Source organism: Cottoperca gobio, chromosome 6 (assembly GCF_900634415.1).
Source record: "Cottoperca gobio chromosome 6, fCotGob3.1, whole genome shotgun sequence".
In the NCBI taxonomy this organism is placed as follows: Eukaryota; Metazoa; Chordata; class Actinopteri; order Perciformes; family Bovichtidae; genus Cottoperca; species Cottoperca gobio.
In genome coordinates, this window is record NC_041360.1 from 1,298,304 (window position 1) to 1,365,686 (window position 67,383).

The window sequence follows — 67,383 nt, forward strand, 5'->3', positions numbered from 1 at the left end:
TTCTATTCTGGAACACTTGACCAATCACGGAGGAGGAATGTTGAACGTAGAAGTTAACGTTAGCTAGTTTTGTTTTTCCATACATAGTTCATAGTAAAGAAGGTGGCTATCAAAGTCTGCAAGTCGTTAGAGACATGGTAAGTATAAATACAGTGCTGTATGTGACATTACTTTAAGTATAGAAGTAATTTAACCTGTTGTGTCATGCTATTTACGTTGCAAACACACTCGTGTCGTTAGCCGACGTTTGGTGACAGTTAATGCTATTTATTAATGTAACGTTAGGTTATGAATACAGCATTTAATTTATAAATGTTTCTGCCCAATCCTTTAAATTCAGATATATAAACAAATATATTGGGGTTGTCATATGTTTAATTGGCAGCAAAACTGCTGAACTAACGTGATTTACTAAGTCATAGCATTACTTAATATTAAGGCATACATTAAAACAATTGCCTAAGAAGGTAAATGACGCTGTACAACTAGTTTTCTAATTCATGATATTTTACACCACACACTATTTACGTTTTTGTAAAAAAGATCTCCTATGTAAAGGTGAAGTAAAGTTCAAATCCATGTTAGATACAACAAGGGACATATGATCAATAAGAAAATGCTATTTGTATCAGAGAAATTCATTAGGAAACCATCATAACATATGCAAATGTGACTGTGTCAGGGCCTGACATTTTAAAGATGAAATGCATAATAAAATGTATTTTATTAAAGCATAAAAACATGTTGAGATGGCATGATATGTGTTTCTCATAGTTTACCTTCCTCCATATGAGTCAATGTTGCATCCAATCACTTACATCACTTTTATCCTTAATGCAATTTAAATGTTTAATGTCATCCTATTTTACTTCCAGCTGTTCTTGTTTTGATTGATTAATTTGTCTTTAAATTTGTTGTGTTGTATTTTTTGTTTGTTTCTTAACTCGGCTGTATTGTAAATGAAGTCTTTACCTCAATATATTTTCCGAGTCAAAATAGAGGTTGAATGAATGTAATAACCAAGCAAAATGGATGTTGTTATACATTTAATGTTTTTAGGAAGGCTGAGTAATGCGGGGACAATTGATGTTGTTTTAGAGGGTTGTTAAAGCAGCTGTAGAAGAACCACACAGAGGGGTGGCTGCATCGTGGAGTGCGGTACATCACAGAGTGTGTGGGCTTCTTCTCTCGCTAACTGTTGCCCATGGCATTCCTTCAGCGTCCAAAGCGGCAGAGTGGCTCCTCTCCGTTTACAGGCTGGACATTTTACCAAGGCTGGAGAAGATCAAGGCCAGAACTATATCAACGTATGGCACCGTTCTAAAAATGGATTCGATCAAAAAGGTTAATCTTTTTATAGGGATGCACCAAAGCTATGGAACACTTTACCTGCAGACATTAGGGAGGCAAGCTCGCTCAATATCTTCAAAAGTAAGCTAAAAACATATCTTTTTACTTTAGCCTTTTAATGGTGATATTTTATATCTCTTTACTTTAGCTTTTTAATAGTGATATTTTATATCTCTTTACTTTAGCCTTTTAATGGTGATATTTCATATATTTTTATCTTAGCCTTTTATTGGTGAATTATTACTGGTTTAATATTGAATGTGTAAAGGTAACTAGGATACATTTTCAGAGTGTGTATTTTTGAAAAACCTGAGATCAAATAGACTGTGTTACCACGGGAAAAAGAGGAAGTTTCTCTGATAAATGTGTTTACATATTCTTTACACAATTAGTGGAAAAGTGAAAGATTAAAGAATATATTGGAGAAAAACTGGCTTTAACCATCAAACTTAACAAACAGGGGTTTGTTTATGAAGCGGGCTTTAACCAAGATTTTGAGAAAAGAATCTGGACTCACAGAGACGTCTGTGTTTTATACGTTAAAAGGTCAACAAAGAGGTTGACGCTGTAAACGTAAATACAAAGACTACCAGGAATGGGTAGCAAATGGAGTAAACCAGTTGAAGGGCCACAGGGGCCCATTGTTGATCTCATACTTTCAAAATATGACCCTGTTTAAAACATTTACAAGAATGGTGTGCCAATGTTATTTTATACTATTTTAATTCTGGCTATTTCATTTCTGCTATTTTAATTCAGCTATTTTTATACTATTTTAATTCTGCTATATTATATTATTTTAATTTTGCTATTTTATCTGTTATTTTATCTGCTATTTTATACTATTTTAATTTGGCTATTTTTATAATGGTACTTCAGACTCATTTACATCTACACTGTGATTATTGTACTGTAAATGCTCTTATTCTGTCTTATTCTGTCTAATTCTGTCTAAACTAATTGTTATGTTTTTGCTGTGAAGCACTTTGGGCTGCAATTCTTGTATGAAAGGTGCTATACAAATAAAGCTTATTATTTTTAATTATTATTATTATTATTATTATTATTATTATTATTATTATAGGGTACTGATATTATTAATCTCTGCCTGTACTTTTGAATCGTGTTCACAGAGGCCCGATGTGTGCTTCAGATCACTCGAGAAGCTTGCCGGAACAGCAAGGGGACAGCACTCTGGCTCACTTCTGGGAGAAATGAGAAGGGGTCAGATTCTCTTCAGTGTGCGGACCTCTCAGAAGGGAGCTGGTGAAGAGATACCAGCAAGCCAGTGTGGATCCCCCTGTTGCCTTATATGTGGACAGGGCACTGCTGTACTGATGCACGGGAGACCAAGCTGAAAGCCAGATTCAGTGCATGGCCAGACCTTACTATGAGGCTGGATATCTGGCACTTCATGGGCCGCCTCGGATGCACAACAGATGCTCATCAGCTGTACTCCATCTTTATGTCACGACTATCAGTGTGTAGCAGCGCCTTAGACCACTCGGCCATCCTGACTATAGACATGACGGGGACAGGGGGACGCCTTATGGAAATTGCCTGAAGTGCAGCAGGAGGACAGGTTACTTTGTCATAGCATTTTCACAACAAATATAAGAAGACAGTAACTCCACAGTAGTAACAAAACCTTGATTTAGATCAGTAGTGCCCACATCCATATAGTTAAATAAAAATTTACGGTGCATGGTTTAGTGGATGGAAATCAGTTTTCCTTCAGCAAGAAGACAGAAAGCCTGCAACTGCAACCAAAACATGTTGGTTGATAGCGTACTATAGTCTTTTGACCTGTGGGTAATAAGCGGGCAACAATTTGTCCTGTGTTATGGATGATCTTTCTGTTGCTTTATGTTACTTACACCTGTGCCCTGCAAAACAAAGACAGGGAGGAACTAAAATGACTCTTAGTGTAGGAGCCATTTCCGGGTGAGGTACGTGCCAATGATTTCCCGACAGTTCATTGGAAATTGGAAAATTGCCATCACACTTAGGCTATGGAAACATGAAATAGCAACTTGAATGCTACATGGAACTACACTGCTCCGATAAAACTATGGCCACTCTTCATACAAGAAGAGTTTATCACTCTCTCTTTCGTCAGCAGACTGTGAAAACTAAAAGAAAAGAAAACACTTATATGGTTTCAAATACATCTCTCAGTCATTTTTAAGTAGCCAGAAGTTTGTCCGTACCAGATTTTAAGACTTTAGATTACAATCAGTCTGTCTTTGGGCACAAATGGGTTAAAATGAAAGTGAATACGAAAGTAAGACGAAACAGAAATAGGGTTTCTTTCACCAAGCATACTTTATTGACTCAATTCATAAGAAGGTCTCAGAGGAATTAAGAAATCCTCTGGCTTCAAATTAAATACATGAAATGTTTTCATTACATCATCTGTTTTCACTAATCTTTGACCAATTAATTTTAAAAAATGCAATATATTAACACAGAGAAAATAATGTCACACTGGTGAAATGACACAGCAGCCCGTGTGACTGCCACACTCCATATCAGTCGTTTTACACTCATCACAATTTCAATTTAGACAAAAAAGATTAATTCAACACAAGCTCCCAGTACTGCAGTGAAATTAACATTTCAGTTGCGCTCCTCTTGAAATAAAAATAAATATCATCTAAATATCAGTGTTGTCCACCCCTAACATGATGCAGTTTGATTGCAGACTGAACAGCATTGTTAAGCACGACACTGGCTGTGTGTGGGGAGCCCTCAGAGGAAATGTCACAACCTCACATCTTATAAAGGAGTTACACGATTCCCTCAAACTGCCTCACACAGTTCCACGTTAGAATTACATTCCAGTACTTCAATATTTGAGAAAATATTAAGACCGCAAGTTTATTTTGTTAAATAAATAGAAAACATTATTTTGTGTGAAAATTAAAAATTAGACCTTGTCACAATTGTAAAACTCTAAAACTGCACAGATCACAATTCCTTGAGTAAGCAAATAGAGGTGATGTTAGATTTGTAGTCTGCATTTCTCCACTGCTAAGGAAGGAAGTAAACAGGCGAGTTCTGCTGCATTCACGAGTAGAACTTACTGTTGTTTATCTTTTTTTCTTTTGTCCTGGGGCACAAAGAAAATACCGTGGAAATAATTAGGGACATAACACAATTTATTTTATTTAACTGCCTAGTTTTCCCCCACAAGAGTTTGAGGCTAACCTTTGGTTCTCGTTGGTGCTGCCCTCTCTCGACAGGTTGTTGTGTTGGAGCGGTAGGGCGGCGCGCTGAATGTTGGAGTGTGTGTCGTACAGGAAAGGTTCACTGCTGACCTCCGCCTGCTTTTTTCTCAGCTGGCTGGAGGATGAGTACAGCTCCTCCTCCGCTGGCTGGAGGAAAAGTCATGTCATCACATTCACAGAGATATCTCGATACTGACTGCAGTTGTATATCAACATTGATGTTTGCTCACCACTGCTTGTTGCATATCGATGTAGACCAGCAGAGAGGCTAACTCTAAGTTTTCACTGTAGCCGTTCTTTAGAGGTACAGAGCGGTAACCTGGCAAAACAAAACACTCAATCAGCTACAAATCTCATCTTGTTTATATTACTGCTGTAGAGCCAGATAAACATGCAATTTTGCAGACAGTCAATAATAATAATATAATAATATTATTATAATAATATAATAATAATAATAATAAGAAGAATTTAGAAAATTGCCAACCTTCGTGAAATCGTAATGAAATTCACTGTCAGCATGCAGCAGCAGACGATCTGCATCCTGTTGCATCTAAGTACCGATCAGGCACACTGCAGACTTTACACATGGCAGCTTCACTATATTTTGCCAGAGCCTCTATGCCGCTATACTATCCTGCTCCAGGTTTGCTGTGTGTCAGTAAGTTTGTGGTAATTTGATTAAATACCAATCAAATTAGAAATATGCACCATGTAACCATAATATCATATAACATATGGTATTAAAACTAGATAAAATGTTGATGTGTTCTTTAACGTCATCTTCAATTACTACCATGTGTTCAGAGCTAAATTATGCTTTATGAGCAGCAGCCCCCCACTTCTGAAACCCAACCTACACTATCGGCCTCAAGATCAAATTGAAAATCTTCAAATGAACAAAAATCAGACAGTAAACATACCTCTGAATGCACTTGATCACAAATTGTATTTATTTTTTGTCAAAGTTATATTGTTGTTATGTGACAATGCAGGTCACACATTTTGCTTTATCACTTTGCAACAGAACTTTAATAGCAGACCCAATGTTCACCGTGATCGATTAACTATTTATACGTTTCTACAGGTTGATTTTCATACTCTAATGAAACCAGTGGAAGATATTCAATTCAAATTCAAAACTATGATACTATGTATACATCATATGCAGTTGTTCACATTTATTGAGTGAAAGTATCCACCCCATGTGTCAAATAAAGAATTGGGAACATTGATAAATGATTTTTCTTTGCTGATCATTCATACTGTATATGGGATCTCAAGAGAGGTAGAACTGAAAAGTAATTACAGTATAGTGTACAGAAATCCTGCTCCTAGGTAACAAATACTGTATTAGGTAAAGTAACAGTATTGTTTGATGATGAGTACTGCATGAGCTTCATGTGAGCAGCCGTTCCCCAGCTCTGGCCCTCTGTGCTGTGCATGTGTGTTCCCACCTGAGCGGATGCCTTTGACAGGAAATGTGGCCTGAGCCAGGAAGTTGGGGTCTGAGAACATGTCCTCCTCGTTGACCACAAAGCGCAGGAAGGTGAGTTCAGGCTCGTACACGGTGAAGACTACAGAGTCTGCTGGGGATTTCCACACCGGGTTCAGACCATTATCACCTGAAGGCAACAGAACGGCAGCACTGATCACATGATCACAAATATTTTTCACTTCAATCATTTCTTCCTCTCCCCTCTTTCCATCTCTCACCCCTCCCGCCTTTACTTACGATAAACGATGGTCTTGAACTTTTCTTCTGTGTGCCCACAAAGCTCAATCTCCACGAATGGACTGGCAATGCTGCGGCCCGGCTTAGGAAGATGTCTGGCAGCAATCACCTGTAGACAAACTGCTGTTATAAAGTTCTTTCCAGACCAACAGGCAAAATGTCAGAATGCTGCTACTCATCCAGATTTAACTTTATAGCAAAAATAAAAATCAGCATCATGCACATGTTTGTTACAATATTACGCTTGGCCCTGAACTTGAATATATCCGAAAGCAACCTCAAGACAATGATGATGATGATGATGATGATGATGATGTTTAGCCAGCATTATTAAACATGACGTACCGTAACTCCAATTTTGTACTTGACCTTCTTCTCCTGGTGAGGGTCGTAGCTATCATAGCGCATGAGCTCCGGCTGCAGCACGTAACCCGTATGTCCAGTCAGACTGAAGAGGGCACTGTTCAGCTGGGTGTATTTATCTGGGTGGACACATACACATTATATGAACTTCTGCTCTACATGTGCGTCATACCACACAGCTGAAAAAAAGTTTCAGCTAGCAAGTATTAAAATGATTGTAAGAATATAAGTAAAACACTCGGCTTGTTACAGCTGATTAATTCTTATCATCCTAATAAAACACAAGCCAGTACTGTCTGCTGTGCCTCTCTTTCTCCCACTTTCCCACCTCAGGACCTTACTTACTCAGGACGTTTGCTTTTGCACTATTGTGTGCACTGTGTGCTTCGTTCGTGTACTGCTGCTGTGAGATGCGAAAATAAAGTATCAAGCTATGTACCTTTGCTGTACTGCAGCAGTTTGTATATTCCAAGGTACTTTGTGATCACACAGGTGTTTAACTGTCTGCCTGGGATGAGAACATTGTTGCCAGTGCGAAACCAACATTTCAATCCTGTATTACCACAAACTGTGGCAGCTTTTTAGAAACAGAAGTACAAACATAGCCCCACTGTTCTCTTCTTCACTGTACGAGCTGTTCGCTGCGTCCACTGTCCAGGCCTATTGGAAGCTCCACCGTCTTTGGTTGTGGATGCATGAGTGATCAACTCATAGGGCTAGTGTGATTTCCCCTAATACATGGAAATGAATGGATAAACAGGAGTACACTTTAACAAGTACTGTATGGACCCCCTCTACAGTAACTACTGTACCTGCAGTCTGGTAGTTGAGAGCCACCATGTGACTGCCTACGGCCCACAGTGGGTAAGGGTCGTAGTTGGAGGACTCTACACGCTGGCCTTTTGGGTAGATGCGACTCAGAGCCTTGCGGTTGTACTGCAGAAAGTCGTTGGTGCGGCTCTTTCCTGGCATCTTGTTCTCCACAAAAGAGCGGATCTCTTTGTAGCTGTAACGGTCTGTAGAGACAAACAAAAGAGCAGTCATTAAACATGCAGGTTGAGCTGATGATGGTTTCACGGCCACTGCAGGGCAAGATAGATGATTTGTCTTGAGATTTCATTGGAAGCTTCTGAACCATTTAGACCAGGGGTGTTAAGTTCATTTTAGTTCAGGGGCCACATAAAGCACAATCTGATCTGAACAACTCCAAATGTTTCCCTTCGTTTTAGTGCAAAAAAGTGCAAGTACATTCTGAAAATGTTCAAATTTGATCTTTTTATAAAACATTATGAACCTGAAATTTCTTAAGAAAGCAATTGCAATATTATGCCTTAGTTTATCATTTACACATGTGTGTTACAACTTACAGATCACAGTGTATCTACAAAGGCACAAAACATTTCGTCACAGGTATCTGGAACAGTATTTTACTTTATGATCAAAACAACAAATCTTTATACTTTGCAAAGTCATCCCGCGGGCCGGATTGGACCCTCTAGAGGGCCGGTTTTGGCTCCCGGGTCGCATGTTTGACACCCCTGATTTAGACCATAGGTCCTCAACAGGGGTGAATGCATTCACATCCTCCCCACCCCTCGTCGCACAGAACTCCGACAGCACCCCCCCCCCCCCCCCATGCTACACCAGTTTGGGGGTCCTTGGCCTGAAAAACGTTGAAGCCCCCTGATTTAGACTATACTAATGCTATGGTAGTGAAATAACTTGTTCAAAGTAGCACTAAATATCTAACAACAATACCAAAAACAGGGTCACTTGATAAAGATTGTTGTGGTGTGCGTGTAGGTTATGCAGTACAATTTACAGTATCATACACAAGAAGCTGTCTTGTCTTTAAATCTTTCCCTTTGGTCACATCCTGTTTGCTGAAGAACTTTGAGTTGTTGTCAAAGAACATTGACGGTATATCCTCACTGAATGAGCTGAGGTACACTCATTAACATCGGAGAAGGAAGCGTGGTGATTGGATTAAGTGCCAACCACGGCATCTTCCATCCACCCAGGCAGTGAGACCGACCTGCGGACCAAAAACCACTAAGGTCGAGTGACCACGCCGGAAAGAGATATATACTTCAACATTTTGGGAAATACGCTTTCTTGCCAAGAGTTACAGTAGATGAGAAGAATAATACCATCATATTTCTTTGTCTTAGTCCTGCCGGGAGGTTTCATTTGAACATATGATTGTGGTGGTTGCTGAGGCTGCTGGCTGGCTAGCAGTCAGGGTAATGACACTGCACTTTGCTGGTGCTTTGGCAATAGTAAGGAATGAAAAGCCATTCACAGATGGGGAGTATGCCAAAAGTTTCATGCTTGATGTGGCCAATGAACTGTTTGATGACTTCCCACAAGATAATCAAACGAATAAAAGACATGCCTCTGTCAGCAAGAACTGTTCACCATCGTACCATCATGGTGGCAAATCAAGTCGAGGAAACGCAAATTAAGGACATAAACGCAGGGACATACCTTTCCCTCGCGTTAGATGAGTTGACAGACGTTAGCCATTTATCTCAGTTTAGCATCATTGCAAGGTATGCTGCAGGTGACACAATGCGTGAGGAAAGTGTTGCTGTTTTGCCAATGAAAGGCTCAACAAGAGGAGAGGATTTATTCAAGTCTTTCATGGAGTTCGCCAAAGAAAAAAATCTAGCGATGAATAAACTGATTTCTGTGTGTACTGATGGTGCACCCTGTATGTTGGGGAAAAACAGGATTTGTCACGCTTCTTTGTGAACATGAAAATAGACCCATCCTAAGTTGTCATTGTATTCTGCACCAGGAGGCGCTTTGTGCTCAAACGTGTGGCGAGTAGCTTGGTGAGGTGATGTCGCTGATCATTCGAGTGGTCAACTTTATAGTTGCCTGAGCTTCAAAACATCGCCAGTTTAAAGCACTGTCAGACGAAGTTGGGAATACATATCCTGGCCTGCTTTTATACAACAACGTGCGTTGGCTGTCAAGGGGGAAAGTGCTCAGCCGTTTTGCAGCTTGCCTGAGTGAAATCCGGACTTTTCTTGAAATGAAAGGCGTTGAGCATCCGGAGCTAGCTGACAGAGTGGCTCCTGCAGTTTCACTATCTCGTGGACTTAACTGGTTATCTGAACCAGCTCAATGTGAAAACACAAGGTGTTGGAAATACAATCTTATCCCTTCAACAAGCATTGTTTGCATTTGAAAGCAAACTGGAACTCTTCATCAGGGACATTGAAACAGGTCGTCTTCTGCACTTTGAAACACTGCAACAATTTAGAGATGCGTGCTTATCAAGTGAGCCCACTCAACATGTTGATCTCCAGCAGCTAGCTGGCTTTACGTCCAATCTCCTGCAGTCATTCAAAGTGCGTTTTAGAGAATTTTGTGAGCGCACTGATCTTTTTAAATTCATCACTCATCCACACGAGTGTGCAGTGGACAACGTCGACCTGAAATGCATCTCTGGGGGTCTCCATCAGAGACTTTGAGCTGGAAGTTGCTGACCTGAAGGAGTCAGACATGTGGGTGAGTCAAGTCCCTTAATGGAGAGTTGGAAAGACTTGCGCGACAGCGAGCAGAGCTGACGAGTGAACACAAGTGGACAGAAATGAAAAAGCTTCAACCTGAAGACCAGCTGATTCTCAAAACTTGGAGCTTCCGGTCACAAACTGCACAATGCAGCGTGTGAGTGTTGCCATATTGACCATGTTTGGCTGTACATATGCATGTGATCATCTGAGGAACATTAACACCAACCTACGCTCACGTTTAAATGATGGAAGCCCCAACGCCTGCATGAAGCTGAACCTCACCACTTATGAACCAGACTACAAGGCCATCAGCAAAACCATACAGCACCAGAAGTCACATTAATGGTAAGACGTATTTAATGTATTATTGGTCAGCTACAGTATATCAACAAGAGTATTAAGAAGAATAAAGATATTTATTATATATAGCGCTTTTAGTACTCAGAGAAGTGTTATACTTTAAAACTGTATGTCTTACATAAAAAATACATACATAAAGTTGCATTACATTTTTTTATTAAATAGGCTATATGGCTCTCATGGAAATGCATTTAGAAAATATTTGGCTTTTATGGCTCTCCCAGCCAAAAAGGTTCCCGACCCCTGAGTTAGAGGTTTGTGGCTAAACTACAAAGTTTATATTCAGCTTATGAAGTGAGGAGGTTACAAAGATAAGACCAAATTTAGAATTGATTTATTATCTAAATCTTAACAAATTAAATAAGCCATCATTATACTGAAATGATGCTACACTGATTATCTGATTATAAAGTATTGCTGAAACATTAAGAGTTGCGTTGGACATATTTCCACTACATAGCTGGGGTAAAGTTGCTTTGGCCCTTGTCACATCATCATGTTGCTTAAGTTCACAGGTCTTTGTATGTGCATCTGCATGTGTTTACCAAAGCGGTCCTTCTCCTTGCTGCGTGGTTGACAGTAGACCACCAAGTCTGACATCTCCATGGCAACCTCTGCCTTCTTCTCCACTTCCTCCTGCTGTCTGATCTGAGATTGGACAAGAAAACAGCCATTTCCTGTTTGCACAGTGATGCTGACAGACCACCAGTAAAAGGCCCCGCTGTGGTTCCACAGTAGGGAGTACATCTCAATCATATACTGTCCTTAGATCTATTCTGAACTAATGTTACACAGCCTTCAAACGTAAAAGATGTGTGAGCTGATTAACATAGAAATATTGAATAAAAACCAGACTTTATAAATTCTTGTGTTACAACACATGTATTATCATATACATGACATACTAACCTCTTGTTCCCTGTTATACTGCTTGCTCATCGCTCTCTGAGTTATGTCCCAGCCCACTTTGTACCACTTAAACAGCTCCTCCAGAGAGCCTGCTGCCAGGTCAAACTGCAGACTGTCCTGCTCCATGTACTGCAGAGTCAACACGTTGGCCTTCCCATTTTTACCATTCCTCACTAGAAACAAGGAGGGAGGAAAAGAGGCATGGTGAGGGACGGCGGAGAGCAATGCACTACTCCCATATGTTTTATAGACAATGCAAATTTGAATTCCATTCTAAATTTGGGATTCAGTTGACTTTTACATATTAAACCATAGGAAGCCACATTTTGATTACAGCACAAGTAGCACTCCAAATGCAAAGAGATAATGCACAGTCACAGGCCAACTCCTTCTCTTGAACTTGCTGATGTCAAGGAACTACAATTTGGGGATCGAATCTTCACAACTAGTTGACCTATAATACCTATATGCACAGCATCTAATAGAGACAAAATGCCAAAACATTCATCTTAAAAAAGGTACCCTTGTGGGTTTGTGACCACTAGTGGAGAAATACTTCGATGACCAGGTTTCAGGCGAAAACACACAACATAAAAGTACATGCACAGGAAGCGAGTCCTACCAATGGTTTTGTGCTATTCTACTGATTGTGGTAGTAGTGTAAGGAAATGAAGCAATGTGCCTGCACATTTTGATTTTTTGTTATTTTATTTGCTTTTTTTTTGTATTAGTTTGTAAGCCTTGCTAATGCGTTGTTTAACTATTAGGAAAAGCAACGTCAGTGTAGTGAGGATAGTGAAAACTTATGTTTGCACTCAACCACAGGGGTATGTGAAGGTAAAGCATGCATTAGACACTAAAACAACTCACAGTTTTGGATGTTGCACTTGGAGATGTCCACAACACCCTTACACAGTTCACCTAGTGGGTTGTCTTCCATGTCCTGTTTTATACACATCACACACACACACACACACACACACACACACACACACACACACACACACACACACACACACACACACACACACACACACACAGATTGTTTTCAGCCAGTTGCTATACTGATTGACCGTTTAAACTGTGACCTAAACTGCACTCTTCACCTGTTCGTTGGTCTCAGGTGTGGTGTTGTTGGACACTTCCTCTACATAGTTAGATGGGAAGAACTGCTGCACCTTTCCACTATAGTCACCTTTCCACCTGTAGTGATTGGAATGAGGAAGACAATGTGAACAGTCAATGCCAGCCAAGTATATGCCTCTGCTTAATGCATCTTGCCATTGTATAAACAATGGATTGGAATAAAGTGACAAATTCCTAAGATATGTCAAAGACTCAGAACCAACCCTTGATGTAGCCTGTGTATGCCCATGTGTGAGTGTGGACTCACCATCCATTGCTCTCCTTTGATACATTGTGTATCAAAGCTCCTTTACTGAAGCTGAGCTCATCCGGCCTTTCAGCTTGGTAGCTATATATAGCCCTAGCTGTACTTTGAGGCTAAAGGAGACAAACACACACAATCAAGAATGTCTTTATCAAAAGAAACTGCACAAGATAACAGACAGTCAAATAAGGCAGAGTATAGTGGTGCATACACACCAGTGAGGGCTCGATCTCGTTGGGTTCCACGTATGTCTTCACCTCATACACAGCGGCACATCCTTTCTCCTGTGTTAGCACAATATACTGTTAGGTACCAGTTAAGAACCACATACATATATTGAACTGATATTAGCCTTAAAGGTACAGTAGCAGAATAAAAATAAAAGGCGATTTTAGGAAGCATTGGTGACTACTTTGCAGGAGAAACAACATGTAAATAGGACAGCTTTGAAGACATCGTAAGGTATGTATTGTTTTATTATATTTTATATCAGTTTTTAGCTACGTTAGCAGTGGGTATCTATTGGCCATGACATTTTGTATAGATATTCACATTCATGGTCCCTGGAGGATGAATCCGATTGATTTTGGTGATCCTTTGACTTTTCATATGGTGCCATTAGCAGGTCAAAATCTTATTTATCCTGTTTAAATATCTTAACATATGCTAAATGGATTTCCACAAATATTTGCACAGACATTCAAGGTTACAAGATCATGAATCCTTATCCCTTTGGTGATCCCCTAACATGAGTGAAATGTCTCCACAACTATTAGACAAATTGCCATGAAGTTTGGTTCAGCCTCAGGTGTACTTTGTATTTAATGATATTAGCAAATTTAATTTTCTTTGTGAGAATATTAGCATGCTGAAGTTAGCATTTACCTCAAAGTACTGCTGCACCCAAGTAGGCCTACAGTATCACAGAGCCGCTAACATGGCTACACACTAAGCTGCACAGGAAGCCCACTTAGACTGTGAACTTCTTAAAGGGATTGTTAACATTTACTCTGGTCTTTGTCTCCTACAGGAACCTACTGTGCTGAATTGATCCACCAGCTTGCGGGTGACTGGGTAACGTAGCTTGATCTTTCGATACAATGGCTTCTTCCTGAAGTAGTTGACCAGCTCTACGAGGCTCTCAAACTCTGTTGTGGTTCCCAGCAGGTACATGCTGCCTTCCTTCTGGATACGACAGTGTTTCACCTTACCGTCACCTCTGAAAGAAAAATATTATTAATACACAAAAATCCGGTAAAGACAAATAAAGTTTTAATGTCATTGCACCTGAATGTGATGGCGAAGGAGTCGGATTCTCCTTCTCTCTGTCGGATGAGGAAAGCTCCATCTCTGGGAATCCGCAGCAGGTAATCCTCTGCCTGACCTCTGCTCAGGTTACCGTAGAACCACCTGTACAACACACACACAAGGAGAGTTACATTATGTGTTACATTATATAGTTATTAAAAATACAAATATTCAGTCACATGTTAGTGGTATCTGTCAGGCTTTGGCCAAACAGGTGTTTTCCCTTTCATGCCAGTAAAGCATATTGAAATGGATTTAAAATTAAGTGAAGAAGCAGAGAGAGGAAAGAGTTACTGTGTTTCTGTGGTGTATGAGAGTGAAAGTGAAATGTGAAAAATAGAAGGCATGTGGTTGATACAAAGCGATTGTGCGAGGCAAAGCCATATACAACACCAGTATGAACATAATTGTACCTCAAATGTAGCTCATATATACAGTAAATATAGGTGCTCATCAGTGGGTTTAGAAAATGCTATGGCCCTTGGTGCTTATGAATCCAGATCAAACCCCATTGTATAAACAATGGATTGGAATGTACTCCACTCCACCTGGGGGTGTGGAGTTAGAAAGAAGTGAGCTTACCAGACATCCGCTGCAGCCTGCTCCCAATCTATACTTGAGGCTAACAGCTTGAGGCTATTAGCAGCTACTAGCACAAGAGACCATGAATCTCTGATCAAACTGATGGTGAGTTGCATTGTGTGTAATGAAGGCACTTGGTGTTAACAAGGAAAGAAGAATACGTGGAATAAAAAAGACAATTAATCTGGTTCTGCTGCATCAATTCTGATCCTTTCTTTTAAAAGGTCCATTGTGAGCCCAACACAGTTATAGGAGCGCAATACTGAGTTAAGTATTCCATCATACCTAGACAATTGTGTGTTAATTGCATAGACCGTATAAGAGAAGTGCAGGTCTGAAAAGTGAAGCTAATGTGAAAGTGCCTAAACCTGAATTTTTTCTAATGGCCAAAATAGGCAACCTGTCAATCAGGAAACAGGTGTAGCAATGTGTATCCCTCCCCAGCTTGACCCTCTTGTACAAATATGGTTCACATTGGCTCCAACAAGATGCTGACAGCCAAAATCAAGGTGCTTCTGGAAAACCATCCAGCACCTCAGGAGGGGGAAGCGGGGAACCATCCAAGCTGAGTACAGTAAGGGTGGGACCCTGCTGACTTTGACTGAGAAGGTTATCGAGCGGTGGAAGGAGCACTTTGAGGAACTCCTGAATCCAACTAACCTCTATGGTAGAGGCAGAGCTGGAAGGTGATGGGGGATCATTGTCAATTTCCCTGACGAAAGTCACTGAGGTAGTCAAACTCCACAGTGGCAAAGCCGCAGGGGTTGATGAGATCCATCCAGAAATGCTGAAGGCTTTGGGTGTTGAGGGGCTGTCTTGGTGGACACGCCTCATCAACATTGCGTGGAAATCTGGGACAGTGCCTATGGGGTGGCAGACCGGGGTGGTGGTTCCCCTATTTAAAAAGGGGGACCAGAGAGTGTGTGCCAACTACAGGGGTATCACACTTCTCAGCCTCCCTGGTAAAGTCTACTTCAAGGTACTGGAAAGGAGGGTTCGGCCAGTAGTCGAACCTCTGATTGAAGAGGAAGAATGCGGATTCCGTCCTGTTCGTGGAACAACGGACCAACTCTTCACTCTCGCAAGGATCCTGGAGGGGGCCTGGGAGTACGTCCATCCGGTCTACATGTGTTTTGTGGATCTGGAGAAGGCGTATGACTGGGTCCCCCGGGTTATACTGTGGGAGGTGCTCCGGGAGTATGGGGTGAGGGGGTCACTTCTGAAGGCCATCCAAACCCTGTACGCCCAAAGCGAGAGTTGTGTCCGGATACTCAGCAGTAAGTTGGGCTCATTCCCAGTGAATGTTGGCCTCTGCCCGGGCTGCGCTTTATCACCAATCCTGTTCGTGATTTTCACGGACAGGATATCGAGGCGTAGTCGCTTTACCGCACCGTTGTGACGAAAAGAGAGCTGAGCCAGAAGGCAAAGCTCTCAATCCACCGGTCGATCTTCGTTCCTACCCTCACCTATGGTCATGAAGGCTGGGTCATGACCGAAAGAACGAGATCACGGGTACAAGCGGCCAAAATGGGTTTTCTCAGACGGGTGGCTGGCGTCTCCCTTAGAGATAGGGTGAGAAGCTCAGCCATCTGTGAGAGACTCGGAGTAGAGCCGCTGCTCCTTTACGTTGGAAGGAGCCAGTTGGTTCGGGCATCTAGTAAGGTTAACAGGGGGCTAAGCAAATGATACTTGAGAAGAGGTGCGTCTTGAGGTGGGACTGAAATATGGAGAGGGACTGAGAGTCATGGATGTCTTTGAGGCATGGATATAATCAATAAGCGCTGAGTGATATGGATTCAAATATCACAATGTTTTTTAGAAAATACCGTGATTTTTTTATTGCGACGCTATAGTAGGTTTGACTATTGTTGCTTTCATAAAATATTAGAAAATTAGATTTTTGTTAAATGTGCATATAATAGCTAAGTGGGTAAAGGCAGTAGAGCTAGAACAGTCTGGTACGTTCAGAAAAGTACATCACATTGCTGTAATGCAGCCTGTAAAACCAGGAAAAGACAACATTTATGCCATATTAAGATATAACAATATCCAAATATCTAAGAAGATATCTAGTTTCATATCACAATATAATATCGGTATATTTCCCAGCCCTATAATTAATTATAATTTGTAGGTTTAACAATGAAAAAAAAGTTTTTCTCTAAATGTTGTGGAATGCGAGTAAATGCTTTAATATACAAACATGATATCAAGGTATCATAATTAACTCATCATATAATGATTTTCAGCATGTGTACCCAGTCCCCTGTGATGTATCAGACTATTATATGACAAACCCTTCTTGTAGATGTGGGTTGGGCTGTGGTACAGCATCAGTGAGGCGCAACTCAAAGTCTTGGCTTCGCAGTGGGTTGTCTCTGTAGTGCTGGATCAGGGAGTACACGCTTGGAAAGTGCAGGTTTGGCGTCAGGAAGAAGTAATTGTGTGTCCCCTCTGAACCAGAGCGAATACGACAGTGCTGGACCCTCCCACTGCGCCTGAAGAAATATGCAGAAGACATGTACTTACAGATAAATGCAATTGATTAGGATAGGATAGGTTGGATACTTTTACAGCGTAACCTCTCCAGACAGCTCTTTCCAACGGGGAACTGAAGCCGTTACATTCATCTATGCTCTTGCCAAAGCCTCCTTTGACAAAAACAGTAATTTTCCCTCGCAGAACACAGAGGTTGCTGGCTATGAAGAGAGCATAGATAACGGCTACAATTCCCCTTCAGAAAGGGCTGTCTGACGGCAAGGTAAAGCAGTGAAAATATTCTCAATATAGCAGACATTTAGACTGATATTGATTTTTTTAGGTGGCCCTTTTTTTGATGGCTAAAATACGTTTCGCTTACGTTCATGTCCACAGCAGTACATTGCTTTGTTTCCGTGCTGATACTTCTGTCTGTTTCTCCAGACTCAGGGCGTGCCACCCATCATCTACTGTAGGTTATACACTGACTATAGATAAGTACCTCATTCAACCCCACTTCAAAACATCCCAACTATCCCTTTAATGTTTACAACCTAAAAGCAACAAAAGCAAAAACATTCTAAATAAGTATAGCACAAAAAACTACATTTATGGTTGGGCTGGCCACTAGATCAAGAAATTGGATGTTGTACCAGAAGGAGAGGGTGAAGTCTGTGACATAGGTATCGCTCTGTCGAACCAAAAAGGTACCATCTCTTCCCCCATTCTCTGCACAGTAATCTTGGATCAGTCGCTCTGCCATCCGCCTGCCCTCCTTCATGCGACTATGAAACCACGGCTCTGAACAATGCATGTCCTGGTACTGAGAAAGACAAGAACATCACTGGTATATACATTCACTTTGTTAATGTTTGTTGTTGTTTGTAAGAAAACGATCATTGACTAATATATTGAGTTTTCGTGTTTAACCTTTCACACTGAAATCGAAACGAATATTTGCGTTCCATGCATTCCACCGAAAAATGAAAGTTTCACACCGTCATAAAGTCATCAATTCATTGTTGTTTTTCGTCTCTAATAAACCCACACTCAACTCTACAAACTTTTCAAGTGGGCAATACTATGTAGAAAAGTTACAACGTGGTTGCAATTTCTAAGGGTGGTGACTAAGAAGCATGTTATTGTAAAAAGTTTAAATGGTGAGCTTGAGTGTACATCATTCATTCATGTCTAATGTGTTTATCATATATACAGTATGTGTAGCCTTTAATACAAGACTTAATGGTCACCTCATAATATATCTCTGGGGCTCGGTGGATTTATCAAGGAAACACAGTGAGCTCTTAGCGCCTTGAGATTGCTTTTAGCTTTGAAAGGCGCTTTATAAATACAATTTATTATTATTATTATTATTATTATTATTATTGCACTGCTGGTAATATTTATAATAATATTAATAACAGTAATATCAGTAATAATGATAATACTAATAATAGTTGTAGCCAATTTTGATGTGTGTGTGTTAATTGACTGGTATATAAAAACTTCAGAGCAGGTGGTGAAATTAAGATCTTGGAAGCAAACATTTTTTCAACCATGCATGTGCAATTGTAGGTGTTTTTGTTCGGATATAAATATGCATATACTGGAGGAAGTGACATTTTTTGTTTTTAAATTGGCATTACATTATGTTGAAAAACTTCGCTTCAAACGGATGGATTGCTTTGATTTGCGTCACGGAAAGACATCGCTTCTGCTCTATTGACTGTGCTCCATCTGAATCCACGCCAACAAGTGAGAGCCTGGGCGAAAGCAACGCTGAAAAAATCATTGTAGGATTATTTTCAAGATCATCAAGATGAGTGACGTAGAAATGAATGCACCTGACATTCAAAGTGAAACGGAGAATGAACTTGGTAAAAGACCAAAAACATTATCACATCAAAAGGAAAGGAATTCCAGGATAAAGAAACTCCACAATCTAAAAAAAAGGAAGTTGAGCAAGGACCTTTGCTGTCAGAACCCTACTGGGGTGGGTTATCAATGGACAGCTGAGAGGAGGCAATGAGACTGGGAGAAGCTGTCTCACCATAACAGTCCAATATCCATTGCTAACATAAAGGAACTGCTAGTAAAGCAATACAACTTCAATGAGAAATCAACAGAGGAAAAGCCCAACATTTCAAGAGAAGATCTCAAGTTCATGAAAATCATGAACAGTTCAGCTAAACTCAACAACGGACATTACATTACTGCTTAAGATTACCTTTCAGAGAGGATAATGTTAGCAAGCCCAATAACTGCAATGTTGCTGAGCTAAGAGTGCCTGAAAAGTAAATTAAAGAAAGTGACAATCCCAAGGATAGAACTAACAGCCGCTGTGCTTGCAATGAGAGTTGACTGGATGCTGAAGACGGAACTGCAACTAGAGCTGGAAAATTCAACCTTCTGGACGGACAGCACAACTGTGCTAAAGTACACCAGGAACAAAACAAACTTTCACACTTTGGTGGCCAATAGGATCTCCACTATCAGAAAAACCACTGCCGTCTCACATCAGAGGTACGTTGGTACAAAGGAGAACCTGGCTGATGAAGCCTCGCGGGGGGAGGAAGTCAAGAACCTTCTCACATGCAGCAGATGGATCCATGGCCCAGAAGTTCTTTCAACAATGAAAGAGAATAGCTCATTAACATCTTGGGTTCAGCTTCTATCAGCAGTGATGACAGAAAAGAAAGACAAGCTTCTGTGTCCAGCATTGAACTCAACAGAAGAAAACAAAGTGGAAAAGGAGATGCAAAGATTCAGAACCACACTGGCTGGTCAAACCAGTTGCTGTCAACTGGACAAGTTCAGTAATGAAATAACTGCTTTGAAAAGGGGTTAAAAAAAAAGCAATCATGTTTACAAAGGGGCCCTTGAGAGGAAGGCTCAGAAAAGTAGCAATGCCTGATGGCATGAAGCACCCAGTCATCCTTGCTGAAGACCAGCACATCTCCACTCATTCTACGCCACATTTATGAGCACTTAGGACATTGTAGAAGAAATCACATGCTTTCCAGACTTCGTCAAAATTATTGAATCACCAGAGTAAATGCTGCAGCTAGAAAAGATCCTCTCTCACTGTGTCGTTTGCAGACCTTACAGGGGAAAGCTGGGTGAACAAAAGATAGCAGATTTGCCTAAAGATAGACTTTAACCTGATCTCCCACCATTCACAAATGTGGCGATTGACTATTGTGGCCCTTTTAAGGTTAAGAAGGGTTGCAGCCTCAACGCTATGGAGTTCTTTTCACCTGCATGGCCAGTCAGGCAGTGCATTTGGAAATGGCATACTCATTAGACACCAGTTCCTGCATCAATCCACTGTGCAGGTTCATTTCCAGAAGAGGCCATGTATCACACATCAGAGAACGGAACCAACTTTGTGGGAGCAGAACGTGAACTGAGAGAAGCTCTTTCTACTCTAAACCACAAGAAAATTCAGAACTCATTACTTCAGTCTGAAGTAAAATGGAGCTTCAACACGCCTGCTACATCACATCATGGCGGAGCATTGGAGAGAATCATTTGCAGGGTCAGAAAGGTGCTGAACTCAATACTACACCAACAAAGTTTGGATGATATTGCAGTGGATCCTGGTTGTTGGTGAAGGTACTGCAGACCTTTCCTGACACGCAAGGTCTGTTTGTGAGGTAGCACCAACGCCCTCACTAACAATTCATTTCAAATGCAAAATATGTTTCTTTGCATTGGTTAATCATGGATATTAGAACCATAAATGAAATAAAGAAAACTGAAAAACTGTCCACCTTTCTTAACAAAAAGGCTAAGCAAGTTGTTAGTGAGGGAGTTGGTGCTTCCTCACATTTCACAGCTCCTCCCCCTCTGGCTTGCACAGGTCAGGCAAATGGGAAAGATAGTCAGCAATGAGGTTTTTCTTACTAATCTTTATTTGGTTTGTCAAAGAGGACCAAATGGATCAATAAATCAATATCTATTGTGTAACGGTGTGAACAGAATTATGTCAAATCTATTGATAGCGTGAGCTAAAGTCATTATTTTATTGGCCGTCCGAAATTTGCAGAAATTGAAACAGCTGTGAAAATAAAAAACCTGCACTGTGAAATACGAAGGTTTGGATTCGGTTTATCTCATAGAGATAAATGTGTTCACATTTTCAAATTGATGTGCCATTTCTTTCAAACTAATTACTTGCGTTTTGTCTGAAAAGACTTTAAGAATTGTTTCTCACCTATCGTCATTATCATATCAGAAAATTACTGCAGTTAAAGGTACCTTGAAATGATGTTAACATTAAGTATTTCTCACGAAAAAGTATTGTGGGTATCTTTGAGACATTCAATACATAACACAGCTGATTTGATTTTTTTGATCATATTTAATTTTCATAACATTTTGCATTGTTTGCTGGCTAGCACTCTTTTGCCAGACCTCTTGTAGGCCCTTTGCTGCATTTCTTAGTGCATTAGTAGCAGCATAAATAACAATATGGGAGCCCACTCATCAAAACACTACTCCATAGTAAAAAGGGTGCTTTAACCTTACACCCAGGATGTTTTATATGAAACCACTTAAAGTTGAAGTTGAGTTTAAAAACAATGCATTTTCTTTTACCTTCCTGGGATCTTCTTCCTCCTCCTCGTTCTCCTCTGCATAATACAGCTTGTCATCAGAGATCACACAGTAGTGCTTGTTCCACCGCTGACAAAGTAAAAGTAAAATGTTTAACTTTACATGCAAACAAGCTTTTCACAGCAACATGATATAGTTTTAATTATGAAATTACTCACTAAAGTTGAAATATTAATCAGGTTATTAATCATTGCTCTGCATCCAAAATCCCAACAATGATACATCATTTTGGAAGTATATGCTCATAATTAATTCATAATTGAGGTTTTTTCACGACTGCAATATCTCATTTAATAATAATAACATTTTAAAAAATAATAATTCTTTTTATTTATAAAGCACTTTTGATAATCCTCAAAGATACTTTAAATTTACAAGTAAAAATGATCATATATCATTTAACCCCATCCCCTCCCTTGAGCCTCACATCCGCCAAATCGTCAAAGCCTCCTTCTACCACCTCCACAATATCGCCAGGATCCGACCCTCTCTCACCCGCCGCTGAAAGACTCATCCATGCCTTCATCTCCTCCCGCCTCGATTATTGTAATTCACTTCTCTACGGCATCAACTCAACCTCCCTCAATAAACTCCAACTGGTCCAGAATTCAGCCGCCAGACTCCTTAGACACCAAATCATGGCACCACATCACCACAGTCCTCAAAGAACTCCACTGGCTTCCCGTCTCCCACTGTATCACATACAAAATCCTGCTCCTCACATACAAGGCCACCCCTTATCTCACTGATGTCCTCTGCCCCAACCAACCCCCACGGTCCCTCAGATCCACCTCTGCTGGTCTCCTCTCCACCCCCAAGTCCAACCTGCGTAGCTTTGGGGACAGAGCCTTCTCTGTGGCAGCCTCCAGGCTCTGGAACTCCCTCTCCATAGATCTCTGCAAAACAGAGTCCCTCACACTGTTCCACCCATCTCTTCTCCTCATAGCCCCCCCCCCAACAATCCATGATCCAATCTGTTGATCGTCTTTGTTTGAATAGAATAGAATCACTGTACTGCAAACCTACTTCACTAACATCATTATTATTACTGTTTTAATAATTATAACTTAATGTTTATAAAAATAGTATAATATAATATAATGGTTATAATATAATATAATTATGTTTTAAGGTCATGTCTCCTGAGGCCCCTGGTACCAGGACTTAAGGCCCCATAAGCCTGTGCATTATGTCGCCATGTAAAACAGATGAACACAGATCATCTTTCAGGAAACACTGGTTTACACGAGTTAAAGGACTCTCAGCTACCTTGCCATACCCATTTGACCCCTCTGACAATACCTGGTCCACAGGGTCCCAGATCTCCAGATCTCCCTGTTTCTGCCCCTTCTTGAAGTCTTTACTGGTTCCACCTCCCTCCACACTGAGCTTCTTGTGCTGCACAAGGAGTAAACAAGGAGAGTCATTACAGTCATTAGTAATGATAACAAAAGAAAACCTTTTTGTCATTGATATAACAATTCCACTGACACATCAGTATGTTGAGACACACACACAGTACCTTGAGTATGATCTTTCCCTTCAGCTGTGTCGGTGAAGGTAGCTGCTCAGCCATCAGTTCCACAGGTTCAGTCAGCAGTTTGTCTCCAAACACATCTCTGAAAATGCGAGCCATCTGACGCTGCTGCTCTAAAGGGCAATGCTCCTCTATGGACAGGATCACTGGGAAACTGAGCGAGAGAAGCATGGTTATCAAGACGACGTGCTGGAGACAATGGGTGGCTGTGAGATGACAATATTTATGTAAAAATCAGCTTAAAAGTAGAAGATAATGAAGGGAATGGGACTTGATGCATTCAAATAAATTTGACTTTGACATTATTTAGTTTAAAATTCAAAATTAGAATTACCGCCTCACGGTTGTATGACTCTGCCAACCAGAAAAGTTGCAATTTACATCCATGTCTATCCAAAATCACTTCATGATTTTATCCTATTAGACTTTGTGTGAAAGTCATATTTAGCGTATGAATTCTTGAGTTATGGCCAAAAACATGTTTTGTGAGGTCACAGTACCCTTGACCTTTGTCCAATAAATTCTGATCAGTTCATCGTAGAGTCCAAGTCGAAGTTTGTGCCAAATGTTAAGAAATTCCCTTAAAGCATTCCTAAGATATCGCGTTCACAGCAATGGGACAGATGTGAGGTCACCCCCGGAAGAGGTATCTCATTCACGAGAATTTGGAGGGGAAAAAAAGAAAGCAAAATGCATCAAGCCTCGGCTGTTGTCGGCGCAGAGGCCTAAAAAATGACCAAAACAAAGGTTTTAAAGTGTCATAATCACTTTTATGACACAATTCACAATTGTGTTGCGTTAGCAAAGATTTTACATAAAATCTCCAAATAAAGATGTAAGTGAGATTAATAATATAATACCTTAATCTTTTAAACCTTTATTGAACCTATTATAAAGACAGACAAGAGTGTGTGTGAAAGATAAAGTGAATGAAAAAGTCACATACATAGTGACAGTGTTTTTAGTGATTCTTACTCTGACGTGACAAAAGCGTGGTCGTTGATGGCCTTCACCACATCCTCAAACTTGATCTTGGTCGTCCTGGTCCAGCCGTGGTAGATGATTGGCTCCCCAGGCCCTTCCCAGCAGTCCACTGAAAAGATTCAGTCCCACACAAAGCACAAAAAGACAGATGTTGTAGATATAGAATAAGGTATTATATATTATTATTTTACCCCCACTTATATTTTTGATTTATGGTGTAAAATGGCCCAAAATAAAAACAAATACTGTCAATGTAACTCCCAAATGTGAACTACAATACATCCACGATGAATGTAGTACACTGGGGCTGTTTTATACTGACATTCAATACAGCGGCATCCCAGACGCAGACAGCGAACATAAGCCTCTGTTGATGACTCACTACGAAGCTGATCACCTGTCAGGTAGCTGTTGAAGAACACAGGAAACAGGAGACTTGCTACATTATTTGTATTTGACCAAATTAAAACCTCTGGTTATATTTTGGTCTTGTTTGCTTGTTGGTGAATTAAGTTCAAGTTTCAAGTGTTATTTGTCATATGTAGGTTAACACAAGGTCAACGGTACAATGAAATGTGTCAAGCATGTCAACTAAAAAAAGTAAAAAAATAAAAATTAAATATATAAAATAAGGAGTACTATATACAATTTAAGTTAAAACAATTACCCCTGTTTGGTAAACTTCATTGAGTACATTTGTTTGGTATAAATTTGTCTCAAAATCCATATCCAGCTCAATCTATTTTTTCTCAGACATGACAAAGTTCCTCACAGAAGACATTTTAGAACAGTTTTCACAGGAGGAGTTATACTCGTTATGATGAGTAAACTGACCTCTCTATGTAAAATGGTAAACATCAAGCCATAAGCAAAAGTTAGAAAGTAATCTGTTAGGTCATTAATGAACGGTTTGTACAATAATCCATCGACCATGCTGTTGTGAAAGTATATTATTTTTCATGAATGTTGCTAGGTGGGCAGCTGTATAGGAAGCTGGTGTTCCCATTCTTAATCCCGCCAACAAAGCTCTAATTGTTTTTCTAACTGGGGAAGAAGTGGTCACATCAACATAACATTTAGTAATTGTGTAGATAGAGCAAGGCAAGGCAATGTGAAGAAAACATTAACAGTGCGGGATAAAGAGAGAAGGAGAAAAGGTTGAAATGAGAGGGAGTGCATCAAAGGAGAAAAGCCCAGGAGGAGAGTGCAGCTAAATGTTGCAAAGTTAGAGATACATTCAGGAGCAAGGGATATGTTTAGCTTTTCAAAAAACATCAACATGCTGGCAGGTACAGTACATCTTCAGCACATCATAATATCACAACTACCTATCCCGAGTTGAGTTTTAAAAAGCTACGCCATGTAGGAAACAGGAGCTCAGTCTGGCAGTTAAACATTAAAGAGCTGAATACTCCTTTCTGTCAGATCAAAGTCAATCCAGTTACTAGAGCTAGCAGAGCGTCACGATGATCAATAGCTCTAAAGGAAATGCCATGTGCAAAACAAACACTCCAAAAATTCACAAAAATTATAATAAGAAATATAATGCCTTAATAATGGAAGTTATTAAAAACAATAAACATAAAAAAATATTTCATCATTATGGCTTAACTGTTAGATTCCCACCCGAAGTTAACATCTCAGTCCAGCCCTCACACCAAGCTACACTGAACAAACAGATGACTGTGTGTGTGTGTGTGTGTGTGTGCGCGTGTGCGTGTGCGTGTGCGTGTGCGTGTCATACTGACGTGTTGTGTGAGGAGCTGATCCAGTAATGGGACAGAGGATTGTTCATGTCCAGGTTGCTGATCTCTGAGAACTTCTCGTCCCACACAGAGTTTTCCTTGGAAAAGAGGAAACTGAGGAACTAGAGGAGGAGAAAGGCTTCAGATTCAGAAGAGTTAATACACCCCTTCATTGTTTGTGTGATTTGTTTTGATAAAACTTCAAATATAACAACCCACAACAAAGCTTTCTGTAATATTTTTCATGCCAAACAGTCATCATTCTTATAATTCTTGCTGAGGTCATTGAACTGCATTTTAGCCATTTACTGCCAAATTCAGCTCAATGTTACATGAAATGCAGTGAAGAGGCTCAAAATGAGTCACTTGATACCAAACCACAACAAGTATGCCAATGACAACACTCTCTACATTACAGAGACCTTGATCACGGTCTGTTACCTCTTTGCATTTTCTATCTCTGTTACACACAATACTTGTACAGAGTAGAATACCTCACTGACGGTGAACTCGGGATCATTGGTTTTTCTCATAGTGTCATCAATGAAGGTGGTCATCAGTTCTCTGACTTGGTTAAGGTCACTGGCCCAGGGTTCCTGAGGGATGAAGGGACACAGAAAAAAAGAGAAAGATATTCATATGTTAGAATGAATGAACTCTTGCTGGGAAGTATATATAAAAACATTGATTTGCTTTTACATTATTGGTGTCTGCCTTGAAAAGATTAATGTTGCATTTATTTATTGGTGCCTTTTATATATATTTTTTATAGACTCATTTGTTTCACATTACTAAAATAGTCCAGTCTGGTTTTTATTGACTATTGAATATTGCAGTTTTAAAGCTGTTTCACTTTGGGTTTTGGGAAATTGGAGTTTTTCATTTTTCTTTTTTAGATAAAGTGAATTGAGGAAGAATCCAAAATATAGACGACATGGAGGATTAATCATAACATAATGAATAATTCAAATTACTCTAAAATGGAATGAGAGAATAGTTGATTGACAGGCACAAATAAAAAATGTGTGAGACCTGCAAGATCACAACAACACCTCTTTTGTCTGGTGAACTTGTGCACTGTATGTGCTATATTTGACCTTTTGCTGGTACATGAGGAATCGTTGGAAGTCATGGAGCAGAACTGCTGAGGCATCTGGTTTATCTGTGTTGCTGTGTAAGAGAAGACCAGTAGAGAAGACAGTCAACCCATGCTGACAAACTACAAACTATCTTACAAGATGCCTTTCATTTACATTAGGGTTTGTTAAGATCAAGGTTTTAGCAAAGATGAGAAAAACAGGAGCTCACCCCAGAATAAAAGCACATGATTCCTTTTTGAACTCATCAAGGATCTGAATTTAAAATATAATATGAATGAAAATGCTGTCAAAACATATATGCAATAATATATACAGTATATTATACTTTATACTTCTATGTGATTGATTCAGACTCACCTCATTCTGTTCAAACATTATAAGATTGTACAATTTATGAAACTGCTCAAAGTCCAGGCGGTCTTTCTTTGCTCCCACTTCCTGTGAAAGCAGAACAAAAAAACACTGATCAAAACTACAAGAGCACCTACATAAAATTGGAATATTCATTTCCATATCAGGTCATGTCAAATCAGTCATTGACATTATCTCTTGATAAAAGTGAAATGAGGCTGTTTGTTGAATAGATAGTCCATTGGTTGTCCATGTCTATGCTGTATATGTAGGTTCAGTCATGTAAGGCTTCTAAGGTGGTAATTGAATGAATTAGAATTATTTACACACAACAATGATGAGGACATGACATGAAGAGAAGAAGACAAGAGTACCAGGAATTTGTCTTTGAGAGTACGAGAGCTGGGGGCCTTGTAGTTGAGCAAAGCTAACAGAGCCTTCAGCTCCTTCATGGAGATGCTGGGAAGGAGACAAAAAGACAGATCATAAATATGATCTTTAAAGTATTCAATATGAGCTATTGTATGTAAAATATTTAGAGAGAATCCCTTATAGTTTAGACCAGGGGTGTCAAACTCATTTTAGTTCAGGTGGCACATACAGCACAATTTGATCTCAAGTGGGCCGGACCAGTAAAATCATATCATAATAACCTGCAAATAACGACAACTCCAAAATTGTTCCTTCGTTTTAGTGCAAAAAAAGTACAAGTACATTCTGAAAATGTTCAAACTTAATCGTTTTACAAAACATTATGAATAACCTGTAATTTCTTAAGAAACAAAGGTACAATTTCAACAATAGTATTAGTTTATCATTTACACATGTGCGTTACACTTTACAGATCACAGTGTATCTACAGAGGCTTTTACTTTATGATCAAAACTACTAATTTTTACACTTTGCAAACTCATCCCGTGGGCCGGATTGGACCCTCTGGCGGGCCGGTTTTGCCCCGCGGGCCACATGTTTGACACCCCTGGTTTAGACAAAAGATAGGATTTTTTTTCAGCAGCCATATAATGCAACAAGTTCATACAGGTCTTCTCACATATTGAAATTTGATTAGTTTATAAAACACAAGTTCAGAGCTACTGAGTAACCAGATCATACATACAGTACCTGTTTGTTTTGGTCTGATTGACAGAATACATCTGCTTCCTCAGCCAACTACAGGGAGAGAAACAGAGAGATCAATGATTGGATGAGTCTGTATCACTAATAACTGTGTAAATGTGGTTGGAGTTTTACAGAATAGTCGTCTATCAAAATCACTAGTAGACACTGTGCAATCGACAAATTGTTCATCTGTGGTTTTAATATGGTGCAGTAATAAAGCCTCCTGCAGTTGTGTGTGTGTGTGTGAGTGTGTGTGAGTGTGAGTGTGAGTGTGAGTGTGAGTGTGAGTGTGTGTGTGTGTGTGTGTGTGTGTGTGTGTGTGTGTGTGTGTGTGTGTGTGTGTCTACCTCTCTATAAGAACCGGAGTCGAAGCTTCCAGTGTCTCTATCCTCAGCAATTCTAGTCCAATCAGCCATTTCTGTGCCTCCTCAACAGAATCAGCTGCAAAAATGAACAACACAGAAAGTATTACTATACTAAACAGATGTTTAGCACTGTGTGAGGATGAGCAGAGGGATCTACTTTTACAGTAAAACATAAATCAGATCTGCTGTCTTTGCCTTTGAGATTCCAACACACTCTCTGGGGCAAAAGGTGCACTAAACAGAAAATGTGAACATAATCTATACATCAAAGCACTTAATGAGATGCTTGATAATAAATTCACAAGATTAAAAAATACAGATCAAGCAATTTTACTCCAATAGCAATTGAGACCTAATATAGTGATACGGAAAATCTAAGGAATGTTGAGAAACTGCTTCACACAATTTTTACTGATCTAAGGTTACAGCTAACTCTGTTACACACCTGTTCTGCACCTGATCTGGACCAAACCAAACATCAATATATTTGTTTGCTTCATGTTCTACAGTGTTTCAGAAAGTACCCAATGATCTCCTGCACATGGAATAATTGGCATTTTCATCAAATCTTTTATAGTTCAACATTTTGGTAAAAATGCTTAATTACAGATTTGGAGTTAGGACTTGGTTAGCCTAGTTCAGGGGCTCTCAACGGGGGCCTTCCGAGAACATCGGGGGGGGCGCTGGAAGCAATATTTTGGAAAGGGGGGCGTTTATGTGTTTTTGGGGGGGCGTTTGTTTTATAGGCTCTGCTATGTTGTTAAATCTGAGATTTGAATAAAAGAGCGAGGCAAAGTCCTTGTATGTGTGAATTTACTTGGCAATAAACCAAATTCTGAATTGATTCTGACCAGTGTTCAGGCAACTTTGTGTTGTTTTTAGACTTTTATTTATATTTTACTGAGCGATAAAGTGCTGCTTGAAAAAAAACAAAAAACTGTTGTTTGCTTTCAGTTGCTTCTCGAAAGCATGAATGTTTTTCCAAGGATACACCATAAATAAAACTAATCGGAATTAATGGTAAAACACTACCAGTCTGGTCGGGACTTGGACCAGCAGCAGACGAACTACACTGTGGCTGCTCGTGGTAGCAGAGCTAACATCTGTATCACTGCTGCTGATTCAGGCTGTGTGCCTTTAAAAAACGCGGAGAGTTTCACCTGAGTTTCTGAACGTTGGGGTCGACGTCGCTCCATTTCTAATTAATGTTACCATTCATTTTTGACTTTTTTTAACTTTGTAGTTCTCTCCTCTCATTTCCTCCGCTCTGTCTCTGACTGTAGGTGTGCGCACACGTGTGTGTGTGTGTGTGTGTGTGTGTGTGTGTGTGTGTGTGTGTGTGTGTGTGTGTATGTCAGGAGCGAAACAGAGCAGAGATAATGTGAATGTGCAAAGCAGTAACGATGCTTTCAGTAGACACTGAAACGTGCACATAAATTAGATAAATAACATAAGCGTTTAGTTTAATTAATAAAAGAGCACCTGTTCAATGTGAAAAGTGAGTTGTGATTTGGCGCTATATATGTAAAAAAACACCCTGAATTAAAAGGGGATCCATTGGGGGGGCAGCGCCTAAGACTTGTTCCTGGTAAAAACAACAAAAACATTTTGTTTAATAAATATAATATTTATTATTATTTAGAATTGTTTGTAACTCAGAGAATTTGAGTGTTTATAAACTAATATAGTCAGTCTAATGATAGACTATATAAAAATAATATAAGAATTTAAACACAAAATTAATATAATGAATATGTAATATAAATAAAAAATATATAAAAGGTTGAGAACCACTGTGTTAGGTGGTGTAAAAATGCAGATCCCTGCCAGTTAGGTATCTTTTTCAATGTGCGCACTCATTTTAAAACAGAACCACGAGAAGTCTAACACTTATCCTGTGTTACACAATGTTACACATAATGTCTATTGTAGCTCTGTGGGAGCTTTGTCATTACCCTGATGATTATAATTTTAAATAATGTGCTATTTCACATTTACCACACAGTTTAACACACAGCACATGGCTCTTCAACTTGCTATTATACTGTGTAATTACAATGTAGGACTGGACAATGCTGAGAAGATATTATCATATTTCATAATTGTTTCTTCATTACTGTTAAATTACTTGACATTACCTTGTTATGTCCTTTAATATTCTTCATGGCAGGCTGATGATGTATAACATAAACATCTCTTTGCCTTGTTTCTCACCTTACACTATTATGTGGTGGCACATTTCATAGCAGCAATATAATTATTTTGCCTTTTGGCTTTGCCTTTTAGCCTATGCTAATCCCCTCAGAGATAATGTGTATAAAACTCCTGCTCCAGAGCAATAATCTGCAGACACTACTTGTGTCTTCCTGCGTGTTTGCATGACATTCTCCACCATAACCAACTGTTTTCTTCTGAAGTTTAGTAAAGATATTGAAGTTTAGTAAAGATACATGGGGACGTTTTTCTTGAATAAAAGATTTCTTCCACACCTGTTTTCTTACATCATGGTGTAAACATGGTTTCCAAATTATACAAAAGTACTCTTATGGTATAAATGCCAGTGAAATTTCAGAAATTGTATTCCAGCTAAACATGGGGACCAACCTACAGAATAGTGCATGATGTTAAACTTTTAGTTCCTTAACAAACTGAATACATTCTTCAGGGGTCTATGCAACATTTTATGTTTTGAGGAAGGACTGTGTATAAAAATATCAAAAGGGAAACAAATACATAACATTGAGCGATATAAATGTATTAGCAGACAGTGAAACTCTGTAATGTAATGAGTTCACCAACTTATTTTAATGAACTCAAGTGAACTCGACTTTTAATACCCTGTCATTTTCAAATTTTAAATTTGGTCAGTTCACCTCTAGAAATGTGTAGGTCTGACAAAAGTCCGTCTTTTCATCACCTAATAATGGACACCAAGAGTTAATAGGCTCTTGTTCTGGTTCCACAGGGTCTTATATATCCTTTAACCTGACTTTACCCTGGTGGAGGCCAAGGACTGGACCGAGTATTTTTGTATTCCCAACAACTCCAACAGAGTGAAACTGTCTTTTCTCTTACTGATCAATTCATTACAATTTTAGGAGTAGCATTCTCTCATTAAACTTTTATTATTATATATCAATAATTATATTTTCAAGCTGATAAACTTCAACTTCACCTGGTATATGGATCACGAGTGTCAGATACCCAATGTTAAAGAAAACTGATCAGCACATCCTGTTTCTAGTATGGGTCAAGCTCCAAAAACACGATATCATATATTTTTCATAATGAAACTCAATAGCGTCTTTCATTAAACATTTACTTCCTCCTAAATGTCCTCTTTCATACCCCATACCTTCAGTTTGTAATGCCGGCTTTCTGTTAAACATATTAAGGCTCATCAGGGTTTTCTTTTCTTTCTTTATAACTTTGGAAAGTTCCGTTCAAGGCCACAGAATATACAGAATTATAAGTGTTTTCACAGGCTGATTAGTACTCCTTTTGATGAGTAAACTGAACCCTTTAAAAATATGAAGGCATATCTAATCCCCTGTGCTTTCCAGGGATATGAATTGTGGAGCCCTGCTCTGCTGTGTTTCTGTGTCCTCTCCAGCTGTAGGTCCTCAGAATTATCTCCCGTACGACAGAGGTGATAATACCACATGCAAATGTACGAGCTCAGATCTTATTTTGACCATGCTCTCTTTCTGCCTTAGTTCTTTTTATTATAATCGGTCTCTTGTCTTCATTTCAATACAAACACCTATTCTCTATGACAATCCTTATTTCATACCTACACTACACTGTAGTGTATAGTGCTTCATGATTCTGGGGGGAAAGTAGGATAGGCGTGGGTGGGAATGAAGATGGGGTGGGATGGTTTTGATTGGAATTTTTGTGATAGTTCCAATGGACATTGTCATTAGACAAGGAACAAAGCACAACTCTACAGCTGTAGGCTCCACCATTATCATTACTGAACCACATCATCAGCAAATGTGGTTCAGTAAGTTGATGAGAATTTGGCATGGTGCATTTTTATGGCTCAAACGGACCAGGGATATGTAGAGCAGTCATAGTGTAAGATAAGAACATTCATTAGAAATAGTGTGGGCACATACTGGTAGAGTTGAGGGTAGTGTTGAAGGTCAACCTGGTACGTCACAATACCTAATATTTAACTTGCAAATGACCAGAGAGCTATCAAAACAAAACAGTCTCACATGAGTTCTGTTGAATTCAACTGAAAATGAACTATGTTATGAAATATCAATAAAAATGTACTGTGGAGAGTTTTTTAGTATATTTTTATATATATATTGAAAGAGAAATAATGTGTTATTAAAGACAAGAGCCATTAGAAAGTCCATAAACTCATGCAAAGAATCATTGGCACTGGGACTCTTTTCTTCATATTTAGATGTTAAAGAAAATACATGCATGTACTTTATGTCCAATGAGAATTCACAAAAAAATGCTTTTTATCATTATGAAGATATATAACATAGCATATCTTCATGTGCACATTTATTCCTGTGTTTATTGTATAAATATTCATTGTCTGTCTTCATCTACACTAATATATATTGAAAATGGTATAAAATATAACAAAAATATATTGAAAACCTGAAACACAAAAACTAAGAAGCGTTCTTCAATGTTTTGCAATGAAATGAATGATTAACTGACATTATCACACAACTATTCCCCTGTTTCCCATGCAGAAACCTTTACCCCTGTGAAGGGACTGTCCCTGTTGGGATCACTACAGCATGATTTAGACCAACTAATTTCCTCATACTGATGCTGCAGCAATACATAACTCATATACTGTAGCAATATGTGTTCACGTCACTAGTCAGGAAAGCCAGTGTTTGTATAAAATGAGGATGTGATGATCCACTGTGCTGGATTTTAACATGTTTGCTCTGTTGGTGTGTCTTTCTTTAGATACACACCAGAACACTCGTATACACCAAAGAAATGCATCGCAAATAGACGCACTTAAAAACACTGTTAAGCTAAATACCATCACATTTAATGGGAATTTAATTTGCTTTTTTAAATTACACTGTGTGTTAATTGGCATAATTACCAGGACAAAACTGCATTAATTGCATTAATTTCATAAGACAAAAAACCTAATGTGACAAGAGGCAGAACAGTTCTCACTGGTTAAATTAAATCAGTGTCAAAAGGCCAAAGGATGATACAGTTGTTAAAGTGACAATAGAGTGGTCCAGAAATCACTCTTTTTATTTTGAAGGCCAAACCAAGTCAGTTTCACCACAGTTCACTCACTGCAACTCCACTTTTTTTAATTGTAGTTAGATTGAAATTGAAATTAAGTTTAGTGTTTAATGCAGGTTTAAGATATTCATATGCATTATCAATATTTACGAATTAAAAAAGCTGTAGCCAGTTCATTACAAACTTTTTAATTGAACTAAAAGCTTTGTTAATCATTTAAAAAAAATTAACACTGAATATACACATTTATTATGAAGGTAGAGAAAAGAAACATTGCCCTGAACCAGAGACAAAGAGAGAGCTGGGGTCTGTAACTGCAGTCAAAGTCCAGAGAGTACACAAAGAGTCTGCACACCACATGCATCATAACACCCTTTCTGTAGATAGATAGAAAGATAGATACTTTGTTCATCCCGAGGGAAATTTAGGATTTCTGGCTGGCTGTAATTAGTACAGGGGGGTAGAAAATAGAAACAACACGTGCACACACACAAAAGAACATTCTGACTCAAATCAAACACAGAGCTAAAAGGAGAGAATACTGGACTTACATTCATCAGGTGGACAGAAACATATGACGGAGTATTAGGGCCATTGTCGGTAAAAAGAAAAAAGGGGAAAAATCTAGATTTAAGTGGTAAATGTACGAGAAGAAACACCAATTTAAGAGAAAACAAGCTTTTTCTTTGTCAAGGAACCACATGGCCTCATTTTGCAAGGTTGGATCAACCTTATCACACCACAGACGCCGCCGCTTGCCGTGTATTATGCCTCAAGTGGATGAGCTAATTATAAAAATATTATACTTTGCAATCGGATGTGACAACACAATGGACAGATGCAAGGATATCACTATGTTACTATTGCACCTACTCACTAACGTGTGCGTGTGGCATTCCCTGTTTACCAGCAGCATCTGTGCTGGGATGAGGTTGATCCAACCTTGCTAAGTGAAGCCATGTGGTTCTGTGACAAGAAAAAAAAAAACACTCTATTTCTCTATGTATTTTTTCTCATAAATGTTTGACTAATTGCAGAGAATATTCAAGTTGTTTTTTCTTTAAAATGTACAGCTTTAATCTCAGAAATGCTATATAATGAATATTACCCCCCTTCCCCGGCTCTGTATTAAAGAAAAACGTTTTACATAAAGTGGCCCTAATAAGCCCTTAATACTAATAGTGCTTCATGTCTGTCAACTGATTATCGTTAGCCATAACAAAATTATAGGGCGATAAACATGTCAAGGCTGTTGTGTTTGTCGGTTTGTTGTGGCTTCTAATGGCCAAAATGGTAGCTTTACCAGAATTCTAATGCTAAGTTCACCTGCAAAAAAATTAAAACAGATGTCATATTCCTACAAGCTAATTTCAATGACACAATTACAAGGACACAAATAGAAATGATCCATAAATGTCATTGTCTAGAATTAAAATGAGCACACATAAGGTACCTGAACTATGGCTATACAGTAGGGCCTACTGTATAATACCGCTATAGATGACAATAACAAAGTAAAACAATAACATTTAGAATTTACGAGTGGAGCCTTGGATGAGGGGCCCAATTTGTAAAATAGTATCCCCCAGTCAATAATTCCTAATAGCTGGCTGCTTGGAGCACAGCCAGAATGTGTGCTTAGTCTGGGTGTAGAACATTGTTAAAAGAGCTCTTGACAGTACAATGCTCAAATGGATCAAATGAAATTCCAGAGACATGTCAAACACCCCTAATATTTTGTCCAACTGTTTTCTGTCAATACAGATAGAAAAACCTCTGTGGTGGAAGAAGTACTCAGATACTTTACTTCAGTTAAAGTAGTAGTACTAGTGTAGAAAATGTTGTTACAAGTGAAAGTCCTGCAATTAAGTAAAAGAGCAAAAGTGCCCAAAGTGTAGACCAAGTCCCTGCACTCCTACACTGCCTCTCAGCTTACAATATCATTCAACAACAAAGCAAAACACTTATAGTTTAAGAAAGTTTCAACATTATAAACAATATGATTTATTTGTATAAGACTGCATTTTATATATAGTGGACCTAAGAAATGGACAACTGAATGTAGCCTAAAGTATACAACTGAGAAGTTGTATTAAAAATTAAGCAAAATGGTTGTGCATGGACCCAATAAGTGGTCACTTTGGCTTCATACCAAGCCCTTTTTGTTCAAAGGGAATAATCATAAGATAAATGATCATAAAAAGCTCTCTAGAACTTTGCATATGGTGACACAAGGATACAGGTTATCCTGATAAATATATATTTGTTCAACTAAGCTTTCAAACGGTGACCCAGAGAACCACCATTGTGAGAACGCAATAGATTCACCGTTGGGCCATAGTAAGATGTGAGAACAGATGGAAGTATGATGGTGAGTGCAGCAACCCTCCGGTGTAATTCCATGCTTTGAGCTGCTCGCACACATCCTCTGAAGCTCAGTATGTGCTGCTTGTCAAAAGCGGATTTCCACTCTTCTAATTTAGAGCTGTCGCACAACTCGCAGTTTAACGTAAAGTAAAAGACTTACCTTACAAGTGAGTTCGATTCCTTTCAGCTCGACAAAGTTGCCGCTTGTTTCCTATCTGATCATGATTTGAAAGTCATGAAAGCAAGTTGGAGAGGATGTAGGGTGTTGACAAAAAGGCCAGCCGCAAAACGGCCAGTTCCTCTATCTGTGTGTACAAGGAAGTAAAAGTTAACTTGCATTAAAGGCATAGCCTACAAGTCCTAAAACTTTTTTTTTTAAATGACCGGAAGCAAGGACGGTATCAATGCAAACTGTCAGTGCGAACACGAACCATTGTTAGAGCTTTATGTGTTCTTTGAGCGTCCGTGAAAAACTGCTCACAGTCCTGTGTCTCTGGTGCTGAGTTCAGCATGTGAACGCAGACAATTAAACCTAATGGAAAATGTAGCTCTGTCACTGAACTATGGAAACATGTCAATGAATGTTCGCATGCAGAAAATAAACCCAGAGCATTGAGAGATAAAGGAAAATGAACAAATATAGACATTTTAAACATGAATAAATGCATGACATATGTGCTTTGGTCTTAGATTGTTTTACTGCTGACAGTATAGTTCTGCTACTGTATATTATTAACCTATAACAATAAGATAGTCGGCCTAGAAAGAACTCTGACATGCCCTAACTTGTATAAAAGGTGCTATACAAGTCAAGTTTGATGGATTGACTGATATATTAACATGGTGACCATCTATACAACATTATGCAGTTGTTATAAACAGCATTTTATCTCGCTGGGGTGGGAAAAGTGTAATGAAAGGAATAAAAACGAGGTGATACTGAGTTTAAAATAAATCCACATTTCTGGGAATAGAATAATAAAATCATTTCCATACACAAATATTAAGACAAGTATAAACATTCTTTATGGAACCATGTCCACCATGCCATTGTGTGAATTTCTGTAAGATTACATAAGAGATTTGCATGTGAAACTTGCCTCAGTCATTTGCATGATAGCGGAGGTGGGGGGTGAATACAGAGTTGCCTTTCAGTCTCTGAGCAGATGTTTGTAACAGTATAATTACAGATCTGGTCATTTATGTTGAGGCCAACATTTTACAACCTGTCTTGCAAAATCAGACATGATCAAATGACACACTTACCAAGCAAACTGTCACAGTTCACTCAACTGAGAAACAAAAGGGAAAGTAGTTGCAGCCTCCAGTAAGAGGGGGCAGTGTTGTGCAAGCACCCACCCACACACACCCACACGCACGCACCCACCCACACACACACAATATCCATCCATCCATCCATCGTCTACCGCATATCCGGGGTCGGGTCGTGGGGGCAGCAGCTCCAGTAAGGAACCCCGAACTTCCCTTCTCCGGGCCACATCCGCCAGCTCCAACTGGGGGATCCCGAGGCGTTCCCAGGCCAGTGAGGAGATATAATCTCTCCACCGAGTCCTGGGTCTTCCCCGGGGTCTCTTCCCAGCTAGACGTGCCTGGAACACCTCCCTAGGGAGGCGGCCAGGTGGCATCCTTACTAGATGCCCGAACCACCTCAACTGGCTCCTTTCAACGTAAAGGAGCAGCGGCTCTACTCCGAGTCTCTCACGGATGGCTGAGCTTCTCACCCTATCTGTAAGGGAGACGCCAGCCACCCGTCTGAGAAAACCCATTTTGGCTGCTTGTACCCGTGATCTCGTTCTTTCGGTCATGACCCAGAAGAGGGTAGGAACGAAGAACGCCCGGAAGATCGAGAGCTTTGCCTTCTGGCTCAGCTCTCTTTTCGTCACAACGGTGCGGTAAAGCGAATGTAATACCGTCCCCGCTGCTCCGATTCTCCGGCCAATCTCTCGCTCCATCATGCCCTCACTCGCGAACAAGACCCCAAGGTACTTGAACTCCTTCACTTGGGGTAAGGGCTCATTCCCTACCCGGAGTAGGCCATTCACCGGTTTCCTGCTGAGAGCCATGGCCTCAGATTTTGCGGTGCTGATCCTCATCCCAACCAATCGGCCGAACCCTCCTTTCCAGCACCTTGGAGTAGACTTTACCGGGGAGGCTGAGAAGTGTGATACCCCTATAGTTGGCACACACTCTCTGGTCCCCTTTTTAAATAGGGGAACCACCACCCCGGTCTGCCTCCCCCTAGGCACTGTCCCAGACTTCCACGCAATGTTGACGAGGCGTGTCAACCAAGACAGCCCCTCAACACCCAAAGTCTTCAGCATTTCTAGACGGATCTCATCAACCCCTGTGGCTTTGCCACTGTGGAGTTGTTTGACTACCTCAGTGACTTCCGTCAGGGAAATTGACAATGATCCCCCATCAGCTTACAGCTCTGCCTCAACCATAGAGGGCGTGTTAGTCGGATTCAGGAGTTCCTCAAAGTGCTCCTTCCACCGCCCGATAACCTTCTCAGTTGAAGGGTCCCACCCTTGCTGTACACAGCTTGGATGGTTCCCAGCTTCCGGACGGTTTTCCAGAAGCACCTTGGTGCCGACCGAAAGTCCTTCTCCATAGCTTCTCCGAACTTCTCCCACACCGGCTGGTTTGCCTCTGCCGCCCTTCAACTCCGTCGGTACCCTGCAACTGTTTCCAGAGTCCTCCCGGTGTTCGAGGGTTACCGCCCCTTGAGGCACCTAAGACCTTGAGACCACAGCTCCTCACCGCAGCTTCAGCAATAGAGGTTTTGAACATCGTCCACTCAGGTTCAATGCCCCCAACCTCCACAGGGATGTCTGAAAAGCTCTGCCGGAGGTGTGAGTTGAAGATCTCCCGGACAGGGTCTTCCTCCAGACGTTCCCAGTTCACCCGCTTGGGCTTACCAGGTCTGTCCAGAGTCTTCCCCCACCCCTTGATCCAACTCACCACCAGATGGTGATCAGTTGACAGCTCCGCCCCTCTCTTCACCCGAGTGTCCAAAACATACGGCCTCAGATCAGATGATACGATCACAAAATCGATCATTGACCTTTGGCCTAGGGTGCTCTGGTACCACGTACACTTATGAGCATCCTTATGTTCGAACATGGTGTTTGTTATGGCCATTCCATGACTAGCACAGAAGTCCAAAAACAAACGACCGTTCGGGTTTAGATCAGGGAGGCGGTTCCTCCCAATCACGCCTCTCCAGGTGTCTCCATCGTTTCCCACGTGCGCGTTAAAGTCTCCCAGCAAGACTACGGAGCCCCCTACTGGAGCCCCCTGCAGGCTCCATTCAGGGTCTCCAAGAAGGCCGAATACTCCGAACTGCAGTTTGGGGCATAGGCACAAACAGTCAGTTTTCCCCCCCATAACCCGAAGGTGTAGGGAAATTGTAAATTGACTTTCTAGCCAAAACTCCTCTTCTGCTGGGGATGGAGGACATGAACACTTACCGGTGTCAATGATGTTTTCCTGTGTTTTCAATTGGCCAGCAAGCAGTTAAAAGTATATGTAACATTTACGCATTAAAATGTCTAAAAATGACAATACCTATGTTATATATTTAGTTGAGTTGTTACATTTTATACCCAAAAGTTTCCAACAATTTTCAAACCCAGAGAAATGTGTAATTTTACTGAAGGGAACGTTTCCTCTCTCTCCTGTCTCTCCTGTTGTCTCCCATATGAGCATTAGAATCTTAAGTTCTCAGTGAAACAAGCTGAGCAAATGTTATCTGTAGCCCAACAGCATGCAGGAGAAACTCTGGTGTTTAACCTCAAATAGCTTTATTCACTGTTTTAATCAGAGGAGAGGAGGAGACCTCTGTGGAGGATTCTGCTCCTGGTAAAACATCCTGGATGCAGTTCTCCAGTCGCAGTTGTATTTAACATGGACGACTGCAATAAGACAATAACATGCACAATATCACATCTGCATGGACAATACAGGTTTACTGTAGTGATACATTTTACAGGCATTCCTCTGTTTGTCTTTAAACTGTTGTAGATTTGCTCCAGAAAGAAAAAGCAATGATGGGCTAATCAGTCCAACCTCTAATCTAATGTCTGGGTCACAATGTGGGTGGACAAGCAATAGACTTACCTAACCCTAACCCTAACCATAATAAAAATAAAAAACACAAAACATCCATCCATCCATCGTCTACCGGCTTATCCGCCTGAGAAAACTAATTTTGGCCGCTTGTACCCGAAATCTTGTTCTTTTGGTCATGACCCAGCCTGAGGATGACTGAGGCCGTATGTTTTGGACACTCGGGTGAAGAGAGGGGCGGAGCTGTCAACTGATCACCATCTGGTGGTGAGTTTGATCAAGTTGTGGGGGAAGACTCTGGACAGACCTGGTAAGCCCAAACGGGTAGTGCGGGTGAACTGGGAACGTCTGGAGGAAGCCCCTGTGCGGATTCCGTCCTGGTCGTGGAACAACGGACCAACTCTTCACTCTTTCAAGGATCCTGGAGGGGGCCTGGGAGTACACCCATCCAGTCTACATGCGTAAAAACATCCAAACTGTAAAATGGGTTGTTGTGTGTCTTGCATTCATAAAGCTTGTCCACAGCTGTCAGTTTGAGGAGGGACGAAGTATTTAGAATCCCTGAATAAACAGTCAATCTCTTGTAGTTTAGTTCTCTGAATGACTCCTAAGCTTCTCAAATGGTTAAACAATTTATGAAGAATCTTGTCATTCGTCACACGCTCACATATACATTTAATGGCTCAGATGATGAACCAGTTAGAAAGAGACTGACTAACAGGCCGATGTCAGATTCTGTCATCTAAACCGAAATGTTTTTAAATATTGTATCAATTAAATAATCTGTCACACAGCATTTCACAATTAGACTTTTCTCAAAATGGACTCAAGAGGATCCTTAACTCTCGGAAAATTTGATGTAATATTTTACTGTTATTTTACATAATTATCAACTTATTGTTGTTGTGCTTACTTTCCTCTGTGGTTTCAATAGAGATGATGTGGATGCATTGCATTCGGTTTGGTTTCTATCAAACACCAGCGTGAACATGACACGTTGCTCCCTTTCACACTGATGATGAAAGCTGGCCTGAAGCCTGCACACTGGTAGCTGTCAGTTATGTGTGAATAGGTTAGATTAGACTTTACAGAACACTTATAAGCTGCCTTCTTCCATAGCCAACACCATCTTTAACAGCTGATCGGTGTAAACATGACAATAACTTTAGAGCCGTGTGTCATTAAAAGAAGCTGCTTTGTGTTTGTTGCAGGGACCACACTGAATGAAAGGCAGGGAAAGAGAAAGCTGATATCACTATATTGTATACTGGAGACATGTTCTCAAGTCAGGTGTAAATGTTATCTAGCTATGTCAGATGATAAAATCCCAATTTGTGTGAGCACCAGGTGTACAGGGATTCTCAATAGAGTCAGATTGTTATGGTCTGCCTCCTTGGGTTCCATCACTGCTCCTGATCTTCCTCCGGCTCTCTGAGACCCTGACTGTGTAGAGTCTTCCCTGCCATCTCCATCATGGCCTGGACTTCTGGATCCACATCCAGGATACTCTTCTTGCCATCCCCCTCCTCACACTGAAACACAAAACATTCAGCAATACCATGGTAAAACTCTTCCAACTCTAAAGGAAACAGCTGGAATGTAAATGAGGTTCTCTATTAGTGGTGCAGTTAATCACATGTTCTCCCAGAGGCCCTGAGAGGCAAGTGAGAAAAGAAATCCCGGTGATCCATTTTCTAAGTCTGATCTTAAATAGTTTTCTCTTCTCTTCTGACTTAAGAACAGGTGAAAATAAAGGTTGTTCCAGAATAACCCTATTTAGAACAGGGGGTAGTGGTGCACTTAAGCCTCTTGTGGCTGTTTTCATAAACCCAGCGGGGAAACAATTCAGATCGGACTTATAAAATGGTTCACCAGAATCTTTTTTTTTTTTACATGCCTTTCAGGGCTTCTGTATTGTCTTCTGCCTGAATAAAAAATAATACATAAGTATTGTGATTGCTAAATGGTTAGCATACCACAAAATCACAACATCACCAGTTCAACTGCAGCCAGGGAGCCCCTCCTCTCCCCGTTTCCTCTATTGTGTCTGCCACCAAATAAAGGCAAAAAAGCAAAAAAGAGAGTAAGTACTCTGACCTCCTCTGGTTCTGGGGGTTTTCCGACCGCCCACACTTCCATTGAGTCCAGGGAGAAGTCCTCCTCTCCAGAGAGCTGAGGGCTGCCGTAGGTGGTGCACTTGGGACGTGCACGGCTATGACCGCGGCCAAAATCGCTGTCCAGCCACAGGCCAAAGTAGCTGTGCTGACCGCCCATACCCTGTTGAATAGGAATAATATAATTATTCTGGAATTAAGGAATAATTCTGATGCCAAAAAATGTAGTCTTTTACTGGAATAGTAAAGTTGAAGCTCGTGATGATGATGATGATGATGATGATGATGATGATGAAAATAACACCAATAGTAAAACCACACAAGAAGAGAGAAATGTACACATTATATTGTGTCCAACATTCACTCTCCTATTAACTGGGTTTAAAAAAGCAAGTCTCTCACTGTGTCTGCCTGCTGTTTGTACAGAGCAGGTAGGACACAGTGTGCTCATCAGAGCACAGTTGCAGGCTGTACTTTGAGTAACACATCTGTGCAGGTTTGTCACTACAATCAACCACTAGAGATAGTTATTTGATCCATTGGTAATAAATATTGAATATTTCAGCCATGTTTGTTTACTGGCTTGTAGGGTTGCTGTTCTACCAATGTGACAAACATACTTAGTGAAAGTTTATACAGTATACAATGTAGTGTAAAGAAAATAACGCTGCATGCTATCCATAACATCAAAGGTCAGAGGACCACTTTGTCCACCAACTTCTAATCAGTTCATCATTGAGTCCAAGTGGACATTTGTGTCAAATTTAAAGAAACCCCTCACGGAGGTGCAGAGATATCGCATTCACGAGAACGGGACAGACAGATGACTGGCTAAATTAAGGGAATTCAATGTTAAGCTCCATGATATAATCACAGGCCATGAACAACAGGAGCTAAACTCTGTTAAACTAGTGCAGCCTCACCAGTCCGTTGGGCATGGTCTGCTGATTCTGGTTGAGATACATGAAGTGCTGGTTGTATCCTGTTGCTGTATAAACTCTCAGTCTGGGACACACAGTGAACAGGAAGCATCTGGAGTCACCTGCACACACACACACACACATATATATATATACACAAACTATTAAGATCTGAGAGAAAAGTGACGTCTGCAGTATTCAAACAAGTAGAATTACTTCCTCAATTTGTCATTTTTTCCCTTTAATATCAGTTCTGATGTGAGGTCCATCTGGTCCACACCCACAGAAAAGTGCTGTTTCTACACAGCATCATGGATTTAACAGCAGTTAAGCTGTTCAATTTGAATTCAGGTGTAAATTGTGACACCTAAAGCAGTGGTTCCCAAAGTGGGTGCCTTAAAGATGAGCCAAGCGTGCCGCAAGGTTTGTTCCTTGTTTTGTGTGTATATTTCAATAGTTTTACCCAACATTCAGAAATGAGGTAGCTGCAGCTCATGACAGCAACAGACAGATTTACAGCTGTCTCCAATTGTGACCATAGCAGGCCATGTGTTTCAAATGTTTGGGAACCACTGACATACTGTAAGATACCATTTTAATCTCATATAATAATGTTGTTTGCACGAAAAATGTCATACAAGAAATTTATAGAGATGTTGAAAATCTAGAAATTCCGTCATATTAATAGAACCTTTTCATGTTAGACATTTTGATATGTTAAATACAGGTGTAACTAATAATATTACTCATGGCGTTCCAGTTCCAGTGAACCGATAATGTTTGCACTGGCATACTGGTGCACCTAATGTCATTTATATCAATTACACAAAAGATTTGGGCTATGAAAAATACGATAATGCAATGACACTTCAAAACAACATTTTATGTATAAAGATTGGAGATTTGTCTTGATCCTAAAGCTAATGCAGCTATATGATGTCACTTCAACATGGTGGCAAACATAGTGCCACACTGTATTAGCATTTGTATGATCCTTAACATACATTTAAGTTTAAACGTTAGCTTTGCATGACCAAAATACTAAGTAATAATTACTTAAAAGTTCATTAAAAAGGATGAAAATGCGCTTTTAGGTGCCAATATACTATGCAAGTGTGTGAGGTCAAGCTATCCCTGGTTAGCTGTTGTATAACCATAGTTTATGTTAAGCATGGTATTTCAAAAGCTGTGTAGCATTGGTTCACTTGCTAACATGAGAGAGCAAGTCCTGTCGGCTGTGTACTGTATTCTCTATAACATTGTTGAAGGCAGCTGATAAACTAGAGATGGTATTCATCAAATAGCAAATGACATGCAAGTTGTACAACAACATGAACGTGGCTGGTCCCTTCTCTCACCCTGGAACTTAGGTTTGACCTCCCAGGCGTGGGAGGCGAAGCCCCCAAACACGTGCCCCTTTGTGTCTTTGATAAGCATCAGGGTGGGCCCACACTTTGTCAGGCCGGTCACCATCCTGGTGAAGCTCTCCCCATGCAGCCGTGTGGAAAACACAAGCCTCCAGGGGGCGCTGTAGCTGTCTGGCAACTGGAGAGATGAACATAAAGTTGTACAATGATAACACAGGCATATGAATGAATGGTTATAATTGCATGTGATCACTTACATGACCTATCCCTTTGTCATTATTTAAACAGATTAATCAACAGCAAACCAAAACGATGTATTATGCATAGTACTCAGCAGTGTTTTTGTTTGAAATCTCATGTCCGTCCCTTTTATATTGAAGCAGTCAATGATATTTGATCTAAAAAGGTGCCATATAAATAAACATGACTTTAATTTGAACATATACAGTCAGTCTACAGATTATATTCCATAATACATTTTTTTTTATCATACACACAATAACACAAACTAACGGTAGACCAGAAACTCCGTTGTTCTGCAAGGTAAAGTTACTGTTTTTATCTGGTGGCTTTGGAGAGAACATAGATAACGGCTTAAGTTCCCCGTCAGAAAGGGCTGTTGTAGTAGTTCCTTTGATAAATGTAAAAGCAAATGCTGGAAATGTTACATATGAAATTGTTGTCATGGAAGAAACATGTATATTATGACTTAATTAATGATCTGCAACCCAAAAGGTTTATGTTTATGTTGACATGTGGGCATGAGGGGGCGTCTGATGAATTGTCTGAAGCTATAATAAAACTAGATGAAAATAAGGTGGGTGAAAGTGATCACATTACTGCTACACAACGTGATGTCATACTGTAGAACAATAGATATGTTGAAAATGAATATGTTCAAAACTTGCTTTTGGAACTGTATCTAAAACTGCCTACCTGACCTAGATTAGATATGGTGACGGTCCCCTGGCTTGTTTATATGCTGCTATGCTTTGTCTCTAATGCAGCAGGTATCTGGAGGTGGTGGTAGCACCTGGGCCCGGTGCTCTCCAACAATAAAACTTTGCCTTGCTCTCCTTAAGGCCCTCTTTGCTCCCATGCATTACTTTGTTCTGTTTCATGCAACATCTTCTCCTCACACTCGTGCATACACGCACCCTCACCACTGACTACTGATAACCACCTCCCATCCTTGTCTTAGTTTATTTAGGGTTTATTGTGACCTTTAGGTAAACAGATGACTTATTCTTTTCCTTCCGCCTGCATTATGTCATGGCTTCGGAGCCAGGCCGTGACAGTTATATAGATAGTTTTAATAATATTAGCAGATGAGACATGAAATATGATTCAGTAAGTCCGTTTTGAGTAATAGGTCAGGGAATTATAAGGCAAAACCCTACACAGTGTTTTATAATACTATCAGACAGGATTTTACACATATGGAAAGTCATCACAGTTGCAATTATTTTATCTTTAGTCCTGACTATCACGAGGTAAGTAGTCCAAACACAGCATTAACGTTACAAAGTCATCTTGGATGTATGCGATTGGCCAAGCACGGCGCCTTGCCAAATGATGTTGCCTTACGTTGCGGCAAAGGTTGAGCCAGGTTCAACTTTATTGCCAGATGTCCCTGCGTTTTTTGCCCACTGCGCCGAAAGGCCGGTCAAATTTAAATTAATAACGAGGCTGCCTTTTTTCACGCAGGGCTAACACAATCAAACTTCCTTTACTGATACAGTAAACCCCCACTGTAACAATATGGTACAGTATAAGCTACCAGTTTCAAATGGTGTCTTCTGGTGAAAAGTGGCACCAATCAGTGGGAAATAAGCAGCATGCAGGCTTGGGGGCAATTCTCCTGATGGTAGTGAATGACAACATTTTCAAATGTTTTGACCAAACCAAAGGGAGTCAAGACATTTTGGTCAGAATCCACCAATATGATGCTGAACACAATAGCATATTGACCTGTGGTGCCAGAAACATGAGGGTGGGAAGGTCCAGCAGACACCTGAGATCTTTCCAGGGCGTCTCCCTGCAGGGAGGCAGCAGGGTGGGGGCCGGCCGGCCGCTCAGGGATACATTCAGACCCTCAGCTACCAGCATCTCAAGGTACAGCGATACCTGGGAGATCCTGAAGATCCAGTCCTCCAAACAGGAAACATCACAACCTCCCTGTTCTGAGGAGAGGAGAGGAGAGGAGAGAGTATATAGAGAGTGAGTCTCATTTCTTTAAATGTTGACAAACCTTCAAATCACCTGTTTACCTGAGGGTTTGAGTTCAGAACACATCTGCTCTGCTAGGAGTTTGACACCCAGGGAACCATCACCCATTCTCTCTGGCTTCCAGGCCTGCAGGCGCCCTCTGTGGACCAGAATCTGAACTACAGTAGAAATCAGGTCCTGGAGGAACTATGAATAAAGGGCCAGTGTAGGGCATCAGTGTGGAGGGAGTAGAGTGAGAAGGGAGGGTTGTGACAAAAGAAAATTAGAGAAAAGAAATACCTCAGAAATGGATACATTATTATTTAATGTTCCTCTACTCACCTCTGCTACCTGCTCACATGTGACAACCATTGCTGGCCCTGCTCCACGCTGAGTCATGGCCATGATGAGAGGAGCACGTTCTTCTGCAGTGCCTCGCAGGGTGTCTGCTAGGAAGATCACCAATTGCTCTCGACATACTCCAGAGGCAACAGAGGTGCTGGTCTTCCCAGAAGCTCCGGGTGCTGCCAGTCCGAGGTCGATACTACACATGCACTGGTAGACCCTCCTCACCATGGAGTCTGGTGCCAGGCTGCCCATTGAGGACTAGGGCAGACAAAAGGAAGGGTTGGCAGTAATTACATTTTCTATATGTATAATATATATAATATATAAACATAATGTGTATGTCTCTGAGTAAACATGCATTGCAAAGATAACAAGAAGTTATTTATGGAGACTAAATAAGATGTTAAACAACTGCATTCATGACATTTTCCATCTGGAGTTTTTGTAATTTTCTTAATTAATTCGTAATTTACTTCAGAAGACTGGAAACTGTGGAATATCTAATTTCAGCTGAGAAAAGTTTCACCTTGTATTGAGTTTTAATCTTATATTGGCAACATTTGTTCCTGCTAAACTGTTGAAATGATACCGAACTATACAGTTTATATACTGCTTTTAGAGTCAGACCTGCAGCATCTCAAGCGTTAGAGTCTTCCCGAGTGGTGTTTTCTCTGGGGCTCCTGAAGGGCCCCCAGCACCGCCCTGGAGTTTGTCGAAGACTCCCTCAACCACAGGACGCTCCTCGGGGCGGAAGCGGGCCAGGCGCTTCTGCACCGCCACACTCTCGGTGTTACCCATGGTGCTTTATAATCCAACACAAAGTATGGCACAACAGACACGGCAGGACGGGAACAGACAGGAAGGGACAAAAGGGAGGGGACCAAAAGAGAGAGACAGAGAGACAGAGGGGACAGAGAGAGAAGAGACAGAGAGAGAGATACAGAGAGAGACAGAGAGAGAGAGACAGAGAGAGAGCGACAGAGAGAGAGAGAGAGAGACAGAGAGAGAGACAGAGAGAGAGAGAGAGAGAGAGAGAGAGAGAGAGAGAGAGAGAGAGAGAGAGAGAGAGAGAGAGACAGACAGAGAGACAGACAGAGAGAGACAGAGAGAGAGAGACACAGAGAGAGAGAGAGAGAGAGACACAGAGAGAGAGAGAGAGAGAGAGAGAGAGAGAGAGAGAGAGAGAGAGAGAGAGACAGACAGAGAGAGACAGAGATGAGAGAGACATAGATATAGACAGAGCGAGGAACAGAGAGACATATGAAGATATCAGAATAGATATGACTAGGATATATACATATAAAGAACACAAAAGACAGAAGAGAGATATAGATTAATGTGTATAATGATATATATATCACACATCATATATATAAGATAATATATATTTATACACAGATATAAGATAGGATGACACAGAACAGAGAGGGAGAAGGAAAAACTAGAGAGATAGAGAGAGATGATATAGAAGATAAGTATAGATATTATATATAGTATATATATATATATTTACACACATAGATAGAATATAATATTAGAGATTATATATATATATATATAGATATGTGTGTGTATTTTATATATATATATATATATATATATTATATATGAAAAATACACACATATATATATATATTATACACATATATATACACATATTATACATATATATATATATATATATATATATATATAATATAATATATATATATATATAAATAAATAAATAAATAAGTAGGTTACTTATAAGGAGGTGGTTATAGAAAGGTGGTTTTTCCCCTTTAATTGTGGAGTTTCTTTTAGGAAGTTTTTCCTTGTGCGATGTGAGGGTCTAAGGACAGAGGGTGTTGTATGCTGTTCAGTCTGTAAAGCCCACTGAGACAAATGTGTCATTTGTGATGATGTGCGATATAAATACATTTGATTTGATTTGGTTTTGTGTGCACATGAAGCCTCGAGTAATGAACTCTTTTGCGAACCAATTTGCTGGAAAGCTTCATGAAGCTTCATCTCGCCATCACTGCAAAATACTATATGAATAATTATTTCAATATAGCAATAAAAAGTCTAACGTAAAAATTCAGCCACCTGAATTCCATTACAATAAAATAACTGTAATAGTATTTCACGACCAAAAGATACTGAGATAACGTAAAACAATATTAGATTACCGGTAATGTGTTAAATTATATTTTGTCAATTGTTCCCTAGGTTTTATTGAAGGTCTTAAGCATTGTTCTACGCGATAGACGTTACATTTTAAAGCAATAATAGAGCTAGCCTACAGTTGTCTTAAATAACATAACTTCTCATCCTGGACCTTGGATGAGTCACTTAGCTAACCCTCGCTAGCAAAGTACAGGATTAACGTCCCTTACACAAAAGGCTGTATACGAAAATATGACGTGCATGATGTTCTCAAAGCTAAGCAACTCCAAAATGAACTCTAAAAGTGTCGCTAACCTTTTAAACAGCAGCCAATCTTTCCATCCATTCCATACTGGCAAGAAATGTAAACTTCCTGGTGCTAATAAGGATGACGCTTACTGTAGCCAATGAAATGAGCCAAATGTTCACCTGCTTCATTGTAACTGGTCCATGATGTCGTTGTTTAGTAGGGGTATGTTCACGAACACACTATGTCGGATTCAGGTTCTTATAGCGTTGGATAAAAGCCTGGCTAATAGAGACACAACAGTATTTTGTTTTTTTATAACGAATAAATGGCGCCTGTATCTTTCTGTATAACGCCTCTACTGCTGTATCAAACCACAAAGTGCAGATAAGACAGTAATCCATTTTCAGACACACTGTGACTACACTTATGTACAGTGTATGTGAAGACATGGTCATAGAAATTAAATGCATGAGTGATACCTATTATAGTTAGAGATCAGATAAATTGCAACTTAACTCTCTTGCATTACCAATATCATACTAAATTTAAAAATTTTAAAAAGAAATCATAGCAAAAGTAAAAGTAGGTTTTTACGATTCGTTCCTTGATTTTTAAAATGCCTATGTATTATTGTTTCGTCTCACAAAGCATGTTAAATATTTGATATGTGTTTTTGGTAGTGTTTGTTTCCTCTTTGTTTGTACTGTGCCTTTGGCTATTCATTGTTGAATGCAGCTGTGTAGGACGTTGGCACAAGAACAATTTCCCCTTGCAGACAATAAAGCACATCGTATCTTATCTTACCCTTTATATATTTAGGCTATATCACATGCAAACACACATTATGTAAGTCTACACAAAAGCCTAGTAATTTACAGTAACATGAGGAGGAACTGTCGTTTCAGTCCTATCCCATCTTTCGCCAGTAGAGTCTGCACAAGAGTTCCGAAGAGAGACAGAGCCCTTTGCAGAAACAGCAGGCAGTTGAAACACGCCTTTTAAGGGCATGAGATTTACTATGTGAGTGCACTGAGCTGGGTGTGTTGCATTGTAATGAGGTCTTGTTGGACAGTGATGCACCCACGTGGGCACAGCTGAATGTGAAGGTGACGTGCAGCCATCTGCCCACGCCAAGTAAACAGACTGGTGTAAATATGATGCCAATTACGAATCAGTGTGAGCAGCATACGATGAACCACAGAGCAATACAATCATTTCTGAACCAAGTCTTCTGGAATGCATTTTCTGTACAAAGAACTTCCAAAGTTGATAACTGGGTCATAACTCTGACCTTGAACCCCTTTGAATTTAGCTGGGATGGTAGCTAGATTGCTAGTTCTTACCTGTAACATCCTACAAGTGTTGCCCTCTTCCTACTTCATATATGATAGCAGTAGCTTAGCTGTAGGCTGCTTGTTCGAGAGCGACAACTTTAATTAGCATTTAATTACTTTTTTAAAATAAATACAGGTTGTCGTGTTAACACACAAGATATAGGTAAATAATAAAAAAAAAGTCAAAATAAATCAGCATAATGCAAGATGTGCAATGTTCAATGTGTTTTATTGTTGGTAAATTCTAACAGAGGTTTGTCTTGGTTATATAGAAAGAGCTCAAAGTGAAAAACATTTTTTTGGCGCATAGGACCATTTGCATTTTTTTTTTAATTAATCAAATCAAATCAAATTTATTTGTATAGCCCAATATCACAAATTATACATTTGTCTCAGTGGGCTTTACAGACTGTACAGGTTACGACACCCTCTGTCCTTAGACCCTCGCATCGCACAAGGAAAAACTTCCTAAAAGAAACCCCAAAATGAAAGGGGGAAAAATGGAAGAAACCTCAGGGAGAGCAACTGAGGAGGGATCCCTCTCCCAGGACGGACAGACGTGCAATAGATGTCGTGTGTACAGGATAAACAACATAGTACAAATACAACATTTGACAGAAATTATGTTGTGTTGGAAAAAAAAAAGAGAAAGTATGGATGAATCCAGGAAAATGTCAATAAGGCTTCCCGGTGTCCAGCAGGACCAGGTCAGCAGGCGCTGTCACGATTCATGATCCTGACGTAAACTTTATCAGTGACAACCTGCCACATGAGAGACAGACACTCCGGGGATGATACCCCGGATGGTGAGTTAGTAACATACATTTACATAAATGCATACAGATAGAGAGGGAGAAGAAGGGATAAGAAGACAGGGGAGGGAGGGGAGGAGAGAGGAAGAGAAGGAAGAGAGCAGGAAGGTGTCCGCCGGCAGTCTAAGCCTATAGCAGCATAACTAGGGGCTGATCCAGGGCAAACCTGAGCCAGCCCTAACTATAAGCTTTATCAAAAAGGAAAGTCTTTAGCCTACTCTTAAATGTGGAGAGTGTGTCTGCCTCCCGAACACAAACTGGAAGCTGGTTCCACTGGAGAGGAGCTTGATAGCTGAAGGCTCTGGCTCCCATTGTACTCTTAGAGACTCTAGGAACCACAAGTAACCCTGCAGTCTGGGAGCGTAATGCTCTAGTTGGTTTATAAGGTACTATGAGATCTTTAAGATATGCTGGAGCCTGACCATTAATTGATTTGTAAGTCAGGAGAAGGATTTTGAATTCTATTCTGTATTTTACCGGGAGCCAGTGCAGAGCAGCTAATACAGGAGTAATATGATCCCGTTTCCTTGTTCTTGTCAATCCACGTGCCGCTGCATTTTGGATCAACTGAAGAGTCTTAAGCGACTTTTTGGGACAACCTGATAACAATGAGTTGCAGTAATCCAGCCTTGAAGTAACAAATGCATGGACTAGTTTTTCTGCATCATTTTGAGACAGGATGTGTCTTATTTTTGCAATGTTACGTAGATGAAAGAAGGCCGTCCTTCAGATTTGTTTTATGTGGGAGTTAAACGACAGATCTTGATCAAAGATGACGCCAAGATTCCTTACAGTGGTGCTGGAGGCCAAGTTAATGCCATCCAGAGCTTCTATGTCATTAGAAAATGCGTTTCAGAGGCGTTTAGGGCCAAGTATAATAACTTCAGTTTTGTCTGTGTTTAACATCAAAAAGTTGCTAGACATCCAAGTTTTTATGTCCTTAAGGCATGCTTGAAGTTTAGCCAATTGATTGGTTTCATCTGGTTTAATTGATAGATATAATTGGGTATCATCCGCATAACAATGAAAGTTTATAGAGTGGTTCCTTATAATATTGCCCAAAGGAAGCATATATAAGGTGAATAGAATCGGTCCAAGTACAGAACCCTGCGGAACTCCAAGACTGACTTTGGCTGTCATGGAGAATTTATCGTTAACAAGTACAAATTGAGATCGCTCAGATAAATAGGACTTGAACCAGCTTAGTGCGGTTCCTTTTATGCCAACACAATGTTCCAGTCTCTGTAGTAGAATGTCATGATCAACAGTGTCGAAAGCAGCACTGAGGTCTAACAAGACAAGAACAGAGACAAGTCCTTTGTCTGATGGCAATAGAAGGTCATTGGTAACTTTCACCAGTGCCGTCTCTGTGCTATGATGAACTCTAAATCCAGATTGAAAAACCTCAAATAAACTATTATTATGTAAAAAGTCACACAACTGTTTTGCGACTGCTTTCTCAAGGATTTTAGCGAGAAAGGGTAGATTAGATATCGGCCTATAGTTGGCTAAAACCTCTGGATCAAGACCAGGCTTTTTAAGAAGGGGTTTTATTACAGCTACTTTAAAGGATTTTGGTACGTAGCCAGATAATAGAGACAGGTTGATCATATTTAATAACGAAGTGTTGATTAAGGGTAAAACTTCTTTAAACAGTTTAGTTGGAATCGGGTCTAAAAGACAGGTTGATGGCTTAGACGATGAGATTGTTGAAGTTAGTTAGTTGAGGTTGATTGGAGTAAAACAGTCTAGATATATTTTAGGAGTTACAGATGTTTTTAAAATTCCAACAGTTGAAGTTAAGTCATTAGCAATTGAGGTCAGGAGGAGATTAATTTTGTCTCTAATAATTATAATTTTATCGTTAAAGAAGCTCATGAAGTCGTCACTACTGAGAGATATAGAAGGCTCTGTAGAGCTGTGACTCTCTGTCAGCCTGGCTACAGTGCTGAAAAGAAACCTGGGGTTGTTCTTATTTTCTTCTATTAAGGAAGAGTAATAAGCTGTTCTGGCATTACGGAGAGCCTTCTTATACGTTTTAAGATGATCTAACCAGACTAAACGAGATTCTTCCAATTTAGTGGAACGATATTTACTTTCAAGATTTCTCGACTTTTGTTTTAGTTTGCGGATTTGTAAATTAAGCCATGGAGCTTTCTTTTTCTGTTTTATGATCTTCTTCTTTAGAGGAGCGACAGAGTCGAGTGTTATTCGCAGTGAGGCTGCAGCGCTGCAGCGCTATCAACAAGATAATTAATTTGTGAGGGACTAAAGTTAGCATTGGAGTCCTCCATTATATTGATATTGAGTCCTGGTATTGAATTAAGTGCTGATGGAATCACTTCCTTAAATTTAGTCACAGCGCTTTCAGATAAACATCGAGCGTAGGATATTTTGCCTACTGGCTTGTAGTCCAGTAACAGGACTTCAAAAGTTATTAAAAAATGGTCTGATAAAAGAGGATTATGTGGACACACTGATAAACTTTCAATTTCAACACCATATCCCAGAACAGGGTCCAGAGTGTGGTTTAAACAGTGAGTTGGTTCATGTACATTTTGACTGAACCCAATTGAATCTAATATTGAGATAAATGCATTATTAAGGCTGTCACTATCAACATCCACATGAATATTAAAGTCACCTACAATAATTACTTTATCTGTTTTAAGGACTAAACTTGATAAAAATTCTGAGAATTCAGATAGAAATTCAGAATACGGACCAGGAGGGCGGTACACAGTAACAAATAAAACTGGCTTTATTGTTTTCCATGTTGGGTTTGAGAGCGTAAGAACAAGGCTTTCAAAAGAGTTATAGTTTAGTTTAGGCTCAGGATTGATCAAGAGGTTTGAGTCAAATATGGCCACAACTCCACCAGTACCTTGAGGAATGTGAGTATTAATATGACCAGGTGGAGTGGATTCATTTAGACTGACATATTCTTCATGTCTCAGCCAGGTTTTAGTGAGACAAAATAAATCAATCTTATTATCTGATATTAAATCATTTACCAATCCAGCTTTCGTTGATAAAGATCTGATGTTTAAGAGCCCACATTTAATTTTTCGATTTAGTTGCACTTTTGCAGTGGTGGTGTTTATTTTAATTAGGTTTTCATGTATAACTCCTCTTCTGTTAACCATAGACTTGATTAGTTTCAGTGGTCGTGGGGCAGACACAGTCACTATGAGGATTTGAGTGGGTGACTGCCCGGAAAGAAGCACAGAGAAGTGTGTAAGACTGCAACTCGTTGTCCTGGTCTCAACTCTGGGTTGTCATGGATTAGGTCCACTAATAGACTGTGTAATATTATTGGATATGAGATCTGCTCCAGCCAAAGTAGGATGGATGCCGTCACTCCTAATCAGATTAAACCAACCAAATTAACCATTTGATTTCACAAAATCAGTTGATTGAGAGAGATTCAAAATAAGACACTTTTTTTTTATTCCATTACAAGCTTTTAAAATGTATCTGCAGGTCACAAAGTAGAGTCATAGTAAAAGCAAAAGAGCTAAGCAGAAATGTACAGTTCAGCTTGTGTGGCTTCTCGTTCCCACTCTCCCAAACTGAATCAACAGGCTTCTAATCCATGAGGTTGGCCTTTTGTCCTTGTCTGAAGAAGAGCTTGACGCTTGAAATTTCACTGCTAGTAACTGATAAAATATATGTTCATGGCTCATTATCTATGAGACAGTATATGACATCTTAGATAAACTAGGTTACATTTTCTGTCAATTGATCCACTGAGTCAATTGAGTCAACCCTCATTCACCTGAATGAGCGTGCTAGCTATTTCCATGCAGGGCTAAAGTTGATGTGAACTTCAGCCCTGAGGCTGTAGTTGCATGTTGCATGGGCCAAGGAAGAACTCATTACATTTTGAAGAGGATCAAATTAGCTGGTGGACACACAAACTTCGTTTCAATTTCAGCAACATTGTGAGAGGGCATATGTGCTGCATTCATGTGATGTTGGTATATATGGTGAAAGCTTCCTCAAGTCAAAACAACAACTATAAATATAACTATAACTATAACTATAAATATAACTATATATATATATATATCTATATATATATATATATATAACTATATAGATATAGTTATATAAATATAAATATAAATATAACTATATCTATATATATAACTATATAGATATAGTTATATATATATATATATATAAATATAACTATATATATATATATAATATAACTATATATATATATATATATATATATATATGTATATATAAATATAACTATATATATATATATAAGTATATATATATCTATCTATATATATAGTTATATATATATATAACTATAACTATAACTATATATATATATATATATATAACTATAACTGTATCTATATCTATATCTATATCTATATCTATGTCTAGATATATATATATATATATATAAAGATCTATCTAGATCTAGATCTATAGATAGATAAATAGAGAGCAGGTAATTAACAAAATAAAACAGGAAGTACAAACACAACACAAAACATCTAACGAACAGGCCGACCTAATACTCACCTGATCCAATTCCTCTTCTCCCATTGTCACGCAAATACTGAAAAAAACAGAGCAATACAATAGACCTGTTGTTTCCACATTACGACATAGAGCTCATGAACTCACAGAAGTCAGAAGAACAACTTACTTGGCTTTGGCCGGAGGTCTGAGTTCTCCAAGTGCCATTCTAGTTACTTGTGAATTAAAAAAATATGTATCAGGAAGAATGTGTTTCTTTTTTAGAAGTTACTATCACTAAATTTAAAAGAAAAAAAAAAAAGGTCCCTTTAATGGTGTTCAACGATGGTGATGGTTGAAGTTTCAAAAAGGTAAATTACTTTTGTTGCCAAACCTATAGATGTATCAGACCAGTTTCCAAATTAGACCGGTCTCTATCGAGCTCCTTCCTTTGCTTTTTTCATTCTCTTACTCTGTTTCGTCATTGGTGTTTCAAGCAGGTACAGACAGAAGCAGGCAATACACATGATGTATGATTGTGTATATCAACACATTCCAATACAAGAGAAACTAGGCTTGATTACTATAAAGTGAACTGTCTTCATGCTTCTATACTGATTCAGCTGTCAACAAGTTAGGACTTGAGAAGTGAGTTTTGTTAGTTCTTCTTTTCTCTTCCCACCTCTCAGTTGCATCCCTATATGGTAAACGTCTCACTGCGGAGTGACTGCACAGGAAATCCACCATTTGAATACCAAGTTCAAAAAAAGCCACACACCACACATACACTTTGATAGACTGAAGTTGTCACTCGGCTTCAAAGTGTTCTTGCATATGCATTTCAAGTAAAACTGTTCTGCACTGGCTTGCCACATCTAATTGTATTCACCACTTTCTATGTTTGTCTCTATTCTCAGTCCAGAGGCAAAGATCATGAACATGCATGAACAGAGCTTCTGCAGAGAAAGAAACAATGACATGCAGTAAAAACGATCCTAACCCAATAATCTTTCTGTTGAGGTTTTAACATAAATGTCATATGAGGCCTGTCACAAGGTCTCACAGTAAAACAAAAAAACAAATGACTTCCTGTATACATTTGTCTTGTATGCCTGAGACCTTTGCATGTGCGTACTAAAAGATTTCAATAAAGCAGGCACTACTCTGAGTCTGGGACATTTTTCTTCCTGGAACATCTGACTATTTCATCTGCGTGTGTGCATGCACCACAGTATACAGTACAGCCTCAGGCTGCAGCTGAGCTTCATCTTTAAAACGCTGCAAGAACTCTTTTTACCTTTTGTCATGTGGTTTCTTGGTAGATGTCAATTAAATAAAATTATTTGACTCTTTAGGTAGAAGTTCATTCATGTGTTCTGGCTTCTGATGACATATGATGGGAGAATTATTGTCCATATCAAACCATTTATTGAATAATCTTTGTGAAAGACCAAGGCATATAAGAGTGACCAACCATACAATTAACAACACAACACAAGCAAGCAAACACATATATGTACTGTGCATTCATAGACATTTATTAAGAATCATATCTCAGCTTCCTTATTCTGATCTCTCTCTGCCACCCGGATCCAAGCCAACATAGAAACTATCAAAACATAACGTGACACAGACCGTGAAGCCCCCGGTGCCACAGGAAACATACATATCTGAGCTGCACATGAAGATTATAAGAGAGCAGAGATATGTAGACTCTCAGAGTCTCAGGCTGCTCTAATGAACTGACAGACAGACAGACAGAGAGAGAGAGAGACAGGCAGACAGACAGACAGACAGATAGAAAGAGACAGGCAGACAGATAGAGAGAGACAGGCAGACAGACAGAGAGAGACAGGCAACAGACAGAGAGAGACAGGCAGACAGACAGAGAGAGACAGGCAGACAGGCAGACAAAGAGAGACAGACAGACAGACAGACAAAGAGAGACAGGCAGACAGACAGACAGAGAGACAGGCAGACAGATAGAGAGAGACAGGCAGACAGACAGAGAGAGACAGGCAGACAGACAGAGAGAGACAGGCAGACAGACAGACAAAGAGAGACAGCAGACAGACAGACAGAGAGAGAGAGAGAGGCAGACAGACAGACAGAGAGAGAGAGAGAGGCAGACAGACAGACAGAGAGAGAGGCAGACAGACAGACAGACAGACAGACAGACAGACAGAGAGAGATAGACAGACAGACATACAGACAGACAGACAGACAGACAGACAGACAGACAGAGAGGCAGACAGACAGACAGACAGACAGAGAAGACAGACAGATGGACACACACAGACAGACAGACAGACAGACAGAGACAGACAGACAGACAGACAGACACACACACACACACACACACACACACACACACACACACAGACAGACTTACACAAGAGTAAAACATACACAGTAAATACATCAACACTAGAAGAGAGATATATATAGCTGTAGAATACAATACACAATATAAATAATAGAGAGAGAGAGAGACAGAGAGAGTGGCAGACAGACATACAGAGAGACAGACAGGTAAAGAGAGAGACAGACAGACAGAGAGACAGAGACAGACAGACAGGCAGATAGACAGACAGGCAGACAGAGAGACAGACAGACAGACAGACAGGCAGACAGAGAGACAGACAGACAGACATACAGGCAGGCAGACAGACAAAGAGAGACACAGACAGACAGACAGACACACACACACACACACACACAGACAGACTTACACAGGAGTAAAACATACACAGTAAATACATCAACACTAGAAGAGAGATATATAGCTGTAGAATACAATACACAATATAAATAATACATTAGAATAAAACTTAGAATACAATAAATATAACAAACTAAAACAGGTTAACATACTATAGTTGTTTTTTAATAACTGATGCTTCCGATGTTGATGAATTTAGATTGTATGGACCCAGTTTACAGTTTACTGTTTATTGCCCCCTGTTTCTGTGGAGCAGGTGGCTCAGAACTACACACTGAACCTTTTAAATCAACTGAGTCTACATTTGCACATTTAGATCCACGTGTATGCAGTTTGAGTTTTCTACATCATGAATCAAAAAATAGTTTGTTTACAGATCAGTGCCTGATTCCCCGATAGCTGTCCAGTTGACCCATGCCTTAATTTACAGTGATACTTCAAAAACTGAGTCATTCAGAGTGCCATTAAAATGTACAGGAACAGTTGACCTTTCACTGTAACCTCATGGCTACAGAAGAAACAGTGCAATGTGCCAATAATAACTATTTTGACTGGGTGTCACTGATCCTGCAGAACAAGAATAATAGTTTAATTAAAAGGAAGATAGAACTTCAGCAGAATAGATTAGCACAGTAACACAGTATATTAGTGATTGGAGTGAATGGGTGAGGCAAAGTTGATAGAAAGTAAAGCTAAGAAAAAGGACAGCAATTGTTTTGACAGCAAAAAGGCGTCAGAAAGCAGAACTATGTAAAAGTGTGATGGTCTGACAGATACATACAAAGGGAAAATGTAAAGGGAAGAGAAGAGAAGATATGTGTTGCATATATATATATATATATATGTATATATAAATATAACTATATATATATATATAAGTATATATATATCTATCTATATATATAGTTATATATATATATAACTATAACTATAACTATATATATATATATATATATAACTATAACTGTATCTATATCTATATCTATATCTATATCTATGTCTAGATATATATATATATATATATAAAGATCTATCTAGATCTAGATCTATAGATAGATAAATAGAGAGCAGGTAATTAACAAAATAAAACAGGAAGTACAAACACAACACAAAACATCTAACGAACAGGCCGACCTAATACTCACCTGATCCAATTCCTCTTCTCCCATTGTCACGCAAATACTGAAAAAACAGAGCAATACAATAGACCTGTTGTTTCCACATTACGACATAGAGCTCATGAACTCACAGAAGTCAGAAGAACAACTTACTTGGCTTTGGCCGGAGGTCTGAGTTCTCCAAGTGCCATTCTAGTTACTTGTGAATTAAAAAAAATATGTATCAGGAAGAATGTGTTTCTTTTTTAGAAGTTACTATCACTAAATTTAAAAGAAAAAAAAAAAGGTCCCTTTAATGGTGTTCAACGATGGTGATGGTTGAAGTTTCAAAAAGGTAAATTACTTTTGTTGCCAAACCTATAGATGTATCAGACCAGTTTCCAAATTAGACCGGTCTCTATCGAGCTCCTTCCTTTGCTTTTTTCATTCTCTTACTCTGTTTCGTCATTGGTGTTTCAAGCAGGTACAGACAGAAGCAGGCAATACACATGATGTATGATTGTGTATATCAACACATTCCAATACAAGAGAAACTAGGCTTGATTACTATAAAGTGAACTGTCTTCATGCTTCTATACTGATTCAGCTGTCAACAAGTTAGGACTTGAGAAGTGAGTTTTGTTAGTTCTTCTTTTCTCTTCCCACCTCTCAGTTGCATCCCTATATGGTAAACGTCTCACTGCGGAGTGACTGCACAGGAAATCCACCATTTGAATACCAAGTTCAAAAAAAGCCACACACCACACATACACTTTGATAGACTGAAGTTGTCACTCGGCTTCAAAGTGTTCTTGCATATGCATTTCAAGTAAAACTGTTCTGCACTGGCTTGCCACATCTAATTGTATTCACCACTTTCTATGTTTGTCTCTATTCTCAGTCCAGAGGCAAAGATCATGAACATGCATGAACAGAGCTTCTGCAGAGAAAGAAACAATGACATGCAGTAAAAACGATCCTAACCCAATAATCTTTCTGTTGAGGTTTTAACATAAATGTCATATGAGGCCTGTCACAAGGTCTCACAGTAAAACAAAAAAACAAATGACTTCCTGTATACATTTGTCTTGTATGCCTGAGACCTTTGCATGTGCGTACTAAAAGATTTCAATAAAGCAGGCACTACTCTGAGTCTGGGACATTTTTCTTCCTGGAACATCTGACTATTTCATCTGCGTGTGTGCATGCACCACAGTATACAGTACAGCCTCAGGCTGCAGCTGAGCTTCATCTTTAAACGCTGCAAGAACTCTTTTTACCTTTTGTCATGTGGTTTCTTGGTAGATGTCAATTAAATAAAATTATTTGACTCTTTAGGTAGAAGTTCATTCATGTGTTCTGGCTTCTGATGACATATGATGGGAGAATTATTGTCCATATCAAACCATTTATTGAATAATCTTTGTGAAAGACCAAGGCATATAAGAGTGACCAACCATACAATTAACAACACAACACAAGCAAGCAAACACATATATGTACTGTGCATTCATAGACATTTATTAAGAATCATATCTCAGCTTCCTTATTCTGATCTCTCTCTGCCACCCGGATCCAAGCCAACATAGAAACTATCAAAACATAACGTGACACAGACCGTGAAGCCCCCGGTTGCCACAGGAAACATACATATCTGAGCTGCACATGAAGATTATAAGAGAGCAGAGATATGTAGACTCTCAGAGTCTCAGGCTGCTCTAATGAACTGACAGACAGACAGACAGAGAGAGAGAGAGACAGGCAGACAGACAGACAGACAGATAGAAAGAGACAGGCAGACAGATAGAGAGAGACAGGCAGACAGACAGAGAGAGACAGGCAGACAGACAGAGAGAGACAGGCAGACAGACAGAGAGAGACAGGCAGACAGGCAGACAAAGAGAGACAGACAGACAGACAGACAAAGAGAGACAGGCAGACAGACAGACAGAGAGACAGGCAGACAGATAGAGAGAGACAGGCAGACAGACAGAGAGAGACAGGCAGACAGACAGAGAGAGACAGGCAGACAGACAGACAAAGAGAGACAGGCAGACAGACAGACAGAGAGAGAGAGAGAGGCAGACAGACAGACAGAGAGAGAGAGAGAGGCAGACAGACAGACAGAGAGAGAGGCAGACAGACAGACAGACAGACAGACAGACAGACAGAGAGAGATAGACAGACAGACATACAGACAGACAGACAGACAGACAGACAGACAGACAGAGAGGCAGACAGACAGACAGACAGACAGAGAAGACAGACAGATGGACACACACAGACAGACAGACAGACAGACAGAGACAGACAGACAGACAGACAGACACACACACACACACACACACACACACACACACACACACAGACAGACTTACACAAGAGTAAAACATACACAGTAAATACATCAACACTAGAAGAGAGATATATATAGCTGTAGAATACAATACACAATATAAATAATAGAGAGAGAGAGAGACAGAGAGAGTGGCAGACAGACATACAGAGAGACAGACAGGTAAAGAGAGAGACAGACAGACAGAGAGACAGAGACAGACAGACAGGCAGATAGACAGACAGGCAGACAGAGAGACAGACAGACAGACAGACAGGCAGACAGAGAGACAGACAGACAGACATACAGGCAGGCAGACAGACAAAGAGAGACACAGACAGACAGACAGACACACACACACACACACACACACAGACAGACTTACACAGGAGTAAAACATACACAGTAAATACATCAACACTAGAAGAGAGATATATAGCTGTAGAATACAATACACAATATAAATAATACATTAGAATAAAACTTAGAATACAATAAATATAACAAACTAAAACAGGTTAACATACTATAGTTGTTTTTTAATAACTGATGCTTCCGATGTTGATGAATTTAGATTGTATGGACCCAGTTTACAGTTTACTGTTTATTGCCCCCTGTTTCTGTGGAGCAGGTGGCTCAGAACTACACACTGAACCTTTTAAATCAACTGAGTCTACATTTGCACATTTAGATCCACGTGTATGCAGTTTGAGTTTTCTACATCATGAATCAAAAAATAGTTTGTTTACAGATCAGTGCCTGATTCCCCGATAGCTGTCCAGTTGACCCATGCCTTAATTTACAGTGATACTTCAAAAACTGAGTCATTCAGAGTGCCATTAAAATGTACAGGAACAGTTGACCTTTCACTGTAACCTCATGGCTACAGAAGACAGTGCAATGTGCCAATAAATAACTATTTTACTGGGTGTCACTGATCCATGCAGAACAGAGAATTATAGTTTAATTAAAAGGAGAGTAGAATCTTCAGCAGGAAATAGATTAGCACAGTACAGTATATTAGTGATTGGAGTGAATGGGGGAGGCAAAGTTGAATAGAAAGATAAAGCTAAGAAAAGGACAGCAATTGTTTGACAGCAAAAAGGCGGTCAGAAAGCAGAACTATGTAAAAGTGTTGATGGTCTGACAGAGACAGACAAAGGGAAAATGTAAAAGGGAAGAGGAAGAGAGATATGTGTTGCCTGAAGGTATAACATTAAGATGGGGGAGTGGAGCTGACGTGTCGGCCAATAGAAGTGTGATGCAGACATGGGACACTCAAGAGAAGACACTTTATCCAGAAATAATTCTGTTTACGGACATGGTGTCATATTTAATAATAACACATACTGACACATAATATTAAAATAAAATACAATACTGATGTACAGCACAGCAATAAATATTAGATTATAACAGTATGATGAGATGCAAAGCAATACAGTACAATACAATGGGATATGATGCAATACAATATGGTAAATAGGAAACACAAATATTATGATATGCACTATACAATAAATGACCTGATATAAAATGATATACGTAGGATACGGAACAAAACAATTGCGATATATAATACAATGCAATTTGATGCGATATGATATGAGATATGATGCAATATATATATAAATCAATACATACTGTATATGATATGATGCAATGAGATACAAAATTATTCAATACGATATAATTCCAACAATATTATGCAACAGTACAATAGCAATATAATAACATTTTGCATATGACACATTTTAATATGCTATGATACATTACTATACAATAGAATACACCTAATACAAAACAATGTACAATTACACAATTGTATTGTTCATATGATATAATGATGATACTATGATATGATATGATGTGATTTATGACAAATATAATGTGATACATAACTGCACATTAAGACTCAATACAATTCAAAGAAACAATTAAAGAAAATAAGATAGAATATGACAGTACAAACCGAAACAGCTTGGTAATATGACACAATATACTATATATTATAAAACAATCTGTTACAAATGCATATAAATAATGTATGACAGAACAGTGGTTCTGAACATTTATCTCTTTCCTATTGTTTGTATCCTCTAGTTGCCTGACATTTCACTTACATCCTCCTAACAAGGTTTTATATTTGTGAATTATTCAATCATCTGGGACCTGTTCAGCTGATACAACTGGACTCTGTAAAGGGAACCTGTCCAGTCACAACACTTTCAGGGGATACACTTTACTTTTCTCCTCCTTGCATAGCTTCCTTTGTCGATTGGTCAGCAGTCTTTGAAATAACCTTTGGAACAAGAAGTGAGCTGCACATTTCAACTTCCTTACACAAAGACGCAGCTAAAAACTTCTGCTTAGTTTCACATTACTAATACTTAGTCAACGTCAACTGCTATCAGAGGAATTGCCGATATTTTGAGACAGAAAGAAGAGGAAAAACATGCAAAATGGCATTTTTAAATGTACCAGTGTAGTCACTTTCATACAAGGGCTATTTTTGGGGCTGATCTTTGAGTCAAAGTCAATGACATGGCATTTGCTGCACTGAGATCCTTGAGCAATGACAATGAGAAAAAAACAGAGTGGAATTCCATAGATATTCATTCTATAGAAAGCGATAGAGGAAAATAGTGAAAGATATGTTAAAAATGACCAAAGAGATCCAAAGCATCCACTGCTTACAAGTAAGTATGTTTAGATTTCAATTTATCAAAATAGAAAAAAGCCTGTTAGTGCCATAGTATATATGCATGAAAATTGAAAACAGAGGCAGTGTAGTGTATGGTATTAGATTTTGTTTTAAAGGATACATTACAATGAAGGATAAAACGTTTATACATCATCATCATCATGAGACTAGCTCAGCTGTTGATGTTAGTAAGAACGCTGTTCCAAATGCAAACTGAGGCAACACGTTCTTACTCCCAATCAGATATGCTGGATCAGGACCCCTTCAACCTTTAGCATAATTTTTCAACGTGCGGGGTTGTCCGATCAAGTGGCAAATGTTGTGAATTCAAACAAAACTTCCTGGAAAAGATCAAGGCTTGGGTTGGAATATGTATGTTTGTTCGTAAATTAAGTATGTTACGTAAGTTAACTTATGTACAAGGTACTTCCATTCATCTTTCCAACTTTGAACTCCAAAGAACACAAGTATGAATTTTAGCGTACACTGCATTTAGTAGTTAAGGCCTTTGGTATATCTGTTAATGACAAGAAAAATATAAAATTAACACCAGAATAACTTTGCAATAAAGATGACATCATTCAAACAGTAGTATCTTCATATGAGAGGAAAATAACTCATTACAGCAAACAGACTCCCCACTGTCAGCTTGTATTTAGAGTGTAAGCGCACTCAGTAAACTTGGTAAACAGATGCTCATTTGGGGTGGGAGAATGAAGTGGCCCTCAGCTCGTTAGTCTCTGACAATGGCACCTCTGTGCCAATACTGTGCAGCGCTGGCACACAGGAGCTCTGAGAAGTGACCCATTCACACTCACATTCCCTCTCTGTCGCTCTGTCCTCCCTATTCACTTGGCCTGGAAGAATCTGAAAAGAGTCACACCCCACCCCCCACCCCTATTTCATTTGCGCAGTCGCACAAATGTCAATTTTCAGGCCCCCACACACATTTTATTTAGACTGAGCTCACAAAAACATTACAAGCAACCAAAATACAAGAGTTTTGGAGGTCAGAGTCATGCCATTATCAAATCCCTGTGACTATATATAAACTATGTAAAGGATAAGATTTTTGTTAAACTAATTACAAATTCTAGATTTAAAATGCATAATAGGAAAGATATAATCATATTATTATATATTAATGGGTGGCAAAAGATACAGTTTCTCCTTTTAAGTCGATGCTAACTTGTTAGAGAACAGTACTTAGCAACATTATCAATAATTTGGAGTTGTGTTTATGTCCAGCTGTTGATTGTTAGTCCAACTTTCCCTCCTCTCTGAGCTCTGTTAGGCTCTCCACTGACAATATCTAGCTATTTAGACATTCTAAATGCTCCACTATGTTCCCCAGCTACTTGCTAACTGTGTCTGTCTGCTGTCTGGTGCTGGGCAGGTAGTGTTCCATGGATTCATCAGGTTATGTTTAAAACAAAAACAGATGCCTGCTGGTGCTGTAGAAAACACAACATACACTTGGGAGAAGAAATGTTTCTTGAGTAGGCCTCGATTAATTCATCACGTGGGAACACACACACACACACACACACACACACACACACTCACACACACACACACACACACACACACACACACACACACACACACACACAGCTCATACACACAGAGCTCATACACACCCAGGGCCCCTGCCAGTCTCTTTCTTGGAGACTTAATGAGCTCAATCCTAGAGTGAGAGTTGTTTCAACATTATTCTCTCGCACACAGACTACTCGGAGCACGCTGGTCCGTCTCGATTTAGGACCCCGCTGAGCTGTGACTAACC

General features: G+C 39.6%; 2 protein-coding genes across 3 annotated transcripts; both read right to left on the minus strand.

Annotated features, from left to right (window-relative positions):
* Positions 1-3,656: 3,656 nt before the first annotated feature.
* plcg2 (phospholipase C, gamma 2) lies at positions 3,657-31,553 on the minus strand. Its single transcript, XM_029433238.1, has 31 exons — positions 31,549-31,553; positions 29,030-29,158; positions 28,686-28,733; positions 27,938-28,022; positions 27,570-27,650; positions 27,421-27,464; positions 27,210-27,282; positions 26,607-26,708; positions 26,116-26,234; positions 24,690-24,775; positions 24,359-24,476; positions 23,369-23,537; positions 23,149-23,244; positions 21,829-21,915; positions 17,883-18,052; positions 17,049-17,249; positions 14,149-14,271; positions 13,900-14,080; positions 13,077-13,145; positions 12,865-12,974; positions 12,578-12,674; positions 12,342-12,414; positions 11,472-11,644; positions 11,108-11,210; positions 7,491-7,694; positions 6,661-6,797; positions 6,316-6,424; positions 6,038-6,205; positions 4,811-4,899; positions 4,561-4,727; positions 3,657-4,462 (listed from the first exon to the last, which is right to left on the minus strand). The coding sequence occupies exons 1-31, from the start codon at positions 31,551-31,553 to the stop codon at positions 4,420-4,422; spliced, it is 3,459 nt and encodes a 1,152-aa protein (XP_029289098.1). The 3' UTR covers positions 3,657-4,419.
* A 9,554-nt stretch (positions 31,554-41,107) lies between these two features.
* On the minus strand, positions 41,108-50,243 carry meak7 (MTOR associated protein, eak-7 homolog). Of its 2 annotated transcripts, none has more exons than XM_029432934.1 (9): positions 50,174-50,243; positions 48,338-48,512; positions 47,705-47,968; positions 47,425-47,569; positions 47,126-47,337; positions 45,146-45,332; positions 43,791-43,909; positions 42,851-43,030; positions 41,108-42,285 (listed from the first exon to the last, which is right to left on the minus strand). In XM_029432934.1, exons 2-9 carry the CDS (start codon positions 48,506-48,508, stop codon positions 42,157-42,159), a joined length of 1,407 nt encoding a protein of 468 aa, XP_029288794.1. In that variant the 5' UTR covers positions 48,509-48,512; positions 50,174-50,243; the 3' UTR covers positions 41,108-42,156. The 2 variants fall into 2 exon arrangements, with proteins under 2 accessions (XP_029288794.1, XP_029288795.1); XM_029432935.1 differs by having other exon boundaries at positions 48,338-48,522.
* Between the last annotated feature and the right edge of the window lie 17,140 nt (positions 50,244-67,383).

What these genes read in the sequence shown, in the direction of transcription:
- plcg2 (XM_029433238.1), bottom strand. An exon ending in TAATGTTTGAACAGAATGAG is followed by an intron (nt 27,465 to 27,569) that starts GTGAGTCTGAAT and finishes TTTTAAATTCAG; the next exon opens with ATCCTTGATGAGTTCAAAAA. An exon ending in AGTACAAAATTGGAGTTACG is followed by an intron (nt 6,425 to 6,660) that starts GTACGTCATGTT and finishes GTTTGTCTACAG; the next exon opens with GTGATTGCTGCCAGACATCT.
- meak7 (XM_029432934.1), bottom strand. Translation starts at nt 48,508, where the DNA reads ATGGGTAACACCGAGAGTGTGGCGGTGCAGAAGCGCCTGGCCCGCTTC. An exon ending in TAACGCTTGAGATGCTGCAG is followed by an intron (nt 47,969 to 48,337) that starts GTCTGACTCTAA and finishes TGTCTGCCCTAG; the next exon opens with TCCTCAATGGGCAGCCTGGC. An exon ending in CATGTGAGCAGGTAGCAGAG is followed by an intron (nt 47,570 to 47,704) that starts GTGAGTAGAGGA and finishes CTTTATTCATAG; the next exon opens with TTCCTCCAGGACCTGATTTC.